At 38.7% G+C, this 72,089-nt stretch overlaps 1 protein-coding gene and 1 long non-coding RNA gene across 40 annotated transcripts in view; one reads left to right on the top strand and one right to left on the bottom strand.

Annotated features, from left to right (window-relative positions):
- Nrxn3 (neurexin 3) overlaps window positions 1-26,263 on the top strand; it is a 1,618,001-nt gene extending 1,591,738 nt beyond the window's left edge. For 11 of the 38 annotated variants that reach the window (XM_087552049.1, XM_087552052.1, XM_087552058.1 and 8 more), the window contains one exon: window positions 23,104-26,263. In XM_087552049.1, coding sequence (XP_087408175.1) covers window positions 23,104-23,726 — 623 coding nt within the window. In that variant the 3' untranslated portion in view covers window positions 23,727-26,263. 38 annotated transcript variants of the gene reach the window in all.
- Window positions 26,264-33,680: 7,417 nt separating this feature from the next.
- On the bottom strand, window positions 33,681-47,669 carry LOC108351283 (uncharacterized). Of its 2 annotated transcripts, XR_015623495.1 has the most exons (4): window positions 47,556-47,669; window positions 45,233-45,746; window positions 37,942-38,151; window positions 33,681-34,858 (listed from the first exon to the last, which is right to left on the bottom strand). It is a non-coding gene; the product is annotated as an uncharacterized LOC108351283 (long non-coding RNA). The 2 variants fall into 2 exon arrangements; XR_015623496.1 differs by lacking the exon at window positions 37,942-38,151 and having other exon boundaries at window positions 33,996-34,858; window positions 47,556-47,640.
- Between the last annotated feature and the right edge of the window lie 24,420 nt (window positions 47,670-72,089).

A 72,089-nucleotide genomic window follows, 5' to 3' on the forward strand; every position in this document is an offset into this window, starting at 1 on the left:
TTGGCCTGTCATACTAGGAGAAACATTGCTATTGATTACCATGAAACAGGAAGGAAGCTAGTGAGCAGGCTTCCTACAGGGAAATAAGACACGTGACCACACATAGCTCATGCTTAAGAGATAGAGATTCTAAATGGTTTTCAGAATTTTACCATGAGGACTTTCTTAACTGAACATGGCACAGTTGCCAAAGAGCAAATCCTTAATGTTTCCAGAACTTTTTTTTTCCTATACTACCTCATTAAGTTTGCAGAAACTCAAAGATCTGTTCATGTTTACCTGAAAATAATGTCCTTGGATACCTAATGAAAAGAGGTGGCTATTGTTTGAAAGAAGAGACATTGAAAGTGACCAGACATCCCCAGCACTTTTGTTTTCTGGGATGCTTGTGTTGGGCTAATAAGGAGGTGGCTTCAGCAGTCAAAGTGCTCCCCATATTTGGATGCATATCTGAGTTTGATCCTGAGCATCTATGTAAAAATGGTTGGTGCTGGGAAACATGCTTGTAATATGAGCACTGGAGAGGTCCAAACATGTGAATCCTTGGGGCTCTCTACCCAGGCAAGCAAGTCAAATTGTCAGGCTAAGTCACTTAGAGACACATTTCAGAAAATTAAGAAAAAAAAAAACCATACATACTCCACACATTCAAAAGACGCTTTTCTCAATGTTCTACAATGATTCGTGCGACTCATACATTCAATTCTGCCAACAGACACAATCGCAACAAAATTCAATGCAAGATTTATTGGCCATATCCATCACTGTAACATCAAGTCTCCCGTCATGCTATAAAACGTAATGAGCTGCTTCAGAGGGCAAACATGATGAAGAGACCAGAAACAGGGAGCAAGAAGCAAAGTTGTGATTGGGGAGTTGCTTATCTTACAGGGTTTTAAAGGAAGGAACTTCCTTTCTATGCTGGCTCAAAAAAAATATTGACTCTTCCCCGCCCCGCCTCTCTCTCTCTCTCTCTCTCTCTCTCTCTCTCTCTCTCTCTCTCTCTCTCTCTCTCTCTCTCTCTCGTCTATTTCTGAGTTTAGTTTGATTACATAGCTCTTAGCAAAAGAGACTCCCTCATGGTTTGTACTTTCCTCCTAGAACCTAATACAGGATCAGTCCAAACAACAAAACAATGTCTTTCCATAACCTGGTTTAAAAGAGTTAACATGCAGAATAAAATACTAAGAAATAAACAGAAATGATCCTATCTTCGAGCATCTGGTTTAGGGTGCTTTTAAGAACTTTGTGTATAGTCAGTGACTAATGAGGGTGTAGTATGAATTTATACATGAAATGTCATCAGATAGGACAGAAACAGCCAGAGAACACAGGTGATTTCATCAGAATTCATTGAAGAAGTGGCCAACCAATCAAACTGCACATTACCTCATTACTTATTTGACAACCAAAGCTTTCCCAACAATAATCCCAGAATAGACAGAATATGAAAGAATACTTATTGTTTAGTTCCAAATTCTATTCCTTAAAAACCATTAGATAACTTTTGTTCTGCCAGGAAGATAGTTATTAGCCTCGTTGTGTTTTTGAAAGTGTGGTCTATATCTTATCTTCTAGTTGAGTCAATTCTCAGTGCAATGTGCATGCATAGTACAAACAGGAATGCTTATGGTTTATGGCAGACATTTAAAGTAAGGTCACAGCTGAGGTAGCTACCATGAAAGGATCATTCTCTCTCTTTTTTTTAATTCCCTCCTGTATCAACCAAGGCCTACTCTGCATCCTTTCCAGATTAAAAGAGTAAATATAACGGAATTTAGAATGCTGATTCCAAACGGATTTTGTAGAAAAGCTGTAACCACTGGCCTTTTTAGGCTCGCCCCAGTTCCTGAATAATGACAGGGAAGCCTATTTTCATTATACTAAACTTTGGACTTACGCTAGGCTTGTTCCCAACCAACCCATAACTCAATTATTTCATTTATATTAATCAAAGTTCTGCCACATGGCTGGTTACCTCTCCTCAGTTTCCAACTACCTCCACATTTTGGTAGTAAATCTCCCAACCTGACTCTTTTCCAGAGTCCCCATCTTTGCCAGGTGTCTCAACACTTATTCTGTTTTTTGCTACAGGACATAGGGTTTTTATTTTAACCAATCTGCTGCATGTCCCAACTTTATCGTGCCTTTTGCTATAGGACACAGGGTTTTTATTTTAACCTATCACAACGTGTCTCAGGTAGGCAAGAAAGGAAAGAGACACATCTTCCTATAGTGAGTATAAACATTATCCCTACCAAAACAAAGCAAAACAAAACAAAGCAAAACAAAACAAAACACCATAGGAGAATTTTTAAAATTCTAGCTTCAGGGTCTCTCCCTGCCATTCTGCCCCTATTGTCTTTATCTGAAAGATTGACTTAGCATGGGCCAGATCCCCCTCAGAATATGGAACAAAGTCTTCAGTCCCATCTGGGTATCAATTCTCATTATGTTGTTATGACTCCAATATATCTCCAATCTGTGTGAAATGTATCTCTAATGATCCTAGGACCACCACATCGCTCTGTGGGACTTTTTGTGTCTAAGACTAACTTACGTATACTTTTCAATTTTTGTGGAGAATGGAATGTTTATTTTTTTAAGAACATTAGACAAAAAGTTGAGTATTTGTTTAAAAGTGGCATTGCAGTTGCACTAAGAACTGATAGGGTCATGTTCAGGTATAGCTATCTGTCTTCCCAGTTGTGTGATTCTGAATAAATAATTTAGCTTATTGAAGCCCCGATTCACTGATATTTAGGATACAACTTTAATGCTTAGATAAATCATTTACATTTATTCTTACACTATAAGAATAACTGGCAGACTCAGTTATCAATACTCTTAAAAACACTTTCCCCTAGAAGTCTCATTATTAATTAATGCTTAAACTAAATGACGACAACTTAGCCACAATTATAATTTATATGTTCTTTCTCATATGTTAAAGGAAGTCACTATGCCAACCATTTTCTTCATCACATCTATTTGACCAAAAAACACTTGTCTTAGCTGATCTAGACACCTAAGTTCATTGATATTTTTGAATAACTAAGAACTCTTTTACACCTTCCTTCTTGATTTGCAGTATCTTAAAAAAGAATAAAGCTAAGCTATGACTGTGTGAGCACCTTTAAAGACTCCTCCCATAAGACACCACATGAAGCTTAGTTTGGATGGAGTCAAATCCGTAAAGTCATAATACATCTCTACTATGTCAAGTGCATGGGTCCTGGGCATGGGTCCTGGGCAAGATTTTCATTTTGTTTCCATAGGGCTAATTTCCATTCACTAAAAAAGCATGGTAGTCTAATTGATTTTATAATCCCCACATTCTTTGCAATAAAGATAGATTCAGAGTAAATGATAAAAGGAGTTTTATTGTACTATGTTGTCCAGCTTAATTATCTCCAGTGGATAACTTAGAGAATTCATGTTTCTACCTGAGTGATGGCAGTGCTCACACTTACTTCTAATGCTCAGGAGGCAGAGGCAGGAGGATTTCTTTCTTTGAGGCCAGCCTGGTCTACATAAAGAGTTCCAGGATTGCTGAGCCTACCCAGAAAATCCCTATCTCAAAACAAAGCAAAATAAAAGGAAACTAAACTAAAATTTAGTCTCTTGCAAAGGAAAGGCAACACATAAGCAATGTCTTATTGCTATGACCCACGGAACACCAATAAAACCATGGTCAAAATTCTCGACTTAAGGCCAGAATAGATCAGTTCTCTAGAAAGCAGAATCAAAGTAAGCCTTCTTGAATAATTCATTACTATGTAGACATGACTCTGAGCTATCATAGTACCAGTCCAGATTAAATGTCCCACTGCTGCCCAGTTCTGCTTTTCAGAGCTTCAAGACCCCAGCAGGAAAGGATAACAAAAGGAAGCCTGTGCTCATCCTGGTCACCCGTTCTCTGGTAAAAATTTGTGTGGCCCATTATTCCATTGCCTGAAGACAGTCATCAATATTAAATAGCTCCATTTCTATGTACATGTTATCCTATCTTTATATGGCAAATTACTCACAGAGATAAAGAACAAAACATTGCAGGATCTTGCTGCAAAGGAGACCTTGCACTTTTAATATCTATCCCCGTCCCAGTAAATAAAGGTGGCAAGAAGTTAATAGAAGGCATTGTATATTTCAGAAGGAATTTTAAGCTACCTGTGGATGGGAAGGTCTGGTTAGGAAGTTCTTTCTGGCTTAGAAAAAAAGCAAATGAAAGAAAAACAATACACAGATAGCAATAGCTCAATGCTTTGCTTATGAAACATCAACTCCCTGCCTTGTGGGAGCAGAGCACCATGCTAGGAGCTATGAAAGGCTCTGTAATAAAAGTGAATGGTCTCCCTTGGAAGGGGACTTTCAGGCTTCTGGGAGCATGGTTGCCTATCTCAGTGTAATTTCCCGAGTTACACTATATGTCTGTGACTAAACTAAGGATAGTACACAAGGATACAACGTCTCTGCTCTTATGAAACCTGTGTTCCCATAAGGAACAAAGATACATGGGAAAGAGTTAGCTTGTAAATCCTATATAGAAGGACGAGTACATAGTGGGAAGCCATTTTACTAGCGAAGAAAGACCCCAAAGGCTTAGAGGAGAATGACGAAGTGCAGGAGAGAACTCAGTCACTGAAAGGGCCATCCAGAGAAGGATCAAAGAGATGTGTTTTCCTGAGACAGAATCAAAAAGTGTGACCCAAGGGTCAGGAGAAGCCCTGGAAAATAAGGCTGGAGCCGGCGAGCACAATTCATAGAACTTGCCTGGTAAATAAAAACATACAGTTTCTGTTTGGAGAAACTTGTGGGACTCTGAGGGAGCAAAGTGACTTAATCTGCATGTTATGATATCTTAATGTATGTAACAGACTTTTACAATATACATAGAAATAGTTACAGTACATAATTACTGAAAGACTTACTCAAGACAAACACATTTATCGTGGCTAGTTACCTAGCTTCCCCCTGTGACAAGGGAACTTATAATGTACTCATTTAGCTAAGATACTATCATTAACTTTTGTCCCCCTGTTGAACTGAGACTTCTAGATTGTTGATTCTGCATATCTGTTACTTTCTATTTTTGGTCTATACTATCTTATTTCTTTGTCTGTCTTCACTCCTTTGATAACCGCTTCACCTTCTATCTGAATATTGGGTTGTTGATTTTATTCTTATTTTACGTACAAGTGGCATCATGTAGTATTTTTCTCCCTCCCCCTCTCTCCCTTTCTCACTCTCTCGCTCTCTCTTGCTCTCTCTCTCACTCTCTCGCTCTCTCTTGCTCTCTCTCACTCCCTCACTCTTGCTCTCTGAATCTATGTCTCTCTGTTTCTTTGTTTCTTTCTGTCTCTCTTTCTTTCTTCCTCTTTTTTTTAATTTCATTTACCCTAATGCTCTCTATTAACCATTTCTCTTTTGCTGGTTGGACATTTTTATGGTTTTGAAGAAGTGCTTATCTGCACCCCTTACCCATTTTTGTATTTTGTAATTGTTGTATTTGTCTTCACATTACTAATCATGGAATTTCTCTACAAATCTTAGCATATTAACTCTTTGGAAATAGGATTGTCATTTTTTATTAGTCTGTTGCTTGCCTTTTCATTTTGTTATTTTCTTTGCTATACAAAATTGTTCTTATATGATTTTGAGAGTCACTCTGGCCTCCATATAGAAAATGCAGTTTGGGGAACCAAAGTAGGGGTTGGGGGGGGCTCAATGGTTAAGAGCATTTGCTGCTCTTTCAGAGGACCTAGATTAATTCACAGCACTTATACTGCTGCTCATAACTGAATGCAGAGGATTTAGACTTCTCCTGGCTTCTGTGAACGTCAGGTACACTTTGATACACAGACATACATGGAAGCAAAACACCCATACACATAAAACTAAATATTAATTACCTAATCAACTTTAATTTTAAAAGCGGAAATAGTAGACGATCATAGACACCAAACAATGGATTGGGGTCACTTACACTACCTGGGGTCAGGTATTGAGACTAAAGAAAAACAGACACTTTTGTACACAAAGGAAGAGTTTATTTGAGGCTTTCCCCTTGGAATATGCATTTGGAATTTATGAAAGAAATTTGGAAGGAATACTTTCTTAAGGCAATGTTAGCCAGAGACTCAAGTAAAATGTCTTCCTGGAGTGCTGCTCAGTGAGTCAAGTCCAAAGACGAGAGGGTCTTGGATGGGTGAAGGATAAAGGTGTAACATCCAATGTCAGCTGGAGCTGAATTCAGGGTGCCTCTTAGATTATCAAAGTTGAAATATTGTGTAGATAAGCAGATATGGGAAGTTAAAATTGTTACCAGAGTTTTGAACTAGAAATTCCTGTCCTATCTATGATGTTTTAAAGCTAAGGGCCAGACTGGGTCACTAAAATTTAAGAAACCATAAGTATGTTGGTGACTTTCTTACCTCTATGACAAAATCCTTTAGAAAATCAGCCTAAAGGGAAAATACTTATTTTGGTTGATGATCTCAGAGCTCTTGATTCTTAGTTCTATTGATTCTGTTCATTCTGGGCCTATTACAAGGTGTCAGGAGAACATCAAAGAAAACAGTGTTTGCTCATTGGGAATAGGACCCCAAAGCTAAGTCTAGGACTAGCTAAGAGTTGGCTGGATGAGTGCAATAAGGGTAGGGAAAAGACAGATTATCCAATCTTATACTATTCAGCTGGAGAGAAAAATCATCTCAGATAGAACATCCATCACTGACTAGCATGAAGTGATTTTTAAATATTGATAAAAATGGGTGTTTTATCTCACCTATATTATAATATGCAGCATGCACCTGTAAACCCTAAATCTACATAGAAGCAAGACAAAGAAGATGGGGTAACTGATTACCACCAAAGCAAAACAATAATAAAAACAAACACCCTTCACATACCCACAAAACTTTTGGCCATTTTTAAATGGGTTTTTCTCATTTGTGCACCTTAACTGGCATTGAACACTTTGGGGAAAAAAAAAAGAAACTGAAATACTTCCTCAAACTTCATTCTCTCGTGTTTTCATTTTACCTCATTGTACTAGTGTTGACCAGGATTGTTTTCAAAGGGTTTGAGGAGTTTTCTCTTTTTGTTTTCATCTCTCTTTGTGTCTTAAATAATACCAGGACTCGGTCTACACAGATTGTTAGACAGAGGACCACAGTCTCCTTTGAGGTCTGTTGTTTTACTATACAATAATAGTTCCTGGTGAAAATTCATTTAAATATGACCTCGTTGGAGCTTGTTTCTAACCTACACAGGTGTAATAAACTAGCTATAATATTTCATGTGTAAATAACACACACTCACCATTTAAAGGTGAGTGAGTTAAGCATTAAGAAGGCAATGTTTCCTCTTGACAGGAGGAATTCTCAATTAATATTTTTGAGGTGGTTGGGTGGCTGCATTCCTCAACTGGGGGCCGTGCCTATCCACTGGATATGGTCTCTACAGGTTCTATCTCCCGTTTGCTGGGTATTTTGGCTAAACTTCCTGTTTAGGAAGGGTCCTAGGAACCTCTTGGGTCCCTGGTATCTGGGACTTTCTAGATGCTACCATCAGTTCCCCCTCCCTCACTACTACACACCCATTTTCAGATTCCTGACCCTTTGTACTTCTTTCTCATCTCCTCCCATATCTGAACTGCCCCACTTTTCACTCTCCCTCCTCTCTCCCTCCCAGATCCCTCTCTCACTCTACTTCTCAGAGAATATTCTCTTCTCCCTACTGAGTAGTACTGTAGCATCCAAGGCAAGGCCATCCAGAGACTGGCCCAGTCAGGGATCCATCCCATCTGCTGACACCAATCCCAGACACTATTGCTGATGCCAAGAAGTGTTTACTGACAGGAGCCCAGTATAATGGTCTCCTGAGAGGCTCTACCAGAGCCGGACCAATACAGATGCGGATGTTAAAAGCCAAACATTGGACTGAGTGCGGGGGTGGGGTGGGATCCCAGTGGGGAAGTTAGAGTCAGAACTGTAGGAACTGAAAGAGTTTCCAACCTCCTAAGAAGAACAACAATATTAACCAAGCAGAACCCTCAAACTCCCAGGGACTAAACTACTAACCAAAGAGTACACAGTGGGTACCCATGGCTCCAGCTGGATATGTAGCCGAGGATTGCCTTATCTGGCATCACTAGGAGGGAGCCCCTTGGTTCTGTGAAGGCTTGATGTCCCAGGATAGAAGAATGCTAGGTTGTTGAGGCAGGAGCAGGTGGGCAGGTGGGGGAGCATCCTCATAAATGTGGAGGGGAGGGAGGAGGTGATAGGGGACTTGTGGAGGGGAAATTGGAAAGGAGGATAACGTTTGAAATGTAAATAAATAAAATAACTAATAAGAAAGGAAGGAAGGAAGACAGACAGACAGACAGAAAGGAAAGAAAGAAAGCAGGCAATATTAGTGGAAGAAGTGTAAACAAAGTTGGAAAGACATTATTATGGCTGTAACAGTCAGGCTTTCAGATTGAGGTGAGACTTTGTTACTGAAGTAAACACTTTAAGGATCATGTTTGAAATAACATTGACCTTGATTGCCCGGGACCCAGCTTCTGCTGTTGAATATGCTGCTGCTAACGGTCCTTGAAGATAGTAGTAGCAACCATGTGTAAAGCCCTTTAGAATTTAAAAACACTTTCACATTTAAAATCTTCATAGCTGTGCAAATTCACTCTGTGAGGTAGACTAATTGAGCATACATCATAATCTTTGCATGGTACTATTGAGGAAATAGACTCAATAGTATGAATGAATTTGTTGAATATCTAATAAGGTTTTCTGTAGTACAGATAAGAGTAATATGTAGGGTTTCTGACTCAATGTCTCCATTCTCTGTATGAGAGTTCAATCAGAAATCAACTCACTTCAGTGATGTCAATGTGACTGCCTTCATGAAATATAGAGGCTAGGGTGAGGACAGAGAGGTAAGCAATTCAAATTATTCAAATAAGCAATTGAGTAAGTGTTTTCTACTTTGTGTGAAAATAAATGTGAACAGGAAGACACTATCCTGCCCCTCAAATTGTTTAGAATTAATCTGAGATATATAAGAAAACAAATTAAGCTTGCTAGAACACAGAATTAATAGTTAATAGTCAATTCAGGATAGAGTGTATTCACAAGAAGAATAGAGATTGCAGAATAGATCTAAAGAAAAAGGTTAAAACTCAGATGAATATAATCCTTACTTTAAGGTCCTCCCCCTCCCATGTCTAAACATTTCGTGCTATCTGTAGGCTCGGCTATCTTACTAATTTTTAAGATATAATAACACCTTATGCATTCTTATCTACTCTCATAAGTTGGAAAATGGAGGTAGAATAAACCTGAGATAATTAACACAGAAATGCAGTTCTGAGTATTGGATTTGATGATGTCTGCACTCTTCTATGTGGAGAACTTAGCCTCTCTCTCTTCCTACCTACAATACTTAGGTGTGGAAAATGAGTCTGGAACAAACAATGCATGAACCTTTTGTTTAGCATTTACAAAATATTAAATATTTTTACACAGGAACAAGTACCATATGTAAAGCTAGTTTTGTCACAGTGTGCCTGGGAAAGATGCTATGACATGTCAAGGTATAAGAAGGCTCACACTGACGAAAAGATCTTAGCCAGACTCATTTTCTTCTGATTCCACATCTGTGCAAAGCCAACATTTTCATTTTTGGCCAATGTGTGATGTAGAATTGATTCATTCTTTCTCCCATGAGAATCCTCCCTATTGGGTAGATATGAAAAAATTATTATCATTCAACAATATCTCTGGATATCTATGGGAGGGGCAGGCATGAAGTCTTTCTTTAGAAATCTACTGCAAACAATTTGAAAATCTTACTTCAAGTCTGGGATCTCTCAAGTTCTTGGTGCTGCTCTAAGTTTCAAAGAGGGAAAGTCAAGGACTTATTGAAATTAGTGGTATTCATTTCAGCTTCGCCATTGGCTCTTTATCTTCTCATGTTTGAGACATGTCTTTTAGAAAGAGGAACCTGCATCCAAGATAGGTAAGACTTGAACTCAAGCTTCCTGACTATATCCATCAGCTTGTCCAGCTCCACCTTGACCCAGTAGTTTACAAACGTATGCCTTCAGTTGAAGAGAGTTTTCCACGATGAATTCTGATCTGTGAAATTGCAACTTATAGTACTTTCTTTGTATGCATTATATTTTCCATTTTGATGGGGGCTATTAGGACATGCTGAGATAAAAACGATTGCATCCAAATATGTTGTTTTAAATTGTTCTCAAAGGCAAATATAACTGAAACACATTATTAACATTGAGGAGAGCTATAAATATATAACATATACTTTTGAAAATTCAAAGTGAGTGTAGATAGACAATGAACAATAAGCATGAATCTATGCAATGACAAAGAATGATTAATAATTTTATTTTGCATATTGTATTAGAGAGCAAAGCAGTTTCAAATTTGGCTACTAATGATTGGATACTAACTTGTATTATAAAAATTGATATGCTCTCTACATCCAGGGTGTGTTGGCTTCATTTGAAATTATGGCTTCCATGGATTTAAAAAGATACTTATCCATTTTTTTATTAATTTGCAAAGTGCCAACTCTAAATTTTAGCATGTTGAATTGTCCAAACCAGTGATTTCTGGAGAATAAGTGGTGTCCTACTTTGTATGTGTTGTAAAACAAGCATTTTTGAAATAAGTAAATTACTCCACACAAACCTTAGGGGACCCCAACTGATGATAGATTCCTGCAAACACCACCCATTATTTTTGGAATTTGAATACCCTGAGAACCGCATTCTTCAGTCTTTGCACAAGCTTTGTTTTCTGCTTTCAATAGTGACATGTGAAACAAAAAGCTTTTCTATGTAACAATTACCAAATGAAGTCTTATGTGAGAGTCATTGGATTGGTGCACTAAAATCAGTTACCTTAGCACTTCCCAGATTTTTCTCATGAAATAAAACTCACTATTAAAACTGATAGTCCAAAACTCAACCAAATGACAACAAGGGTTTTCCTTTTTATTTTAATATTGGAATTGTCTTCCTTCCATGTAGAAACATTCCAACTGCACTTTGTGAAGTTCCAAAAATAATGATTAACATTATTAAACCAGAGACTAAAAATCTTGGTACGGACTGACCCATGGGGACATATTACTACAATTCTGTTTAAAATAAAATAATAAAAGGGGCGTCTCCTGAGGGGCAGAAGTTGGCCTCATTTTCAAAATTTATTCAATTTGTCAAAGCTACCCAAAGGGGTTATTTGAAATGGTTGGAATTGGCTGTCAGACCCAAGTGCTCTCAAGCGTCTTCTTACCTTTGGGGTTCGCCTACCCGGGTTTCCCAGTCCTTGGTTGAAAATTATAGTTCTTACAGGGATATAGTGATGATTATAAATTCAGTGATCTCTTCCAGTAGGGGATGAGGCCATTTGTAAAACTTCCCTTTCATCCTTTTTCAAATATCTATCCCTCAATGCTCACACACATACCATACACATACATGGACACACAGGTTTGAGATACTCACAGGCTCTTGTCTACTTTTCTTAATGTAGATTGAATGTAATGTTTTCTCTCTCAAATTAGTCTCTAGAAAACTGACACCATTTACTTCAGGCACAATGCATTTTGCTCAGCATTGGAGATACTGATGCTGATAATGTCGTCTGTGGAGCATAGAGAAGTTTTGACACTATTACTAAAAGTAACATTAGTTTTTTCTTCTGTTCAGTAGGCAAGTACATTGGTAGGTACTCTTTCAGTTTGGAGGAAAAAGAATACTCACGAAGTCATGCTACCTACTGTAGTCCTGGAACACCTTACAAACTCTGCCTTCTAGGCAAGTCTCCCGAAGAAGTTCCGAACAACTCGAGAGCTGCTATATTTTCATTTCACTACAGTCCCCCTACTGCACACACACACACACACACACACACACACACACACACACACACACACACACACACACATATACACAGAGAGAGAGAGAGAGAGAGAGAGAGACAGAGACAGAGACAGAGACAGAGACAGAGACAGAGACACACACTGCACCTGAAATCTGAAAGGAAGTCTTCTGATGTCTTTCACCCCTACTGGAAAAGCATGAATCAAAACTCAGTTGCTCTCTTTCCCACCCCAAATTGGTTTCGTCTTGCTGACCTCTCTACCTAACCCAGCTGGTTGTTCTGTTTTTCTATTTCCCCTAAATGCAACTTACTTTAAGCATGCGTTAACTTGATTGGCATCCCAACTGTTCAAGGGTGATAGACAGTACCTGCCTTCTCTTTGAACTGTCTTCTTAGGACGTACATCCAGACGGCACGCCCTTTTTATTTTTTTTAAGAGAAACAAAATCAAAATGCAACTTCCAAAGAAATATCAGAATTTATTTTCAATTTTGGCTGTCACAAAAGGGGGATCAGTGATCCAAATCTAAAATAATCAAATAATAACCAGCAAAATCAACATGAATATAAAGCCATGTCCCCTGACTGCTCTGTCTGTGCCTTCTCAGCGTGTGCATCTGGTTGTTCATCTCTTTAAAAAAAAAAGCAAAAAAAAAAAAAAAAACCAAAAACCCATTTTTTGTTATTTTCTCCCTTCTTGTTTGGAAATTAAATGTTTTTGTATTATATATATAAATATCAATGTATTTCTTTTTAACTGCTAGATCTTTGTCTTTAGAGTTGATTTTCCAAAATGATTAGAGAAAGTTATGAATTGTTTTCTGCAGATTTTTTTCACGCTCTTTCTTTATATATGGGACAACTTCAGCTGCAGAACCTCACATCCTCATCTTTCAGATGACCCGGTCTCATTGGCAGTAGTACAAATCATGGGTGGCTTGTGCAAGGTGGACAATAGCATTAGACCCTACCATTTCTATACAGAGGACTCAGGAGCAGCCCAGTCTATGGGCTCTCCGCTTGACACTACCCTTCATCTGCTCTGTGGAGCTCTCTACTCCCAGCTTTAGATGAGGCTGCGTGGCTGCCGATGAAGTTGTTCTACTTGAATGCATAACTCTAGTCTCCTTGATTTTGCTTTTAACCTTCTGATCTTGAGTATTAGCGATATTATTTTATGTACTGTGTCTATTTTGAGGAGGAGGAGGAGAAAAAACAGTTTAAGTGCTTTTATGATTTGAAAAATCTCATGATGCAACTGTAATGATTTCGTAGTAATTGCATGTTGAAGAAGTTGCAGCTTAGGGTGTGTGAGATTGTCAGTGTTAGAGTTCTGTTCTTGATTTCCGTAGATGGGCATGTGTAGGCTCATTTGTTTTTGTATATTGCCCATCCCTTCCTTACAGCCAGAAGCTCTAATGCAGCTAGATCACTCCGTGCCGCCCTTACATGGACATGGCGACTCACTTACACATTTACCCTTCTCATCTTCATCTCCTGTGTAGTACACTCATAGACACACCCCTCCCCTTTCCGCACCCCTTCTTTCCCATGCTCCCCCCTTCTTTAGCGTTGTTAAAATTTATGTGCTGTCATCCACCCCCCTAAATTAAGAAAAATCTCAAAATTTGTCAAAAAGACAATACAAATCTAAATATTTATCTGAAACTAACAATGAAGAAATTCATTCCAAATCCTATAGATGCATAGATATTTTTTTAAGGCAAATTATAATTTTTTTCACTTTCAGTCCTAGAAAGAAGAATTATTTTAAATTTAAAAACCAATGCCCATCCTAAGTCCCTCCAAAGTAAAACTTGTTAAAGTGCAGATTTTTTTCTTTTCATGTTATGTGGTGTGAATGTTTGTGTTGTTGCCTCCCTGTATCATCCTCTGTTGTAAATTACTATATCTGAAAAACTAGACATTTTGCTCAAAAGTTTTTAAGAAATAACAACAATAACAACAACAACAGCAACTACAACAACAAAAAAAAGCAACTTTCAAGAATGTGGCAATTCTATTTGTCCAAGAGCATTCTTACACAACTTTCTTTTGTAAATTTTTTCTTCCATGCCAAAAAACATGCGGGCAATTTGTTGATGTAAGTTGACTATAAATTAATATGGTATGCTTTTCTGTTATAATTTCAATTGTGTTACCTATGTTGAAATTCTGAGCGCTCTCTCTCTCTCTCTCTCTCTCTCTCTCTCTCTCTCTCTCGCTTCTATGTTGTTATTTTGCTTTGTGTTTTAATACTACGAATGCCTTTTTGACATTATTTGCTCTTCTGCTGAATTTGTTTTCGCTATGATGTTGGTTTTATTTTCTTCTATATGTATGATTTTGAAAAGTATATTAAGTATGTTATTTTATTTTGGCCTTTTTGCATTATTTTCACTCTTCTGATTTGTGCTGAATTGCATTCAATAGTCAATAGGAGTTCTACTTTTAATTAAAGAGCCAGTTCTCATCAACTGAAAGAAGTCCAGTCTTGCTCTAAGCTTATTAAGCTTATTTTTAGCCACAGACTTTAAAGCCTTTACAGTATTGGTTGCTTTAAAGTGGGATATTAAAATTGGTTACAGCAAATGGAAGGCATGGCTCCTCCCCCCCCAACCCCCAAATTGACTTGAGTTAGTTCCAAGTATCATCAGTGGTAATTTCATCCTTAATTTAATTCCTTAGAAGATATTCAGGGAAATCAGCCCTTTATCTTATTTTTCTTTCAGCAAAGGGGAAATAAGGTACTCTCAAGTGACTATGGTAGAGTGGTTCTCCAGGATTACACTATCATCTTCACCACAGGCTACAAAATCAATTTTACTCAGAATAAAGACATCAAGAATCCCAGGTGTTTACAGAGTTGTGCTATGATATTGATGCCTTCCCATGAATACACCGACTTCTGGCAAAAGCACATGGCATCATGTACACACAGGGAGAAAGCTCAAGCATCCTCCCTCCCTTCTTCCCCTCTCCTCTCCTTTGTCTCACTCTCCTTTGCCCTTTCTATTCATCCAGAAGGATTTAATCAGGTAAGCCTCATAGGCATCTTATGCTTGTTCCAAGAAGATGCAGATAATTCATCTTTGATGTAGAAAGTACCTGGGTAGGTATCACGGTTACGTAACTCTGGGTGGAGACAATGCCTCGACCTTAAGGTTGTTCGGCTCAGTGTAGCAGCTGCACATCACAAGCTCAAGGCTGGTGAGAGGCACCATGCAATCTCTTAAATGAAGAAGTCACGTGTTATAACTCTAATTCTAGATAGCACTGTTATCTGAAACCGTTATTAGAAATATCAAAGTGAGTGGTGAATAGAAGAAGTGTTTTCAGCCTGGTAACTTTAATGAATGGGCTCTCTTCACCTCAGTTCAGGAAATTTTATGCAGCTTGACATATTGAATAGAATTTCAGTTTTAAAAGATAGAATTCTCTAAAAAGGGGATGTTAATATACCTAATCATATTAAAGGCTTTTATGTTTGTTGGAAAAAAAACTATCAATGTTGTTAGAAGTTAATCATTTTTTCCAAATACAAGATCTTTGAACGATTATGAATCTTTCCACAAAGTCTATTATTAAAATTACCTCTTGAACCCTGAGTATTTGTATCTTTGCCTATAAGCCCATTGCATTATAAAGGACAGAGAAACTGATCAATGACTGGGATGTCTATAGGTCAAAACGTTAATAAAAATAGCAAAGCATTTCTGGGTGGCATACAGTGTTTAGTGACATGGAGCAGACTCTGTTATTATTCCCATTTTCCTTGGAGTTGAAGGAAGATAACCAATTCTTGTGGCTTATAAGTGTAATTCCAATGCTAACATGAGTCCAGGCTAAATGAGTTCAGAATAAAAGCTTGTAAGTCATAAGAAAATGAAAACTTCACTTGGCATCCCCTGGTTTACTACACATAATTACATCAAGCTGTTTGGACTCATTATTCTTAGACATATGGAAAAAACAGATTTGGTAGCTTTTCTGAATTAAACTCTTTCCAGATAAACCATTTACTATTTTTAGGAGTGTGTATGTGTGTATGTGTGTGTTTGTATGTACGAGTGTGTGTGTGTGTGTGTGTGTGTGTGTGTGTGTGTGTGTGTATGTATGTGTTAAACTTAGAGGGTTTAACTAAAGAATTTCATCGTGTTAAAGATAAATTTCTCTCCTTTGATACAAGTTTTACCGGTGTTTTCTCTACCAAGTGCTGACTGTGTTTGTCCAGATCAAAGTTTTTTTTTTCTATGAAGGTCACCAATGTAGAACCATTTAATGGTTAAAGGCTTCAGCATATCTGTGCATTGAAGTACTCCCTCCTATGACGCCAAATATGTAAATGAGTGTCTTTATGTATTGAGTGGATTAGAATAATGCAAATCAGAGATAAGGTAAAGAACTGAAATAGACATAAGAGGTCCCAGCAATTGGAGCATGGAGTTGTCTCTGGAGGCTCTCCGCCTAGCATCATTCTATTTGTATGTTTATGACCTTTCAGAGTCAGCTGTCTCCAGAGAGGCAGAAAGGCCGGAGCCACATTGAAACTTCATGCTGCTCTTGATTTTTCTTTCTCTCTCTCACTCTCTCTCTCTCTCTCTCTCTCTCTCTTTTTTAAAGATGACCCACTGCATTCGCCACCACTGACAACATCCTCACAGTTCAGAAGAGTTCTATTGAATTTTTAATACACTGGCTTTTGCAATGGCAGACAGACCCTTTTGCTGGATATCAGCCCTAGAGGCATGAATTATATATCTATAAATACACTCGTAGAGCAAAAAAGCAGGGCAGCCTTCGGGGCTAAAATAGACCTTTTATATCCCTAGTGAGCTCTCTAGTTTAAGGGAAAGCACAGCCTTGTCAAAAGAAAAATGTATATTCTTGATTTTAAGATGCTAACATTGAAGAATACAGATAGTTCTTATTCTAAACCAAAGGAAAATTTTAGAGATGGCATAAAACATTAGGATTTTGATATATTCCAGGTTTCATATCTCTCTGACTGTTAATATTAGACGTGACTGTGTGAATACTTTCTAAGCTTAGACACAGGTGATTACATAGTCTTCACGAAGGAGGGGCATATCATTAGCTATTACATCATTCCTAAGAAATATATCCTCTGCCCCCTCACCTCATATGAGGTGGATACACGAATACATGAATATCTTTATGCCCTCTTGGATCAGTTGACCTGAAGGATCAGTTCTAGATGCCTTTCTAATACCAACATTTGTGTATAGTTAAGTTCCTGGGAAACGGGCTTCTGAGCACACTCGTAAGGGATTATTGTGACCGGGTTAACTGAGATAGGAAGACTCATCCACTGTGAGTGGCAGCATTCCCTGGGTCAGGATCTTGGACTATCTAAAACTAAGAGAGGTAAACTGATCACAAGCATTCCGTGTTAATGATTCCAATGCGATGTGACCAGCTCCCTGAAGCTCCTACCTGCTGTAATATGCCTCCATGACAGACTGGAACCTTGAACCGTGAGCCAAAACAAACGTTTCCTCTTTCAAATGGCTTTTGTTAGAAGACTTTCTCACAGCAACAGGGAAGGAAACTCAGACAATCTCTTAAGCAAAATATCATAGTCAGCCAGGTATATTAGTTTATAACTATTATCCTGGCTACTTGTAAAGCCAAGGTTCTTGCTTGAGCCCAGAATTTTGAGAGCAGCTTGGACAACACACCTATATCTGATGTCCAAAAGAAAACAAGAGGCATAATTTGCATAGAACCTATGAATAGCTTCCTTGGTCTTTAAGTATTCTCTGTATTAGTTAAAATAGCAAATACAATGCCCAGGCTGTGCAAAGTTGTTAGACTAGATGTATTTTAGGGGTAGGATAGGAAAAATAATCTGCACATATTCAGTGCAGACACTAGGGGGAGGGGCATTTCTATCTGCGGTCCCTTGAATCCTTGACTGCTGAGCCCATAAATACAGAGGGTTGAATACATACTGAATTCATTTCAATTCTTAAAAGACAAAAATTCATGCTAAAACTGATAACAGAGCTAGGGGGATAGGCAATACCTACATGGGTTTGTTTGCTCTATGACCATGAGGATCCAAATTCAGATCTCAACACCTAAACAAGTTGGATCAGGTGCCGTATGTATACCTGAAAACCCAGCACCATGGAGAGCAGAGGTTGCCAGCCTAGAAGAGGAACATAAGCTCCAATTTCTGGGACTTTACCTCAGAGAAATACGGCAGTTCTAGAGGACATCTGCACTTGTGTACAGATGCTCATACCCCTTCAGACACATGAATATTACCACATACAACAATCACACAGACATATTCAGATGCATGTACACATTCACATTAAATATTTAAACATAATTATACACCCTAACCCATGTGCCTATTCCAGGCAGTTCTCATGTCTACAGCTACCTGAAAGTTTTTTTTTTTACCTACTCTGTAATAATTCCCGTTTGTAATAATCATCCTCCCAAAACTGGCAGCTTCATTTCAAACTCCGGACAACCTTAATTCCTGGCAGTGCCAAGAGAGAAAAATATCAAAGCTTCTACAATTTCAGAAAGTAGAGACCAGCAAATTTTGGCCTCAGACTTTCTTGGCAGAGGGCATTGTTTATAATGTCTTATCACTACAAGTCCAGGATAAAAAAAATGTTGAAGGAAAGGGAAGATAGTTCTGAAAGATTTCCAGATCTTTCTTAGGACGTGATACCCATCGTGTTCTTTTTAAAATAAACTGATCTCACGTCACTTTGAAACTCGGTAGACCTTTAGAAACTGCCAGTTAGGAAGCGTTAAAGCCCTCTATCTATACGATTTGGAAAGTTTGGATTTTTACTTTGGTTTGAAATCACAGATACTTGCTGGGCTGTTGAATGAGAAAAGCAAAGCAAAAGGGAATGGTCCGATTCAACTGTAAGCTAAACAAGTTTTCTAGATTTTTTTCAAAACAATCCCATGAAGCTCTAGCAAGAATTGAAAAGAGAAAACAAAGGGAAAAAATGGTTGAATTTAAGTCTTTAGTTGAGTGTTTCAGGCGGTACAGTCAAAAGCAAACAAATGCCCTCTAGTGATCATGAAGACAGTGATCTTTTCTTACTTGAAGGTCAAAGAGTTTGGATTTATATTTAAATGAATGTCTTCTCAGACTCACAAATTATTCTTCTTCAATATGGTCTCCTCCCTTGCTTAAGAGGTCTGTTTCTGTTGTAGCCATAAGGAACATACAACTCAGGTTTTTATGTTGGTAATAAAGTCATATGCTGAAGATTTATTCCTGTTAGCCAGGATTAAAGGGAACCCAAGGTTAACGAGACAGCTGCAGGTAAAAGCATCTGGATCCCAAGCCTGACAACCTGAGTTCTGTGCCCCCAGAACCCACCAAACTGCGGGGTTGATATCTTATATTGTAATTTCTGCATACCTATGAGTGTAGCTTGGACAGGAGAGTCAGTAGCCTGGAGGCTTGAGGATGTGCTACCCTAGAGCACACATGGCAGCCACAAAGAAGAGACTCTGCCACAACAATGCAAAAATACAGCACCAGTTCTGAAAATTGTCCTCTGACTACAACACACAGCCTATGCCACATGTGTGCCATTCTCTCTCTCTCTCTCTCTCTCTCTCTCTCTCTCTCTCTCTCTCTCTCTCTCTTCCTCTGTGTCTCTCTGTCTCTTATTATTGCTGTCTCTCTGCGTCTGTTTCTGTGTCTGTCTCTGTGTCTCTCTGTCTCTCACTTTCTGCCTTTGTCTCTCTCTCTGTGTCTCTCTGTCTCTTATTATTGCTGTCTCTCTGCGTCTGTTTCTGTGTCTGTCTCTGTGTCTGTCTCTGTCTGTCTCTGTCTCTCTCTCTCTCTCTTTCTCTCTGTCTCTCTGTCTCTCTCTGTCTCTCACTTTCTGTCTCTGTCTCTCTCTGTCTCTCATTATTGCTGTCTCTCTGTGTCTGTCCCTGTGTCTGTCTGTCTGTCTGTCTGTCTGTCTCTCTCTCTCTCTCTCTCTCTCTCACACACACACACACACACACACACATACACACACATACACACACACACACCTACACACACACACACACACACACACACACACATTCACACACACCACAGAGGCAGAGAAAGGAGACAACTCACTTTTTTATTGAAAAGAACACCCAGTCTTGTTCTGTCCTGGAAAGTAAAGTTGCACTTCTTCCTCATGGCTGCAAACTTCCATCCAAACACTGCCCTCTACCTAGATCACCTTGAACACAGCACATGCATGCCTTTCCATACCCCTACAAATGTAAGAAAAATAGTTTGTGCAAGATTAGTTTTTAGGGCTAGCTTACCTTTAGGGAATTGCGCTCCAAATCCCATTTATAAAAACTAGCAAAAGTGTGTAAATTATGTATTAACTAAGTCGCAAGGTATATGAATTATATATGTTCACAATGAAAAAAAAAAAGGCATACTGGCCTAGCAAAGCAAACCCGAAGTTCTGCAAACCATGCAAAGATCATTTTGCTCAATCGGTTCAAACTCTGAGAGCAGAATCGAAACTCAAGCTGACACACCAGACTACAGACTATCTTGAGATTCTTGCGAAGATACTTGCTTTTCTTCCCTTCATAAAACAAAAGTATCTGTTAAGTGGGAAATAATCATACAATTTTCTATTGTCCCTGCCATTCTGAATGATTCTGAAATTATATCCATTTCCCCCTGACCAACCAGTTCTTGCTGGGGACCACAATTATTGGCTAGATAAGGAAGCAGCCAAAGATTTTTGTGTGGTTGCTACCAGACCCTCCTCTTTTTTTTTTTTTCAGAGCTGGGGACCGAACCCAGGGCCTTGCGCTTCCTAGGCAAGCGCTCTACCACTGAGCTAAATCCCCAACCCCCCAGACCCTCCTCTTAACATACCTGGACATGTCCAGAGAGCATAGATGCAGTATTCCTGGACCACAGGTGGTGTTTAAAGATAGAAGCCGTGGGATGCCAAGTAGAACTGTTCTAAGAATGAAGCATTATAGGAAGAATCATGGCAGACAGTGTAAACTTAAAGGCTTGACGCTCCAGAATGTCCCTGGAAGCCTGCAGTATTGAACCTGCTGCAAATCCCAGTCAGGCTTTGTTGCTAATAGAGGACGAGGGTATCTGAACAATGGGCATATTTATTAGCAGAGGCACAAACATACCCTAGCCATCTCATCTCAGTAAAATAGCTACCGATAGCAGCACATAAAAGGGCCTTAAGTTCAGCTCAGAAAGAGCCTTCTGAGAGTATGGTATCATCATCTCAACTTTCTAACTGGAGAGTGAAATTATGCTATTCCTGGGAGTGAGTTTGGTTAGATCCCAGACACTGCTCCTGTACAGGAAAAGGGCCAAACCATATAACCTGCTCCTACCTTCTCTAATCTTCTTAGGTCCAGAGATCCCTCTCCCTTAAGTCCAGAGACTCCTCCTCATCTCAGAGCCTGCTTTTGCTCTAAACAGAGGAAAGTAGATCTCCTCTGATGAGTTGCTCACTGTTGGATATCCTGTCTCAGCTCCCCCCACCCCCACCCCCCGGCAGGAAGCCAGAGTTACTAAAAGTTATTCCACCTGAAAACTGTCTCAGTGCATCTCTCTGTGGAATTTGAAAAGAATCTATGATTTAAAACAATTTTAGGTTATGGCTAGACTTTATCTTTCTAGAACAAATGCAGCGACAAGGCACAAGTGGTGACTTCTTGAAATTGCTCTGCTTCAGTCAAACAGAGATGCCAAAGAGACTTTGTCTTGAAGACATGGGAGGAAAATGTCAGCCTCATACTCTGCCTTGGCAGAGTATTCCTTGCATCTGTGATGTGCAAGAAACCATGTTTTTATGAAGTATTCTTAAATTGCTTTTCCCCTGCTGTCCACATGCTTAGTAATCATATAATAATGAAGCTTTCTGGGTAAACTAGTATATATATACAAATACACACACACACACACACACATGGATATATATATATATATATATATATATATATATATCCACTCTAATAAAGAACCACTGATTTCAAAACTGACTTTGCTAAGTCAATTTTTTTCAACCTAAACATGAGTTTCCAGCCAGTCATGGATATCTAGACTCTGCATTTTTAAAATGGAGCTTCTAGCTCAGCCTATGTTTCCTATAACCTAAAAGCCTTGAATACACAAGATACATCTCATGCTAATGTAAGGCAAGTTGTCATTTTCCCAGTCAAGGGAGTTCCAAGAGATACATAATCAAAGTGCATCAGGACGAACATTTAAGCCTCTTGTTTGGACTTGTCTCTTAGCTAATGGGAAATTAGTACAGCCCCAAGGCAATACAGGAAAACTTTTCGAGTTCTTTGGTCTTGATCTTGGTCTCAGTAAAATGGAAAATAGATCATTTCCATGCTCCTGAGAGCTAAAAGATAGAAACCAAGAAAGCCGTAAAGAAATGTTACATGCATATTGATGCAGCCATAAATAAAGCTCGCTGTATATGTAACACACACACACACACACACACACACACACACACACACACACACACACACACGTGAAGTCTTCTTAGTGTTCCTAAGAATATTAATGCCTGAAAGTCATCATCTTGCCAGAAGAGCCTGAAACCAGCCTGTTTGAATTCTGCCACTCGAAATCACTTGAGAGTATCTTTAAGATCTAAGACTCTGATTTCAAGCTTCCAAATGTTGGGTAGGTAGAAGCATATAATGAGCTCGATCTCGGCCCAGAATAATAAGGCAATAGCCAGAAATTACCCCTATGCAGATGCAGCTTATTTTATAGTAATTTCAGCAGCATAACCTCTGCCCCGCATTCGTTAGAGTAACGATGAACTGTGTTTATGCCTGTACTAATTATGTCTTTTTTTCTTTTCAATCCCAGGAGGTGAATTAGTTATTCCTCTTCTTGTAGAAGACCCTTTAGCTACCCCTCCTATTGCTACTCGTGTACCCTCCATTACACTCCCCCCTACCTTCCGCCCCCTCCTCACCATTATTGAGACCACCAAAGATTCCCTGTCCATGACCTCTGAGGCGGGGTTACCTTGCTTGTCGGACCAAGGCAGCGATGGTTGTGATGATGATGGCTTGGTGATATCTGGGTATGGCTCAGGGGAAACCTTTGACTCTAACCTGCCCCCTACTGATGATGAAGATTTTTACACCACCTTCTCCTTGGTAACAGATAAGAGTCTTTCCACTTCAATCTTCGAAGGTGGCTACAAAGCGCATGCGCCCAAGTGGGAATCCAAGGACTTTAGACCTAACAAAGTCTCGGAAACTAGTAGAACTACAACCACCTCTTTGTCCCCTGAGCTGATCCGCTTCACAGCGTCCTCCTCGTCTGGGATGGTGCCCAAATTGCCAGCTGGCAAAATGAATAACCGTGATCTCAAACCCCAGCCTGATATAGTCTTGCTTCCGTTGCCCACTGCCTATGAGCTAGACAGCACCAAACTGAAGAGCCCACTAATTACTTCCCCCATGTTCCGTAATGTGCCCACAGCAAACCCCACGGAGCCAGGAATCAGACGGGTTCCGGGGGCCTCAGAGGTGATCCGGGAGTCCAGCAGTACAACAGGGATGGTCGTCGGCATTGTGGCTGCTGCCGCCCTCTGCATCTTGATCCTCCTGTACGCCATGTACAAGTACAGGAACAGGGACGAGGGGTCCTATCAAGTGGACGAGACGAGGAACTACATCAGCAACTCGGCCCAGAGCAACGGCACGCTCATGAAGGAGAAACAAGCCAGCTCCAAGAGCGGCCATAAGAAACAGAAAAACAAGGACAAGGAGTATTATGTGTAAACATCACACCACCAGTCGTATGCGAATTGAAAACAGAATTATTTCTATACACACACCTGAATACTTTGACAATGAGATTTAACTTGTTGGATATGTTCTGTGAGATGGGGTATACCACGACTATGGTGGGAAAAACCATTTTTAAAAGGACACATACGATGGTGTATCTCTCTGTAATGGTGAGCCATGGTGCAAGGTCATAGCCTTTGCCTGAAGACAGAAAATTCTCTCTGCCCTGCTGTATCATAAAGCACACACTTAGTGCCCTGGAGCAAGTCCATGACTCCACTTGACTTTGGAAGCTTCCTTCTCTCCGGGACCTTTTGAAAGGGGTAGAAGACTATGTGACTTACTTGTTCCTTCGATCCAAGTGAGTCTGTAATGATGTTTGTGACTCTCGACTGTAACAATGTTGGCTTATTTTTGTTTGTTTGTTTAATTATGTAAAAAAACAAAAACAAAAAAATGAGAAAAGAAAAATGCTTTAAAAAAATACAAACAAAACAATACAAAAAAAAAAAAAAAACCCAGAAATACCCTTATCTGGTTCTGACCAGTGTGCGTGTAACTTTCCAAGACCTGAGGGGAAAATAACTTTTGGGTTTTCATTTATTTTTTGACAATGACTGCACGTAAGAAGAGAAGGAAAAAGAATTACTCAGAAAAAAAAGTATGAGACTCTTGCCATATGAACTCAAACTCAACCATGGCATTCACTCCACGTAGCAGGTTGTGGTGTCTCTAGAATCAATCGTTAGTTTCCTAATGCTTTGGTGAACCCATGTGGTGAATGATAATCCGTTTGCAAAGCAGGTCCCCAAGATCTAATTCCAATATTTGCCATTCAAACCTACGACAGATGGGTTTTGGGGCTGGTGTCTTGGTTTCACTTAACAAATACTGTCCCTGTCCATCAACCCAAACTGTGTGAACAGGGCAAACATAAGCCTCACAAATTAAAGCAGAGCCTTTCCAAGGGAAGGAAAGAAGGGAAAGGGGGTGGACTGGGTCTGTGAAATGCATGTAAACAAAGAAAAAAAAAACACAAAACAAAAACGAAAAGACAATGCTAGCATCTGTTTCTACAGACTGACTGCAGGGGAGTTCCCAACTCGTAATGCAACCACAAATGGTCACACAAGCCGCGTCATGGCCGAGTGTGAAAGTCATAGTTATTCCCCACCCCTCGACATGATAATGGTTTCCATGTGGTTTAACTTTGTAGCCTGATGTGAGTAAATCCTTTCCATCTCCTCATGTCTCCCTTCGCCCAATCTTTTTTTAAAAGACAAATAAATAAATGAATAAAGCTGCTGTGACACACACACAAAAAGGAATTTAATAGTATAATATATATAAATAAATATATATACAGATATATTTATCATGGTATGTTTGGTGGGATGACTGACACAGAAACCTGTTAAAGTCTTGAAGTGGAATGAGAATGTTATTTTAAAAGAAAAAATAACAAAACAACAAAAAAGTAAACCTTAAAATGTGAAGAAAGTGTGAGTTTCTTTTTCATTTTGTCACAGTTAACTGTGTCAAAGAGAATTTAAACAACAGACAACAGAAACTTCTCAGATTTTGTTTACATATTTTACTACATTTTTGCTGGTATAACCCCTCAGTCGTGTATGTACATACCGCTTTAAGAACTGTTATTTCCTTTCTGTCTGTTTATTCGGTTTGTGTTCCATTCTCTTTCTGTCTTCTTTTTGTAAAGAGGAAGCAATGTACAGAGTAAAAAAAAATAATAATAAACAAACTGGTTTCGTTGCCATAGCCATTCAAAAAGCAAGAAGATAAAACAGGACACATGCTCGCACAGAGGCGAGGTGTGTCATCTGGAGGGGCAGGCGTATGCGATTTCTCTTGTACAGATGAAAACCAATCAGCTGTTTAGATTTAGAAATCTACTCTTGCTGGTCTTTGTAAGTTGCATGAATATTTGACTTTGAAAAACAATTATCCTAAAGACATGGGGCAGAAGGCGCAGTTTAAACAATGGCAAGCCTTCACTGATGTGTATGGAAAGTGGTGTTCCTCCTTATCCGAGATCTCAATGTGTTAAGAGTTTCCCTTTTTTTTTTTTTTTGGTTGTTGTCATTAAAAAGACAGGACTGTAAAAGAGTATCAAAGCACGATTTTAGATAAATGGCCCAGCCCATATGAAGTTGATTATATCTCGATGTCTGTGACGGATTGCTGTTCTTGGAGTCGTGAGATCTTGTGAACTGACCTTCTCCTTTCTTTCCATTTTTTTTTAAAATCGGAGTAAAATCTCATTTGTTATATTCCTTTTAGTGTAAGTTAATATCTGGACAGTTTTACGGGAACCTGTGCATTCTGTATGCGAGCTTTCATCGGATTCCTGTTGTGTTCTTTGCAGACCCTGAAAGAGATTTTTTTCATAACGTTGTGATGTTCCTGCTTTTTTTGTTTTGTTTTGTTTTGTTTTTCCTTTTCTCTTTTATTTCCCATTTGCTTTTTCGTTCAAGGATATGCTTAGCAATAAAATGTTCTTCCCAAAACCCTGTGTGACGGTTCATGTTTATTTTCTTAACACTGGTAAAAGATCGGGCACACAGCTAAGTATGTCATATTTTAATTAAGAATTGAGGAAACTGGGGTTGGGAATTTAGCTCAGTGGTAGAGCGCTTGCCTAGGAAGCACAAGGCCCTGGGTTCGGTCCCCAGCTCCGAAAAAAAGAACAAAAAAAAAAAAAAAAGAAAAGAAAAAAAAAAGAATTGAGGAAACTGGAACCACTTTCATGTGCTCTAGGCTGTTCTGACCATGTACTGATTACCGAGTGATCTGAAGGGCCTATTCATGGGATAAGTTAATCCTCACTCTCTGTGAGGTTTTTGATTGCTGTGATGGACAAAGAGGGGAAGGAGAAGCTGCATCCCAGAAAGGTAAGATGTCGGAAACATTGTATTCTGAAAAATATTGCTGGAGGCTTTGCTATCAGAACTGTTGGGTATCTTTAAGTGTTTTCTATAAGTTAAAACACTTGGAACATTATTCAGGAATTATATTCAGATATAACCTTAAACAGGAAGCTTTGGGAAATCTAAGCTTCCCATCACAGTACAGAACAAACTACAAAACCTCACTGAATTATAAAATGAAAATTGAAGCTTCTAAGTGTTACTAGTTCCTTTCTAGAGTTTCCACCCATCAGATTCTTCGTCTGCTCAGTTTAGCTTGTATTTTTCTCATAGCAATGGAACTTTCAACACACCCTTCCTTTGCCAACTAGGTAGTCAATGTTATCCCCCTTTTTGCACCCTGATCCCCAATTTTCTATTTAACTTTGTAACTGTCCTCTAACCAGTGTTAAAAGATACTATTATGTGCTTTCTGGTTTTGGTAGAGGCATAGTTACAGTGTTGACTATCTTGTGACTGGGTTGCAATCAGGTTCAATGATGCCAAATTATAGGAAGTTCTTTTTTATAGTTATTATCTTAATAACTATAATTACTTAAAAAAATCAACAATGCCCATGATGTAACAAAGGCTCTGTTGCTTTGATCTATGTAAACTGTTTAATCTGCTTTAAAGATGAAGGAACAGATCACAAGTAGCTTAAGGAAAACTAGTCTGATACCTTCCAAATCATGTTAATAGTCACATTATGCTTGCCCAGAAGTCAATGCACCGTACATGGACTCTAAGGTTAAGTAGAGTTGGTTGATGTCCAAGAGGGCCTCATGAGTACACGTGGCTCAAATTCACAGATTCTCTGAGATTTCTCTTCTGCAAAAATAAATATAAATAAGTAAATAAAAGTATTAAACCTCAGTGGCTTAATTATGCAAGGTAGGATTTTTAGGCTTGAAAGATCACTTAAAATAATGTAAAGAACTTTATCTTGTTTTCAATACAGAGAAGATTCTTCATATTAGCCTCGTTTGTGTGGTTAATTGTGTCCTATTCCCTAGGTACTAAGTTCCTTCTCTCTTTAGCTATTCCATATCACAAATGAGACACAGTAAAATAATTTGCTTAGTAATATCAAACCATATAACCAAGTCGTTTCATAGTTTATTAGGTATAATTGAGAAGCATAGCCCCAGCTACCAAACATATATCATTGACATTTAACAACACAAGTATGTCTAGCATAATTTAAACAAAAGTCTAGAAGTCTGGTTCAATAAAATAAGGATTTAAAAAAGTTAAAGTCAAGAATTTTGCAGCTAAATCTTGCACTGAAGTTTTCAGACAGTAGACTGCACCGCATTCCCATAGTTACTCAAGCAGTATTTGTTAAAAAAACAATGCTCCAAGCCCATTCATAGAAACAATTTTCCATTGTCTTTCAGTGATGAAGTTGACATGGCACTGTCCCTTATACTAAGTTTAAATTTGGCCCTGGGTTTGGGAATAGGGAGGCTTAGTTGGGATTCTAGCCCTCAATACAGGCTGTCTCTTTGTCAATGGTGAAACTTTGACTATACTCACCTCTTCTTGGAAAGCATAAAGGTATCACATATACATACCTTGTAGTGTCATTTTCAAATTACATGATCTAATGGGGATGTAATTTCTGAGCACAAATACTAACCCATAGCCCTGAAGGAATAATGGCAAATTATTAAAAGAAACAATCAGTTATTATTAGAGCAAAAAAGAATCCAAAATTTCTTCTGAAAGTCTCGAAAACATACTTATTGGAAGTTGGCAAAGCAACCCTTTTATTCCATCACCTGAACCGACTACTTTTCTTATTTCACTACAATTGAATATATATATATATATATATATATATATATATATATATATATATCCTGACTTTTTGATCCCCCTTGAGTCTTGTACCAGTTTCTCACACAGCTCTCTAAAAACCCAACTTTTAGCCAACTTCTGGGTGCATATGCTGTAAGCAAGATTTATGAGGTAATGCATTCTGTGCTTCAAAGGGCTGTCTTCTGTGATTTTAAACCCAGAGGCTCTCCATTGCCTTAGAGCAGTGGGTCTCAGTCTTCCTTTAATACAGTCCCCATGTTGTGATAACCCTTAGCCATAGAATTATTTTGTTGCCACATCATAATTGTAACTTTGATAATTAGATGAATTATAATGTAAATATCTGATATGCAGACGGCCTTAGGCAACCCCTGTTAAAGGGTTGTTCAGTCCTCAAAGAAGTTGTGACCCAGTGGTTGAAAACTGCTGCTTCAGAGACTCCTTGAAATTCTATACCTAAGGTTTCTTCTTGTGAACTTTCTAAGTCTCGCTACACACTATATACATCGTAGACCATTGTGACATCCAGTTTTTGACATTTATGCAATCCATCAAATATTTTTAAACACTTTATGCCTTGACAAACAATCTATTCTGACCTGTTATTACTTTGTTTCATTGAAGAGAGAAAATGGCAATTAGGATTTTAATCCCTTTGGTTCTCATACAAATCTAGATACAGTTTTAATCATGGAATTTGAATTTTCTCCAAAAATATCCAAATCCTGTATTTGATCCAGCAAAATTAAACAATTACACTGTGATCAGGTTGATAATTCATGTATTTATTGAATGTTTTATAAATAATAGTGTAATTGAAGATGCTTAAACAGATTAATATAGTAAGAATGTCCAAAATGGACACGGTACTGAATACAAGTCAGCAGTCAAAAAGTACAGAGACAGTCCTTTGAGGATTCAGAATACTTTACTTAAGGGAATAATGATATACAGAAAGTCCTTGAAGACTTAAAAATGGCTAGAAGCTTCTTATAGGCCTTTATAATTTCAATAGCACATCATGAAAATAATTACTATTAGAGATTTAGAATCTTGTCAGTGGAAGGCGAAAGGGGAGTAACAGAGAGGCATGGGGAGCTCTGATCACAGGCCAGTATGTCAATGGGTATAGAGGACAAGGACATGCTTGAACAAGGTCATAATTAATCTATCCTCAGTAAGCTTGAAAGATGAGAGGAGGAATCAAAATTCCAGATCAGATGCTAATTGAAGAACACTGGCAAGAAGAGGGCCTTATGCCACAGGAAATAAAAAAGAGACATCAAGCAGAAGCTTCCGTATTTTTGACATAACAGAAGATGAGGAAGGTATAAGAAGAGATTCAATGTTCTAAACAAACAGAGATGGAAAGGCCACCTAGAAGCAGTGCTACAAGCACCTTGAGGAGTCTGCTGAGTTAATGAGGTAATGAAATGACTTTCATTTCTTTTATTCACATGTATAAGAAGACACACACTTAAAATTAAAAATAATAAAGAAAGTAATGAATGAATAATCAAATATAAAAAAAAAACTTAAATGACTTCTCTGAGGTCACATAGTTAAAAAGGAGATAGTGATGAGAAATCCAATCTTGTAATTCTTAATTTAGAACCCCTCCCTCCAATTATGTAGTGATTTCTCTAGAGAATTCGTTTTCTATTTTCTCAGGAACATTTGAAAGGAAACCTCAGGGAAAGGATGATAGGATGCTGTACGAATCCATGCATCCATTTATTCTTCTGCTCTTTTATGACAAAATATTATCATCTGAATTAATGAATAGAAATTTCTCACAGTTCTAGAAACTGCGAACCTCACAGAAAGGTCTAAAAGATTCAATTTTCTGACTCAAAGACAGCCATCCCTTTGCTGTGTGTCCACGTGGTCTTTATTGTCCTCATAAGCAATGAGAGAGAAAGCCATCTAACTTCTCTTTACAAAGCTATTACTAGGATTGGCTAGTGTCCTTTCCTGACGACTCTGGTTAAAGGTACAGTTACATTTGGAGTTAGGATTTGGATATATGAACTTGGTGTGGGGCAATTTTCAGTCTGTAGCAGATGTATATTAGGTACGACATCTTAAGTGAAACTTCCACAGGACTGCATAGAGAAGCAGCAGCTCTAACATTGAAATAATAGCATGGGCCATATCAAAGAGTAAGCAAAACCACAGAGACTGAACCACAGCATAGGATAGAATCCTATGAGTAGGGACCAGGACAGGAGAATATTGGGATTGTTAAGAGTCAGGCCATACAAAACAAAAAGCCATCAAAGAAAGCCAGTTCACTGAGGTATAGAAAATAAATAATGTGAGTCTCAAGAGGGCCTGAAATTTCTGTGTTGAGAAAAGTATGTTCTAGAATCAGTATACGATGGCTTACATTGTGATGCCATAGCTTTAGATAATTAGCCCACTAAAGGCTCTGGTTTTAAGCTCGTAATTACATTATGCCTATCTTGCAGGTGTATTGGGAAAGATTAAATGAAATAATCCATGTAAATGCTTAGCATATGCCTGGAATATAATGAATCTTAATAAATATTGTGCACTAAAACAATATACTATTGTTACACACATACACACACACACACACACACACACACACACACACAGAGAGAGAGAGAGAGAGAGAGAGAGAGAGAGAGAGAGAGAGAGCAAACAAAAGCAGCAACTACAGCTACAATTGTGCCTTGCCAGCACCAAAGACCTTAGTAAAACATATAGAAGTAGTGTTGAAATTGGGTCTTGTTCTTCCTAGCTCCTAGAAATAAGCCTCAGACTCAAAATCTATTTAGGAACACCTTGGCCATACAGCTAGGCTCTTCTCTGGCTAGAATCATAAATAAAGATAACCCTTTGATTTTAATCTACATTCTGCCTTGTAGCCGGTTACCTGTGCTCAGATATCATGACTCCATCTCCTTACATCTTCCGGGTCAACTCTCCTGCCCAGCACTCTCCTACAATTCTCCTCCTCCCAGAAGTACCACCTCCCATTTCCTGCCTAAGCCATAGGCCATAGGCTTTTTGATTGACAGGTGATGCATCCATACAATACACAAGACATTCTACAAAGTAGGACTGGAGAGATTGCTCAATAGTTAAGAACGCTGGCTCAGTGGTTGAGAGGACACTGGCTCTTTTTCCAGAGGAAATGTATTCAATTGCCAGCACTTACTGCGTGGCAGCTTATTACCATCTCTTAACTCCAGTTCCAGAAAAAAATCTGATGCCCTCTACTGGCCGCAATGAGGATTGTATGCCCAGGATGCACAGTACGTTCAGGCAAAACACGCATATATAGACAATAAAAATGAAGGAAAAATACTTTTGAAAATATATGTTATACAATCATTTTGTACATTTCTTTGATTCCTTTGCTCCTTTTGCCAAGAAAATATGAATTTCAATTACCTCTCACTAGCAAAATTTTCAGTATTATTGACAATGTATTTCTGAGCTTGCGATTGGCTAAGTCCAACAGCCCTGCTTGTCTTGATCCTTCAACTCTCTATATGAGGTTCCAGCCCTAGACTCTCAGCTATCCTGAGGTAGCGAGTCAGTTAAACACTGAAAAGGCAAGATACCTTCAGGCAGTTCTGCCCCTAACATATTATCTGTATTTTGCTTTTAATTTGACATGGCTGTGAACGTTTTGAGATAATTCACCAAATAAAGAGAAGAGTACAACAGAGCCTGTTTTACCCACCATTTAGCTTCAGGATTTTCATTATCTCATTTGCTTTGAAGTCACCATCCAATAGACTATAGTTCAATATTACTCATTGTTTAAAAAAAATAGCAACAACAAAAGGGATCATTCATTGAATTATCTCTGAGTCTCTGGGTCTTAGACTTGATCTCCGTGCTTCTGGTTTTGTGAACTTTCATTCTTTCTGATGAACAATAAAAAACACGATTCCATTTCTTTATCCAAGACCACACAAAAGAGGAGATTAACCACAAAATGGACCCTTCATCGTTTAATGAGATTGCCTGAAAACTGAAAGGGATATTCAGCAGGTCGCTATTTGAATTTAAGTGTGTTCAATTGCCTTTTGAAATGAATGAAAAGCCCATAGGTCATAGGTAGATGCTACATCTTGTGTGAGATGTGGCATTGTATGTTAGAATCTTCTTCAAGGAAGTGGGTATGGAGGAATACTAATTCATACATGTAGAAATTAACAACTATTCACTTTACCTGTAGAAATATAGGCACCAATCTACTTCTGTTTTTCAGTAGTCAAATCTAATATATTTGTATTCATATTAGGTCACTGACTTTACGCCTTATGACCATGAAGAAAAATTATACTTAGTACTCTCTCTCTCTCTCTCTCTCTCTCTCTCTCTCTCTCTCTCTCTCTCTCTCCTCTCTCTCTCTTTCCCCATATATGTGTGTGTGTGTGTGTGTGTATACATATATTCTACTCTCTCAGCAATGTAAATATTCTATTCTCTATTCTCATTCTCCTCCATTTTTTGACCTAGAAATTTTCTCAGTGTTGTAAATAGATAATCAAAGACAGAAAAAACATGTATATGGGCTATCTGATAGCCCTTTCTGCTTTATGACAGAGAAAGTGTTAAGAGAAGGTGCAGACTGTCACTTGGCTTCATGGGATGGAATGAAATGGAAAATAATTGGTTTTAAAGCACTTAATTTTTCCTTTTCTACTCTGTTCTGTGCCCCCTGGCTCATTTTATTTTATTTTAGTTTCAGATTTTGGAGAGCCAGCAAAACACATCTAAACACTCTGAAAGAAGATTGCTTAGGTTTTCAAGAACACACAGTAGTGTAGACCGAAGGTAGATGAAATATTGGGGTCACTAAAGCTGAAAATGCTGACGGTCCCTGATATGCTAGTGTACTTTGGGGAAATGAGTCTCTGTGTGTTACGTGGGTATGCTCAGCAACCGGATGTGTGCTGGTTTCCAACATGAAAGGAGAAGACAAGGATGGCTCTTTATCAGGACCCAGACAAGAGCAAGTATGGAGGAGACACAGTGGGGCTGCTCCTGACTTCCTACATTGGATGTGCTTACTCAGAAGGTAGGTCTAAATGTATAACAATTTTTCCCTTGCTCTCCCTTCCCCTCCCTATCTCTATCTAACTAACCTCCCCCATCTCTCTCTCTTCAGATGTAATAAACTCTGACACACTCACATACAACTCCTTTTGTGCACAAGAAATTTTAAATTTTAATTCTAAAATTCTTTAAGCAGTGGTATAAAAATCATATTTTTAAAATCTGCTTGGTGAGCCTAAGCCTTGTGTCTACGACAGTGGACAGGCCTCCCCCAACTTCTTCTTCTGGCAAATTGACCATTAGTGTAATATGGTGACCCTGATGTGACTGGAGTGGTTGATTATTTTTCACAGACAGACAGGTACTAATCATAGGTTTGCAACTGTGTAATATTAATAATTTCAGATACAGATAAATTAATGTAATTTGAATAGAAAAAAAGAAAATTTGATTGGGTCCATCAGAGTTAATGTCGAATCTTTTTAAATTTTTTATGTCAAGGATTATAGAAATTGACAATACAGTAACACGTGATTTTAATATTTTCTACTCATATTCACAAAAGAAAACCATTTGTGTGTACTCAAGCTAGAGAAATCTTCTAACACTAGAACCTATTACAAGATGTTCAGACAAAACACAGATCCCAAAAGCCTCTGTGAAGGAAGTCCACTGTCCTCTGGCTAGGGGAACATAAGCACTATTGACTTTGGTAAGCAGGATCTGTATAACACAGAGGGCCTAGTTCCCATCACATCACTACAAAGAAGTTTGGACTTTTTGTTTTTGTTTTCATCACATCTTCTTCCAGTCTTCTCCTCCCCTCTTCCCACATCCTGCCTCCACCACAGGCCTCCTCTCATTCTCCTCAGAAAAGGAGAGGCCTCTCATGGATATCAACCAGCCTTCTCATATTAAGTTGCAGTAAGACTGGGAGCATCATCTATTGAAGCTATACAAGGCAGCCATGTTAACGAAGAGGGATCCAGAGGTAAGCAATGTAGTCAGAGATAGCCCCTGCTCCTGCTGTTGGGAGTTTCACATGAAGATCCAACTCCACAACTGTTACATATGTGCATAGAACCTAGGTTCATCCCATGCATGCTCTCTGGTTGGCAGTTCAGTTTCTATGAGCCCCTATAGACCCAGGTTAGTTGATTCTGTAGGTTTTCTTGTAGTGTCCTTGACCTCTCTTGGCTCATTCAATCCTTCTTCTTCCTCTTTCACAAGATTCCCCAAGCTCCATTCAATTTGGCTGAGGGTTTCTGCATCCGTTTCCATCATTTGCTTGGTGACGCCTCCCTGATGACAGTTATGCTAGGCTCCTGTCTGCAAGTATAATAGAGTATCATTAGTAGTGTCAGTGGCATGGGTCTAATGGCATGGGTCTCAAGTTGGACTAGTCGTTGGTTGGCCCTTCCCTCAAATTCTGCTTCATTGCTTACCATGCACACCTTGCAGGCAGAACAAATTGTGAGTCTAAAGTTTTGTGGTTGGAGTAGTGTCCTAATCCCTCCCTTGGAAGTCCTGCTGGTTACAGGAGATAGTTGGTTCAGGCTCCATATCCCCCATTGCTAGCAGTCTTAGCTAGGGTTACCCTCACAGGTTCCTGGAGTTTCCATTGACCTATGTTTCTAGCCAGTCCCAGAAGTGCCCCACTAAATCCAGTTCTATCTCCCAATACTATCACCCTCCATCCTCCCTGCATATCATCCCTCCTGTTCCCATACCCATCCTCCACTCATTTCTCTACCTCCATCCAGCCCTGCTGTCTAATCTATTTCTCCTCAATGAGATTAAAGTGTCCCTGTTTGGGCCCTCTTTATTAGTTAACTTCTTTGGGTCTGTGGGTTGTAGCGTAGTTACCCTGAACTAATATTCACTTATCCATGAGTGCATATTTGTCTTTCTGGGTCTGGTTTCCTTCACTCAGTCCTGTCCATTTGCCTTCAAATTTTATGATGTCATTGTTTTTAATGGCTGAGTGACTGAGTAATACCCGGTTATGTAAATGTACCATGTCTTTTTTAGCCATTCTTCTGTTGAGGGACATTTGGGGTGTTTCCAGTTCCTGGCTATTTTAAATAAAGCTGAGAAAGTGTCCTACAAACTCACAATGAACATAGTTGAACAAGTATCCTTGCGGCATGGTGGAACTTCTTTTGAGTTTATGCCCTGGAGAGGTATAGCTGGGTCTTGAGGTAGATCTATACCCAGTTTTCTGAGAAACTACCAAATTGATTTATCAAGAAGAATTAAACCAGAAGTAAATCCACATACCTGTGGACATTTGATTTTTGAGAAAGAAACCAATGGAAAACTATTTTCAGCAAATACTGAATGTTTAACAAGATGTCTGTATATAATAAGAATACATATTTTATTCATAGCTATCGCCCTGCACAAACTCAAGTCCAAGTGGATCAAAGACCTCATAAAATAGAATATATTAAATCAGATAGAGGAGAAAGTAAGGAATAGCCTCAGACACATTGGCAAGGATATAGCTTCCTGAATAGAACACCAACAACTCAGGCATTAGGATCAACAATTAATAAATGGACCTTCATGAAACTAAAAGTCTTCTGTAAGGCAAAGAACATCATCAAATGGACAAAATGGCAGCCTACAGAATGGAAAAAGGTTTTTTTGTTTGTTTGTTTGTTTGTTTGTTTTGCCATTTCTGTTTATTTTTTTAAAGCAGATAGACAGCAAACACCAAAATGTGAGTTTTATGCTAAATACATTTGATGTGAGAGCAGTTATCTCATGCTGCCAGAATAGCCCTAAGGATTAAGATAGTTTATTGGGATCAAACGCCTGAGAGATTTGCTACAGCATAGGCTGTTTACTCCTGCCCATTAAAATGCCAACTATGCTTATTTCTCTGCCTCTCTCCCATCTCTTTTCTTCTTTCCTTCATAACCTATATTCTATTATGGTATTTTCGCCTGCTTTCAGATGAATCTCCTTAGATTTTTAAACCTCAAAATTGAGTCCTTGGAAACCCTTCTGATGTTATGGTTACTGGAGAATAAACATATATACTACTCATCTACATTTTAGGAATGTTAAGTTCCTGATTAACAACCAAAATCTATAAAAATAATATTATAAGAGAGTGTCTCAGGACTAGGGGAACAGAAGCACATTTAGAATAACTGAACTTGAATAAACACAAACACCCTGGCAATCAGCATATATAGTGTGGGAGCAGGCAAAGCAAAGCTAATTTTCTGCCAGGCATATGCATTACTTGGATAAGAGGGGAAACTATATGCTTTATAGGCAAATTCTAGGTTAAATGTACAGCAAGGCAGATGAGCTTACACACAATATATCAGTTCTCAGGAAAATAGACGTGAGACAGACAATATTATCACTTAAGCAAGATAGCCCAGGGGATGCTGCCCAGGGGATATTGACCACGCAGCACATTTATAAGAAAGCCAGGCATGGAGTCTGTTAGACCGGGTGGCACGATGCTATGGAAACTGAGGTGGGTCAGGAATGTTTGCCGTGCCCAGATAAATTCATCCCTGATATTTAATGATGATCATAGTGTGTGGCACTGAGGAGAGGTCCCATGTGAACACATCTCTATTATCCTCAACTCGTCATGACCTTGTTGGTACTACTTTTGAGGAAACTGGGTCAATCTTTGTTAAATAGTGCATCCATCAAACAGAACAAACACCTTTTCATAACAAAGGAGCCATCCAACTTTTATTTTCCTTTGTTTCTTTCTCTCTTCCTTCCTTTCTTTCTTTTATTCATTTTCTTTCTCTCAATACAACATCTTCCCCATACAAAAACACACATGAAAAGACTTGTAAAATATAACTGAGCTGTCTGTATTTTCCTGATGCCTGATAACTCTGTGAATCTCTGGTGAACTATTGGATATTTATTTATTTATTTATTTACATTTCAAATGTTATCCCCTTTTCCCAGTTTCCCCTCCTTAGTACAGTAGGCAGCACATCAATCTTATAATCTGGGAATTATTTGAGTGCTAGATACAAAAGGAAGCTGGCTTACTAGAGGCAAGTAATAAACTAGGATGTGGAGAGCACAGTAAATTGAAAGCTAAGTGTTTGCCAAACTCGTTGTTTTAAAGGCCTCTCCTGCACTCCTCATAAAAATCCTTTGAGCTCAGCACTTTCTCTTATCTTGTCACAGCTGAGAAAACTCAGGTCTAGGAAGTATCAGTGAATAGTTCAAAGTCACCTTTTGGTAAATTATAGGTTTAGAATTTGATCCTTTCTTAATGCCCCAGAACTTTGAAACAAAGTAAATTCAGTGTTAATCTTCATAACCCTATTGACTTAGTTAGGGTTTTACTGAAGTGAAGAGACACAATGACCAAGGAAATTCCTGGAAAGGAAAAGTTTTAATTGGGATTGGCTTACATTTCAGAGGAGTCCGTTATCATCATGGTGGGAAGCATGGCAGTGTGCAGGTAGGCATGGTGCTGCAGAAGGAGCTGAGACTAGATTTGGATTGGCAAGCAGCGAAAAATGAGCCACTAGGCCTGGCTTGAGGTCTGTGGATGATTTGCCCGTGCACCACATTCTTGCACTGTCCATGGAGGTCAGAAGAGGGATTCAGGTCTCCTAGGACTGGAGTTACACATAGTATGAGCTAACATGTTGGTCCTGGGTCTTGATCTTAGGTCTAGTAGAAGGACAGCCAAGGCTCTTAAATAATGACCCATCTCTCCTGCCACAGCACTCTCAACTTCATTACAATGCTTAGGAGTATTAATCTTAAAAAATCTTGTGAGATCAGCTTGTTTGATTGTTGTTTGTTGTTGTTTTGTGGGGTTTTGTTTTTTGGTAACAGGATATCTCTGTGTAATAGAGTTCTGGCTGTCCTAGACTTGCTTTGTAGATCAGGCTGGTCTTGAACCAACAGAAATCCACTGCCTCTTCCTCCTGAGTGCTAGTATTAAAGGTGTGCAACACCGCACCCACTCTAGACCTTACTATTTTTATTTTGTATTGGAAAAATTCAGAAGTAGGTGATAAACCTAACAGTAGATAGCAGCAGCAGACAAGATTAAGCTAAGGACTGTAGATTCTAAAGTCCACATTGTTTACCCCATAGCACCCAGACCTAAGATCAGAACATTCTCCTCCTCAATCTTTTGTTTGGGGCGGGTACAGGGGGGACAGGCAGAGAGGCATGTTTAAGAAAATCATCACACTATTGATACTGTCAGACTCCACAAAAGGACACATTGTTTTCCCACCAGAATTAGAAGAATATCATGATAATTATATTCAAACACTTATTTGTGTTTTAAGTCCATCAGTAATATGTTGGCTGCATCCAAAACATGTTCACTTTTTCCTCCCTTATTTTAATTTCTATCAAAGTAATACACACATGTGGTTCATGATAGATGAAAACTTACTATCAAGACTATCTTCCCAACTGCAATTCCTCAGTTCCATCGTCGTCCTGCTATCTAAAGATGGCCATGTTTTCTCTTAGCTGTTTCTTCTTTTAATTACCTACCTCTTTCTAAGTAAAGCAAGCATCCAACCTATGAATTATTGATCTCAAGTACAAATAACAAATTTCATAATGTGGAACGTGATATTTTCTCTTCCTAGGCCCTTGCCTTCTAATTTTTTATTATTGTTTTTTAACATGTTATAATCAAATACATAGTTCTGGGACTTTGCTGGTTGGGATAATACAAAGATCAGTCATTTCTCAAATGATGATCATTGTTGCATTGTACTAACCTTTGCTGTATGAACAGTAGTTCCCGTAATGAGTAATAACTTTTTCCTCCATGTTCTTGAATTTATTTGGACTCCTGTTCTGAGAGTTTTGGTTACTTAAAAAAAAAAAACCTTATGCTTTTTGTTTTCATCCCAAGTGTGGGATGAGGGGCTGCTTCACAGAAGGTGATTATGATTTGCCTCATGCTCTGGCAGGGGCATAGCTTTCCAGCTGCAGATAGTTTCTTTAAATGGGTGAAGTTTTGAATTCTTCAAAATTTTAAGAGAGTATAAATGCCAGAGCCCTGAAAAGGGCCAGGTGACACTACAAGGAGGCTGCTGTTTTCTCAAGTAGTCAAGAGCAAAAGAAATTGACTATCCTGAGGACAATGATTAGACTTGTCCCAATGAACTTGATGCCCCTAATTGGCAGAAAGTAGGTAGTCTAAAGAGGTCTATGTCCACTTTCCCTTCTAATCTTCTTTCTCTCCTACCTTGTGTTGTGAAGTTGCAAGGGGTTAGAATGGAATGAGGTTTGTAAGGGTAGTAGATACAAGAAACTATTAAAAAAAAAGAAACATGCCTCATGCCTACAGACTTGCAATAATTCATTGAAAATTACTGTCCACATTGGGAGCTTATGCTAAACATGTTTGATGATTTAGCTTGATTAATCCTCAATATGTCTCTAGCAGACTCCTCTACTTCCTCCAACTTGTATCAGTTCTTCTTTCTTCCACCTTTACCTCTAGCATCCTTTATTCCTAACTTGGCCTTTCTCTCTTCTTTCCCTGTGATACATTTCTTGTTTCCTAGAGTTCATGCTTTTATTTCATTTTTAAACATTTAATTTCTTCATAGCTGAATGAATGCTTGCAAATATAAGCAGATATATAGAATGTGTTCCTCTTGGTTTTTACATATCCAAAAGCATCTCTATTGAAATGAATGACATTTTTGTTCAAGTACAGAATTATAGATTTAAAAAATTGTCTCCATTTTATTAATAATATTTTGTTTTGTTCTTCTGATCTCTACTGTTACCCTTAACAGGATTGATGTCATGTTGGACTTCTCTCATCTGGATATAACCTTGTTTGATTAGAATATTCCCTTTCCTGGAGTTTGAAATGCTGTCATGGTACCCTTTGGGTAGCTATTGCTGGGGAAACTAGAGTCTTGTCAGGGACAATAAAAGACATTGTATTCTCCAGAGTTTACCAGATAATTTCTTTTTCCTTTTGCTTTCTGTTTATTCATGATAGAGAAAAGGAGAAAAGAATGTGGGCTTGTCTGAATGCTTTAACTAAATTTATCTACACATTAATGTTCAAAGTCTACAAGAATAGGTACCTGCTTCATGTTTGTCCTTGAGAAGACTCTGTGCATACCACAGTTTCCCCTTCAAGGCTACTTGGAATGTAGCAGAAAAGATATGATTTAATTTTTCAAAAGCTGAACCACAATAGACAGAATTCATATTGATGCATAGAAACAGTACAGCAATGCTTCAAGGCAATATGGATGAAGTACAGATTAAGAGATGGTAGAATGCCAAGAGGAAGGTGTGTCTAATGGGTCAGAATGTCTGAGGTGCAGAAAACGTAGGGAATGACATTACCACGAGCGTCTCTGAAGCCAGGGAGATTAGTGCCAGTGGAAGATGTATCCAGTCACAGGCACCAGTGTGTGAAAGGCACAAAGACGGGGGAATCAGAAACTTCTTTTCAAATAAAAATTTGACTGGCCACAAGAATGAAGGCATGATTAATAAGAGGAAATAGGGGGCCATTGCTTGGCTGATTTTAGCTGAAAAAAATGATGGCTTTTACTCATGTCTTTTCATTGCTAACCCCATCACCTGTGCTATTTTTGCATCTGAGAAAGCTTAGTGGGCCACTGATGTATTTGATTAGTCTATGTGTGTTTATGAGCATCTGTCCTCCGATAGTTTGCAGTGTTGGGTGTGAATTTTACACAGCTGACTCTAAGTCATCATAAAAGATAAAATGCATAAATATATATGGGAGAAGAAAGCAGAACACTTTGTTTTTATACCTCACATTCCAAAGGAGATGGATTTCTCTAGAATACTTCCTTGGCAATTGATTATTATCAGTATTTATGATATTAATTTCTTAGAGAGAAGGCTAGGAAAGGGTTTCATCTTTGGGTTCACCACACCAGAGGAATGATCAATAGCTGTGATACTTGCTAAGTGAGAGCAACAATAAACATTTCAGATCCTCTACACTGATGGATAGCAGTGTGTCGCCATACTAACTTTGTACATTGTATGCTGAGGGTTAGCTTGGTTTTGATGTGTGAGAGTGCATGATTCCAAGCTTATGTTTGCCCTTCTATAGCATGGGGGTTGTCACTCATCTTGAGTTCTCCTTTAGAACCTACTTACGGTTATCTTATACTTCTACTTTCCTTTGTGGAAGAAAATTTACTGACTTAAGTACAAAGAACTAGAGATCCTCTTGCCTTTTAGAACAATAAAAAGGCAAAAGAGTATGGGTATATGGATTGCAGACAAGGGGTAGCAATTATAACACTATCAATTAATCTTTATATCATATGTAATTAACACTTTAGTCTGGGACCAGGACACAGTAGCACCTGACCATATAAATAGCCTACCTCATTTGAAAAATACAAAAGTGTATTATTTCTCCATGAACTATATTAATATGCATATGCTTTGCTTTTCCTCCAAAATGTCATTAAAGTATTAGCTAATGCATTACCAGGGTCAAGAAATATGTTTTTAATTAAAGTTAATTGTTACTAACTGTAAGTAGTTCAGGGTGCTCTGTCTACACTCGGTGGCAAACTGTATCAAAACTCATGCGGATCACAACCCTCACCACTCTGTGCCACTGTAGAGGAAAATGTGTGAAGAGAGGTATAAGTTAACTTACTTAAGTCTGCAATGGGCTAACATGAGCAGAAAGGTCAGATCTCTACCATTGTCAGCTTAATTGTTTTGGCCTCACTGAAACACTGTGTGTATACCAATAAAGAAAGAAGTGACTACTTTAAGAACATGATTAGTCATTCCATGTTTGACAAGGACAGAATGACGAATTATCACAGAGTATTTTCATACTGAGATAGATGACATGAATTGCAGGTTATGACACTGAGTCACTTCCTTCATTTTACATGGGAATGAAAGTACATGGCGAGTGGAAGACGAGGATAGTGATGAGTGTGTGAATGGACACTTTCAAAACACATGGAGAACAGATAGCATAACTACCCACATGCACAGTAATTTGTAGTTAACACCGCTGAACTTAGTTATTTCCTAGATTGAGAATTGGACTTGAAGTCCTACCACCGAGACGCTTGACCATACATGCTATTGCAGCATTATTCACAATAGCTAAGAGATAGAAAATGAGGCAGCCATCTACAGAAGAATGGATAAAGAAAATGTGGTACACATGTACATGGAATTTTATTCAGCTGAAAGGAAGAAATTGTGACATTTACCAAGAAATATAAGTTGTAGAACTAGAAAGGAAATCATCAGCAGTGGAAAAGAGATTTTTGAGAGTGTGGGGGATAAAGGGGAAAAAGGAAATGAATGCATGTAATATGAAAACAGAACTATTAAGGGAGAAGGGGGACTAGAAAACATATGGTAGGAGAGTTGAAAGCAACAGGTAAGAGAATTGTACAAGTAATGTATGTGTGAAATGCTAAAATGGAAACATTATTTTGTATGCTAGTTTAAAAACTATAAAAATACTAAAATCTCAAAAATAAAGACATAATTAATAAAAAACCAAAAATATACAAAATAAAACCTACTTTAAAATCATATCACAGAACATATTTTGTCTTGGATTTTTATGAAAAGTCATCTACTCTGTGTTTTTTGCATTAGTCAAAATGTAAAATGGATCTTACTTTGCACAGATTTTTTAAAAGCTTATCTGATACTTCAAGAAGTACAGATATTCTCTATCACATGGTGATAGGTCTAACATTTGCATCTATGCTGAATACATTGAGGGAGATAAATAATAGAAGAAATGTAGACAGGGAGTTTTAACTTTGTTCAAGTGGAAAATCATGAGGGCTGCCTGTGTTACATGGTGTATTATACAACTGAAGTATACTTGTGTTGAGACTGTATGGCAAACATGGAGCCATAAATCTTATCCTAATTTAGTTTCTAACCCCATTCCAAACCTGGGGTTAGAGGCCTACATCACTGTAGCCTGCTTTTTTGCATGGTTTCTGAGGATCAAACGTAGCTCCTCATGCTTGTAAGACAAATGCATTAACTACTGAAATGTCTTCCCAACCCAAAATTCCTTAATTTTAATGTGGCCTTTGTAGAATGCCTCCAATAAGAATTCTAGCATTATTCATTATTGTAGTTCAAGTGTCTTACTTTGGGAAATGAGAGTTTTAGACCGCTACAGTTTCCTGGGAGCTAATGGCCCCTTGGTGATGTTTTGCCTTGATATTTTCAGGTTTAGTCCTCTGATTCATTCCAATAAGTTCATGTTTTGCCTTGAAGAACTTTTCCTTCCCCTTCCAATCTGCCTCCTTCAATCAGTTGGCTTCCTTAAGACAGAACTATGGGGCAGGACACTAAAGCACTGTACACGATGGGCTCACTGCCTTTGAGGAACGATGACTTCTTACCAGTCTGTCACTTGCTCACTACACTGCCATCATAATTTAAAGGCATTTATTCTGTGTATTTACGACAGGATAATAGTATTTCATGAATAATAATTAAAGAAAGACTGCGTAGTTGATGTCTATATGCAGGTGAAGGCAGGCCCAAGATAAGCAAGGCCTTGATAGGGCAGTGAAAAGGTAAGGAGGGCACAGTTTAGGAGAGAGGGGGGTGAGAGGAGAAAGGAAGAGAAGAACCAAGATGGAGGAGGAGAAGGCGACCCAGATCCGTGTGGTCTTAAATGGTCACAAGTAGTTATGAATATTTCATAAGGGATGGATTTTTATAGGACAATTTGTCTTATCTAGGTGGGCAGTTTACATCATTATCAATTGGTTCTGAGTTTACTGTGTGGATGTTTGGTGGAATGAGAATTTAAGATATAAATCTGATCGATAAATTACAGGCTTATTGGGTTTTGATTTTAATGGTTTACTGGGTCTATAACCACAGGGGGCAGATGCTGAGAATGTGAGCATAGTCTTCAGCAAGAAAGCCCTGAGATATGTCGTCTCTTTATGGACCTGGTGTGGCAGCCTTGGGAAGTAGATGGGTGGCAAGATCACTGCAGGGCCCAGAGAGTAGCCTGAGGCAGAGTGGGATGGAGATTGGTTTTTTAATGGTTGACTGGTTTGTTGACTGAGATGAAAATACCCTGCAGATGCCACGTGGCCCTCTGGAGCTAGCACTAGCATGGATTGGTGTTTCTTTTTTATTATTTACTGCCTTCTTACAAAGTATTGACATCTTAACTGCAAAGATTATTGCCATTCAAAGGCTGTTAACTTTTTTTTTTAACACTTACTCTATTGAAAGTAAAACTAGTCAAACATACATTCTACTTCCTTGTATTCAAAAGGGCTGGTTTTACAGTGGTTAATGTAAATAGTCCTTGACCCATGGATCTCTCACTTAAGGAATGCCATTGGTGTTTAGAGCAAAGTAAAACAATACAATTTTGGCTAAAAATTGGCACTATGTGTTAGATGCAAGAAGATGCCTAATAAAAGATTAGTGCATATAAACTTAGAGGTTCAATGGCATTTTTAATTGCTTAGCCTATTAGGAGCCTATCCAAACCGCATAGGCAAGTCTTGAATCTATGGCAAAAAATGATCTAGATAGTAGGAATAATTTAAAAACACAGACAATCCCAAATTCTTAAGGCAACACCTCATTGAACTTTTTTCCTTGGAGAGAGAATTTTATAAGTTTTATAAGAGCTACAAATCCTTACACAGCTGTGGAACTCACACTCACTGGATTGCACTGCTGCAGTCTTTGGGGAAGGCCATGCAAAGTCATGAAACAGGTCAATCAGGAAAGGACAGAGACATGCATGATGCTTGGTGGTGAGTCTAGGCTGGAGAAGAGTCCTGGCTTTGGATGGCAGATCCAGTGAAGCTTTGAGAAGAGAGATGTGCTGATCCACTTCCAACAGCCTTTGCTTTGGCATAACTTCTTTTTTGTTTTCTTCAATACAGGACTATGTTTTTCATTCCATTTTTTTATTTGCCTTATTGATTCCAGTATACTGTGTTAGTCTCTTGAGGCTGAGGCAGTACATCAGTGACAGTGAAAGAATGTCAGCCTTGTATGTACAAGGCGCTGGGTTTGATCACTGCAGTCCAATAATAAAGGATAAAATAAATATATATCATTCTGTCTTATGGAAGTTTGAGGACACTGCTGTACTTCGGTCTTTGGTATTTTTCACTGGCTTATCTTGTCAGTCATAGCTTGATGTATTAGTCAATGTTCTAGAGGTGTATACCTGATAGAATGAATGTAAATATATAAACAAAGGAGATTTATTATAATATTTTATAGGCTGTGGTCTAGCTAGTCCAACAATGACTGTCTAACAATGAAAGCTCTAAGAATCTAGCAGATGTCTAAGCAGCACATAATTAAGCCTAGCATGATTTAACTATCCCTTATACAACCACAAACAAATTATAAATTCAGAATAGGTAGCAATGTCCCTTGGGAGGGGCAGGCCTTTATCATCTCAGGCTTAAATATGATAACCATGGATTCTCTTAATTGATGTTATATTACATGAAAAAAAAAATCTAAGAATGAAAACACAAATATCTGTACAAAGAACATTCTTAATAAAATATAAAAGAAACACTTATGCCGATTATAATCTGCATTTCTGCAGTTGGTCACATGGTCATAGCTGGTATTTACAACTATGTTCCTCTACCACCTACTTTGTATTTTCTCCATTGTCAGCAATCTTAGATCTTTTCCTAGAGGAGTGAAAAATATCTTCATTCAGGCAGGGTCTGTGCCTTTTCATCCTGCCTGGATTAGATTGTTGTAGTTTCCCATTGACTTTAATCACAGGACATAGTAGCACTAAGAGATTCTCTAAGGCATCTTCTGCACTCCAGACATAATCACTCTTACTTCTATTGTGGAGAAGAAATCCAATTTCCCCATGGTAATTTGGATCAACAACCTCTCCTAAGAAAATTATTTCTTTCTTATCCTGTAGGTTTAAAGGCATCAGAAGCCAAACTTTGCCAGAGAGACAGCTGAGCTTCTAGTTCAATGGAATGTTTGTTGTATCTGAAACTAAAACTTCTAGGTCAGCAGAAGTTAAGGAACAGGAAGCAAAAATGTTCCTAATGAGTCCCTAGGGGCAATAGTGAGTAGAACGTTTCTCTTTCTATTCCTTGTTCTAGAACTTTGTATCCTGGCTATGGTAAAAAACCACCTTCCAGAGAACACTCCCCCCACCCCCCACCATCCAGGCTGATGACACTTAATTGGTAGTGTGGGTCTTCAAAAAGTTGTTCCATGTTTTTACTAGTACAGCTGCTTTATGGTGGTGGAGAGAATATGGTAAGACTAGTGGATTCCATGATTGTGGGTCCACTGTCACATCTTTCTGGCTGTGAATTAAGTTCCTTGGTCAGAAGCAATACTGTGTGGAATACTATGGCAGTGGATAAGGCATTCTGTAAGTCCATGGATGGTGGTTTTGGCAGAAACATTATATGCAGGAAAGGTAAATCTATAACCAGAATAAGAATCTACTCCAGTAAAGACAAAGTATTGCCCTTTTTATGAAGAAAGTGGTCCAATATAGTCATCCTATCACCAGGTTGCTAGTTGGTCACTGTTGTGGATAGCCCTGGTGCTGTTAGTATTTTGATGCTAATTCTGCTTCCCCAAGAGGGGATGCCTGGGAGGAGGAGTGAATCACTCAGCTGACTTCCTGTGAACCTTCCCCTTAGGAATACAGATTTCTAGGAACCAATCGCTGCTAGAGGAGTAGGTGGGACTTCCAGAACAAAGAGGGGAAGAAAAGAGGCAAGAAAAGGTTACTTGCCTTTTGGAAGGGGAGAGCTTGAAGGACAGAATGTAGCTAACAAGAATTACCTGTTGATTCTAAACTAAACTTGTGTGGTGTTTTCCTTTATGCATCTACTCAAAGGAGTTCCAGAAAATGATACAATGGTGGGGCACCCCAGCCAGCCACAAGAATTTTGGAAGCGTGAGATTGGTGTGGCAGCAACCTGCTATGGATGCTTGGAAGACCACTGGGCCAGAGAGTAGCTAACCTTACCATGAGATGGTCTATATTATTTCATGCTACAGGCCAACCCAGGGAATGGTGCTCAAAGATCCCCGAAGGGAGACCCTCACTCAAGTCTCCGGAAGTCTCGGATCCCAGACACACGAGAGACCAATCTTGACGTAATAAACAGAGGCGAGGTTTATTACGGAGCTCCAGGCCAACACATATCCCATTCAGGAGACAGAGGTGTTGACCCTGAGTGACTGGGAGAAGGGCTATCTAAAGGAAGAAGTCACAAGCCCCAGGAGATGTGGGAATATCAAAAGGAAATACCAAAAATATCACAAGGGGAAACTCTCAAAGACACAGGATTATTCTTAAGACTCTAGGGTTTAAATCAGGGGAAAGGTCAAGCCCTCATTCTCCTGAGAACAGATCTTGATTCCTGTCCTTTAGGGTAAATGTTTGTCAGAGTTGACGAAGCATCTGCATCTGATACACATCTGGTTAGGCTTCGGCCCCAGAAGCATCTGCATCTGATACACATCTGGTTAGGCTTCGGCCCCAGTTTCCTGGAATACTATCCGCAGGACACAATGGCTGGAACATTATCTGTAGGGCAACATGGGGGCTTGAACAAACATCACAGGGGCAAAACAGAACCCGTTACTCATTTACCCATGTCAGGTGACATCCGCAGGGTCAGTGAGTCTGCAACAGTCCTCTTGCATTTTTAACCATCTGTCTTCCTGAGTCAGATCCTGTTGCTGAGTTTTGAGTTAATTTAAAACTCTATCTCTCAGTGCTATATCTAGGGCTCAGTGTTGGTCTCTGCGAGTGGCAGATCTGAAACAGCATCAGCTGAAGCCAGGTCAGCCTTTGTGAGTGGCGCTCCAAATTGTTAAGCATATATATATATATATATATATATATATATATATATATATATATATCCCCATCTCTGCTACCATGTGCATTTTGTTCATGGGGCAACTAGAAAATGACCAGGATGACTGGAGAAAGAGGTTAGTTATCCACATAATTGGTCATCCTGTCTACTTGATTATTAAATTCTTCCTTTGCTAATATCACCTTTTGATGAACATTTACATAGGACACAACTGTCTTTACCTCCTTAGCCCATTTGGGAAGATATATTCACATCTGGGAATCCCAGAAGTCTTTCTCACCAATTGTCCAATTTCCAACTCTGTGACCACATAGCCAACCCTTGGCTATAGTCCATTTTTCAGTGAAAAAAAAGCATATCTGGCCATTTCTCCTTCCAAAAAAAATGTATGACCATGTATATTACCAAAGGTTTTACACACTGTCAAGATTCCCCTTTAAGGTACCTTTCAGGGATGTTCCAGAAAGGGGTTGTAATGCTACAGCTACTTGCTTACGGGTGGTACCTCCAAAACAGAAAAAGCCAGTTAAACCAGGCCTCAGTCAACTGATCATAGGGCACATCCCACAAGGTTGTAAGTGTATGCTTGGCAGCAGACAATATAGTAATTGGAGGAGAAATCATAGACATTCAAGCAACTTCTCCATGCAACTTCCTTGTGCCTTCAAGACTTGCTCAGACCTGATCTCATATATACCACTTCCATTTGATAATGGATTGCTGCTGTGTATGTCCAACTTTATGTCTCGATGGGTCAGACAATACACAGCTCAAGATGGATGGCTCAGATTACATGTAACTGGATGACTCATAGAAGAATATTCAATTTTCAAAAAGTCCAATAGCAGGCCAAGAGTTATCTGACAAAGTGGGAATACTTGTATTTAGATGATAGTAGGGTCTTGGTCTAAAATCTCAAATGTCTCTTTTGTTTTTTACCTATAAGAGCCTGCCGAAGGCTCCAAACAGCATCCTTATCTTCCACTTGCATAGAACCATGATATCTGCTAGATAATATGATATGAGAAATAAAGTAGCCTATACAGAAGCCTGGACCTATTGGAGAGCCTTCTCTGGTTCCAGGCACCACTCAAAACTAGTAGCTTTCCTAGTCAACTTGGTATATGGGCTGGAGTAACACACCCAAATGAGGTAAATGCTGTCTCCAGAATACAAATAGGCCCATTAAACATCATTCTTCTTTCTTGCTGTTGGGAGGGTGCAACAACTTATCCCTTGCCTTAGAAAGAATATCTCCTCATGCTCCACACCACTGTATTCCTAAGAATTTCACTGAGGTGAAAGGTCCTTGAATTTTGGTTGGCTTTATTTCCCATTCTCTGATGCACAGATGTGTTACCAACAAGTCTAAAGTGATTGATATCTCCTGCTCACTTAGTCCATTCAGCATAATGCCATCAATATAGTGAGCCAATGTGATAGTTTATGAAAAAAGGATGATCAAGATCCTTCTAACTAAATTATGACACAGGGCAGGAGAATTAATATATCTTTGAGGTAAAACTGCAACATTATACTGCTTCCCTTACCTCTGAAAGCAAATTTTTCTGGTAGAACTTGTGGACAGGTAGCAAAATGAAACCCAACCAAAACTAAGCCAAAAGGCATTTGCTAAATCAATAGCTGAATGCCATGTACCAGGAGATGTTTTAATTTGCTTTAGTAAAGACACTACATCTGGTATACCATTGCAATTTACCTAAATATTAAAATTCCATCATCATCACTAAGCAAAGGGATATCAGGCATTTCAAACTCTTTTTCAGGAGGCCATCTTTTGACAGTGCTTCAGCCAACCATTCAAACTAACGTTTGACACCTTTTTAAACTATATGGCCTTCCTAATTAAACCTGGAATCTCCAGTTAGTGGACCCACATCAATAAATTCAGCCTGATTCCCTTTTATGTTTCTTCCATCATTGTCCCACACCCTTAAAATCCACTCCTACAGACATTCTTCAGTCTTCTACTTGAATCGCTTACCAAATTCATTAATTCTTTAATACTATTGGTGGGCCCTGAGAGACATCGGGATTGAAGGTATCTCCTTCAGAGAAAGAAAGAGTCACTGATGGCTTAGCAGACAATAGATACTTAATTTCCCTAGTCAAAGGCAAAAAAGGCAATAGTTTCAGGGGTGAGTACATCTACAGAGATGAAGAGACTACTTCCTCAGGTGAGATAAACCTTTGATAATCTGAGGGTTCAAAATACTCAGCTTCGACACCCCCCCCCACACACACACTAACACCAGATACTCCTATCTCAAGGTACAGGATGCCATTCTCCACCAATTAATGCCCTTATTTTGACTCCTGATACACTCTAAGGTTAGGAATTTAATTTTTATGTAATTCATTCACCTATATAATGATGGCTTCTGTTTTCCCACAACTTGAGCTCTGTGGCTGCAGAGATTCCCTTCTCTCCAGCATCTAGAAACTTTTATACTGATAAGCACATTTGGAGCCAGTTGGGTTTATCTCTGAGTTCATTGTCCTTCACCATATTCAGAGATACCAGAACTTGGTTTCTTTTTATTGAATCTTTTATCATTCTTTCCTTTATCAATTTATCCAGAAATGCTAGAAACAATTACATTTTCCTTACTTTTCCGCAAATTTTCAAAAGTTTTGTATACAGACGCACCAAATCCAATGCCTCTTACAGTTGCTGAATCATGATAATCAAATGTTTTTGTCTCTTTAAGCTTGTAAAATAGTTCACATCATGGGTTCTCAGTATTTTCTAAGCTCCCAAGAGAGGCTTCAATAACTGGAGTGGCTTCAGTAACTATGGGTGCCAACAAATTGGAAAATGTATTCCAGCTACTTACAAAATATTAGTCTTATATGTATAAGTTCTTAGAAAAATGAAAATGTATAGAAAAATATGGGGTTTATTAGAATGACTTACAGGCCATAGTCCAGTTAATCCCACAATGACTGTCTACCAATGGAAGTTCTAGGAATCTACTAGATATTCAGTCCACAAGGTTGGGTGTCCCACTTTCTCTTCAGTCTATACCAAATTAGAGCTTATTAGAAGTAAGCTCTAATGACAGCGAAGGAGTGGGCTTGCTAGTGGGCATAAGAACAAACAAGAAAAATGAGAGTAAGCTTCTTTCTTCCATGGCCGTTATATAGACTAATAATAAAAGGTGTAGCCCAGATTAAAGATAAATCTTTCCACAACAAAAGATCTAGATTAAGGGTGTATCTTTCCTCCCCAGGGATCTGGAGTAGAAGTGTGTCTTTCCACTTCATATGATTTAATTAAAATATTTCTCACAAGTATGCCCAGTCACTTGGGTTTTAATTAATTCTAGGTGTAATAAACTTGAGAGCAAAGAGTAGCCCTCACACTTAGGCTAAACTCTTATCTGCAGCAGAGCACCTGCTGGAACTCTGCCATAATCACCACTGCTACTGCTTTGCTCACCAGAGTCAATCTGCAGGGTCAGAGTTGAGCAGCAGGAAGGAGATGTGTGCATTGTAGAAGTGAGGGAGAGGCAGGACCAAGGCAAGGTCAACAAATGTGCAGATAAACAGATGATAGATGGATGGATGGATGGATGGATGGATGGATGGATGGATGGACAGATGGCAGGTCCAGATGGATTAGTGGCTACACAGCAGTCTGAGTAGGCCAGGTCAACAGAACAGCCAAAATGAGTTGCCAATTCCAGAATGGTTGGGAATTCACGTCATGAACACACAGAGTGTTCAGATGGCAGATCAGTGAGGCAGGGGTCATTGTAGTAATACATGTCTTATTTTCATGGGGTCTAGGTGAGGTTATAGAAAACTTACTTTATCTGGCATGTAGGATAGGTTCTTGGACTTGATTCTTTTGATTTTTTTAAATACATGTATTCTCCTACAACCCTAGTTTTTCATTTGTAAATTTAGAAGGTAACACCCTTTGTACTTGTAGGGATGATTTGTGAGCCTCTGCCACATAGGTGGTACTAGAGACCTGGTGTCATTTTGTGTGTCTGTCCAGGTATAAAATTATCATCTACCCTCAAAATGAAGTTGAAAGTTCGGATACAATCTGAGAAGACAGTTTTACATAATATGCAGTAACTCAGGGCAGGATACAGCCTGGATTTAACAGTAACAAATGGCAGATAGGGGACAGATGAAGAAATAGGCAAGAGGAGATTTCCAGAAACTGAACAAGAAGAAGAAGCCTCAGAGAACAAGACTCCTGAAAAGAAGAGGGTGAAGCTGGTTAGGTGGGAGCATAACATACACATGAAGGAACTGGAGTAGTGAGATTATCAATGAAGCCAAGCAACAGGACACAAATGATCTGTGAGCTTTTTCTTTGCAATGCAAAGATCACAGTTGCTGAATTGAAAAACAATGCTATTTGACTTCAACGTACTTTATCACATACCTTTAAGAAAAATGAGTGCCTTCATAATGTCTTTATAGCCAGTTATTAGATATAATCTGCCATTATCCTAGTTAGGTGACTTAGTGCTTTCTCATCTCCTTTGCTTCTGAGTTCTGAAAGGAGTGCAGGAAGAAAACATCATCTTCCAACCTTAGTCCATTCACAACTCTGCAATCCTCCACATGTTCTTTGATTTGGTCTGATAGCTACAGACTGATGCTGACAGTGAGATTAGAAGTCACTTGCAAAACACTATCATCTCCCAAGCCTTTACCTCCCTACGTATACTATTATGCCAAGTTAGACTTATAAGAAATGTGTTTGTATTGCACTCTCCCTTTGAGATTTTGTTGGATATCCCAGAGACTCTATATTGTTTCCTCATGATAATTAATACCTTTTGTCTTCTTTTCTATTCCTTAGTCTGAAAAGAAGAGTAAGATTGAGTCTTAGGGATAACTATACAGTATGAATGCACGGATACTGTCAAGCTGTTTAGGTAAATCTCCCTCCCATAGCCTGCTATGGAATGTCTTGAATGTAATTTTAGTATATTTTGGTCAATATATTCTTGAGAGCTTGTCTGAGAGTTCTAGCATAGTTACCTTAATCCACTTGATCAAAGAATGGTCCTTCTCTGTTGGGGAAGGCTATCTGTAATGACCAAATATGCAGCTTTTGAGGAACACTATATCCACTCGTAAGGGATGAAGGGAACACTTGTTCTTGTTAATGTTACTATTGTTCTAATGAAACACCATGACGAAAAGTGACATGGGGAGGAAAGGGTATATTTCTTTTTATAGTTCCACATAACAGTTTGTCATCAAAAGCACTGAGTGCAGACATTAAAGCAGGGCTGGGACCTGGAAGCAGGAGATGATGTAGAAGCAATGATGTAGTGTGATTACTGATTTCTCCTCTTGACTTGCTCTACCTGCTTTTATATAGAACCCAGGATCACCAGCTCTAAAGTGGCATCACCCATATGTATCCCTCTGCCATTAATCACTAAGTGCCCTACAAGCTTACCTATAGCCTGATCTTATGGAGACATTTTCTCAATTGAGGCTTCCTCTTCTCAGATGACTTCAGCTTGTGTTAAGTTGACATAAATCTGGCCAAGATATCTTTCTATCTAGCCAGATCAACCAAATCAACCCTGGCAATCAGTGGGCTGACATATCACAGCCAGATCAACATGACCTCCCATTCTTTATGCTATAAAAGTTACATCTTGGTTTCAGTGAAGTCAAAAGATTGTCTAGTAAAAATAATGAGGACATAAAACTAGGTGACAATGGAATTGGGAGATGGAGAATAAACGTGCTCAAAATACAATGCATAGAATTCTTGAAGAATTAATAAAAATAAATAAAAAGAATATATGACAAACAACACATTAGAGAAACATATTTGTTACATATATAACTACAAAGAATTATGGTAATATGTAGATGAGCAAACACACAAGTGTTTGTATATGTATCTAATTGTATGAGAAAGAAGTAACTCAAAGAAAAAACAAGCATGCCAGTTACAAGAAGAATTATAAACAAAATTTCGAGTAAGATAGTGAACTCTAGAATAGAGGTAGGAAGACTAGGGAAGAATATAAGTAAATCTAAGTCATGGATAAGGGTCTTGAATTAAAAATAATTCTGAAATGGAAAAAATGAATAAAGGCATTACATGAAGTAATGGATGTATATAGTGAACAGGTTTATAACTAACTCAGTTCTCAACCTATACATTTCATAAGAACAAATGAAAACTATTGTTTAGATTTTGTAAATCAAAACCTATATTTTTAAATATAACATTTATCCTAAAATTATATTTAGTATCATTAGTGAGTACAGTTTCTTTGGTTCTCTTTGACGGTTATACTCCCTGAGGCACTGGATGGATTATTAGTGAAATAAATAAATAAATAAATAAATAAATAAATAAATAAATAAAATTATATTTATTATCATTAGTGAGAGCAAACTAAGCATTTGGCCGGCACATGAAACTATTATCTCATGATTAACGATAAGATATTTAGATTTACACACTCTCAAGAGCCTTTCATTTAAGGAGAATTACAGGATTTTCATGAGTTATCTTGACTATTAATAAATTAAAACAGCTCATTTTTTAGCTAGGTCAGTTCACATGATTAGCTATTTACACTCATTTATCTTGAGATGAAATGATTGTTCTGATTTATTATTCAGAAACCATGCCATAAGTACAATCTGGTTAACTTTTCCGTGAACATACAAGCGGAAGGGAGTTTCCATTTCTTCAAAGCAACCCAATGCATGGTGAAGGTAATGGTACAAAAATATTGCACATCAGCAATTCATCTAAGAATGATATTTTTAATGACGTAATCTGTTTGTTGGTTTTACCCAGTGAACCTATTCGTTGGTCTTGGCCAATAAGATAATGACATATTCTTAAGGCATAAATTAGTGCCCTCGATTGGGAATAACTCAATAGTTTTTAAACAATACAATTAATATGGGGATAGAAATATGGGTAAACTCAACACATCATAAGCCCAGGCTGTCAGTCATATGGTGAGTATCATTTTGAAGTTATAAAATTGAAATTATTAAAGTTATTTTAATATCACTCTCATTATAAAGGCTGGTCTTATTAATTCAAGTAATTCAATATGAGCTCAGGCAAGCTATTTTAAGGAAACTTGCCAGCAAAATGAAACAACATAAGTCCCTAAAAATATTTTGTTTCAAAAAGAGTATTTATTGACATAAATAGATTTAAGTTGCTGTGCTTTATATAAAGTTGTTGCTTTGAGCTTTGTAAGATTTTATTTTAAAATATGTGTATTTACAGTTCTAGAAATCAGTTCTTTACATGAATGCAAATTACTTATAGCTATGAAAAGAAATGAAACGTATGTTTAAATGAAATATATAATTGCTTATATCATTCCTTATACTAATCAAAATAAAGTGTATATTGATAAAAAATTATTTAACCTATGCTACTTAAGTCATTTAAAATGTAACTAAAACAACTATTAATCATTGGAGTACTTATTTATATCACTCTTCAGACATTAACACTCATATTCAAAACAATTTTAGCTATATGAGCAACAGCTTATGACATATTAGATTTTAAAAGATGCAAACAACTGATAAAAACTAGGTAGAGACAGAACTAATTTAAAATATAAAATATTAAAACATAGGTGTACCCATATTTCATTGCTGCCATTTCTCCATTTGGATCATTAAGAAATAAATGTCAGTTCTGAAATATTTTATTTTATATAAATTTGTCCTTCCTCTATATTGTGACTTGAGTGAAGTTTTGCTGGAAAGATTGCATCACTGGGGGTGGGCCTTTAAGATTTGACAGCAGGGCACAACTTCCTGTTCATTCTCCACTTTCTGGTTACAGATGCAATTTTACCACTGCTTGCCACCATGCAATGCTGGACTGTACCTTCTGAAACTGAGACTCCAAAGTTCCAAAAAAACACTTACCCCCCAACGCACACACAGACACACCACACACACACACACACACACACACACAGACACACACACACACACACACTCACAAACTCCCCACACACATACACACACACAGACACACACACAGAGACACACACACACTCCCCCCACATACACACACAGACCCACACACACAGACACACACACACACACTCCCCCCACACACACACATACATACACACAGACACACACACAGAGACACACACACACTCCCCCCACATACACACACAGACCCACACACACAGACACACACACACACACTCCCCCCACACACACATACATACACACAGACACACACACAGAGACACACACACACTCCCCCACACACATATACACACACAGACACACACACAGACACACACACACACTCCCCCCCACACATACACACAGACACACACACACAGAGACACACACACACACACTCCCCCCCACACACATACACACAGACACACACACACAGAGACACACACACACTCCCACACACACATACACACACACCCAGACATACACACACACACACAAACACACACACATTTGAAATTGCTTCTTGACAGGTATTTAAGTACATCAATGAAAAGGTAACTGACATACCCATAAGATAAGCATCCTTTGGGAACAAAAATTTTCAAACCATTATGCATCATTGCCTTACAATGAATTTCTATAAACAAGTTTGTTAACTCAGAGAACACTTTTAAAACTTCTTTCATTTATGCCAACTGACATCCAGAAGAGTTTGACTAAAGGAACCATACAATGGACAAGGCTGTAAGAGATGATGAGGAAACAAACCATCCAAAATGGAGGGAATTTTTTTTCCTAATGTAATTGTAAGGAGCTATTGAGTTCCATGACCACAGTAGAAAAATCTATGAAAAGTGTTGAGAGAAAAGCATTGAGCCACTGCTGTTTCTAAGCACTGCAGTAAGTGTGTGTGTGGAAATTTCCAGACATTTTCTCTGATTAGGAACCTTTGTAAAATGTCCCCAGGAAATATAATCCCTACTAGCTTAAGTAGCCAAAAGAAGTCATAGCCGCCCTGAGGCAGCTGTACAATCAAACCCACCCTCCTGAACTCTGTTAGGGAAAGTGATTTATGTGCAGATTTTTCTCTTTCAAGAAGTAGTTCTTATTTTTGCCCAAGTTTTATTATTTTTGTCTTTCACTGCAACTCTCCCCACTCCTACCCATGTGGATAGGCGCAGCAGTCAGAAGGCAGCTTGGGAGTTCGTTCTTTTTAAGGAGTTCTCGAACACTGAACTCAGGTATTCAGGCTTGGTAAGAAGCGCTCTAACTGCTGAACCCCCTTGCAAGCCCATGTAAGTGTTTAAGTGCAATAAAATGTTAGTCGGGTCCTTATTTAAATGTTTTAATAAACTACGAAAATTTTTTTTTAAAAATTAATAACCGCGACCCGCGGATCCCGGCCCGCAGCAGCTCTCTGCTCCCAAACCCCGTGGGAGAGAGACCTCACCGCCTGATCAGGTGGGCACTCCTGAGGCTGCAGAGCGGAGGAGACCACCAACACTGCCCACCCCTGCCCACATCCCTGGCCCAAGAGGCAACTGTATAAGGCCTCTGGGTTCCCATAGGGGAGGGCCCAGGAGCGGCAGGACCCCTGCGCCTGAGACACTGCCAGAACCTGAAGGAAACAGACTGGATAAACAGTTCTCTGCACCCAAATGCCGTGGGAGGGAGAGCTAAACCTTCAGAGAGGTGGACACGCCTGGGAAACCAGAAGAGACTGCACTCTGTGCACATCCAGACACCAGAGGAAAACACCAAACGCCATCTGGAACCCTGGTGCACGGAGGCTCCCGGAAAGAGCGGCGCAGATCTTCCCGGTTGCTGCCGCCGCGGAGAGGACTTAGGCAGTACCCCACGAGCAAACTTGAGCCTTGGAATCGCAGGTAGGACCAACTTTTCCCCTGCAAGAAACCTGCCTGGTGAACTCAAGACACAGGCCCACAGGAACAGCTGAAGACCTGTAGAGAGGAAAAACGACACGCCCGAAAGCAGAACACTCTGTCCCCATAACTGGCTGAAAGAAAACAGGAAAACAGGTCTATAGCACTCCTGACACACAGGCTTATAGGACAGTCTAGCCACGGTCAGAAATAGCAGAACAAAGTAACACTAGAGATAATCTGATGGCGAGAGGCAAGCGCAGGAACCCAAGCAACAGAAACCAAGACTACATGGCATCATCGGAGCCCAATTCTCCCACCAAAACAAACACGGAATATCCAAACACACCAGAAAAGCAAGATCTAGTTTCAAAATCATATTTGATCATGATGCTGGAGGACTTCAAGAAAGACATAAAGAACTCCCTTAGAGAACAAGTAGAAGCCTACAGAGTGGAATCGCAAAAATCCCTGAAAGAATCCCAGGAAAACACAATCAAACAGTTGAAGGAATTAAAAATGGAAATAGAAGCAATCAAGAAAGAACACATGGAAACAACCCTGGACATAGAAAATCAAAAGAAAAGACAAGGAGCTGTAGATACAAGCTTCACCAACAGAATACAACAGATGGAAGAGAGAATCTCGGGAGCAGAAGACTCCATAGAAATCATTGACTCAACTGTCAAAGATAATGTAAAGCAGAAAAAGCTACTGGTCCAAAACATACAGGAAATTCAGGACTCAATGAGAAGATCAAACCTAAGGATAATAGGTATAGAAGAGAGTGAAGACTCCCAGCTCAAAGGACCAGTAAATATCTTCAACAAAATCATAGAAGAAAACTTCCCTAACCTAAAAAAAAGAGATACCCATAGGCATACAGGAAGCCTACAGAACTCCAAATAGATTGGACCAGAAAAGAAATACCTCCCGTCACATAATAGTCAAAACACCAAACGCACAAAATAAAGAAAGAATATTAAAAGCAGTAAGGGAAAAAGGTCAAGTAACATATAAAGGCAGACCTATCAGAATCACACCAGACTTTTCGCCAGAAACTATGAAGGCCAGAAGATCCTGGACAGATGTCATACAGACCCTAAGAGAACACAAATGCCAGCCCAGGTTACTGTATCCTGCAAAACTCTCAATTAACATAGACGGAGAAACCAAGATATTCCATGACAAAACCAAATTTACACAATATCTTTCTACAAATCCCGCACTACAAAGGATAATAAAGGGTAAAGCCCAACATAAGGAGGCAAGCTATACCCTAGAAGAAGCAAGAAACTAATCATCTTGGCAACAAAACAAAGAGAAGAAAAGCACACAAACATAACCTCACATCCAAATATGAATATAACAGGAAGCAATAATCACTATTCCTTAATATCCCTCAACATCAATGGCCTCAACTTCCCAATAAAAAGACATAGATTAACAAACTGGATACGCAATGAGGACCCTGCATTCTGCTGCCTACAGGAAACACACCTCAGAGACAAAGACAGACACTACCTCAGAGTGAAAGGCTGGAAAACAACTTTCCACGCAAATGGTCAGAAGAAGCAAGCTGGAGTAGCCATTCTAATATCAAATAAAATCAATTTTCAATTAAAAGTCATCAAAAAAGATAAGGAAGGACACTTCATATTCATCAAAGGAAAAATCCACCAAGATGAACTCTCAATCCTCATCTTCGGTTGGTTTATATACAAGTGTGCAATTTCTAGGCTTGAAAGTAAAATGATGCTATCTGGTGCTGGATAGAGGAGCCTTATTATTTATTATGGCAGCTTGCTATTTTTGTAACATGGTGATTTGGTTGAACACAATAAAGTACAGTAGTAACTGAAAAAAAAAAAAAACAACACTGTAACATGACCCCAGCCAGTTCTGAGACAGAAGCTGGTTTATTATTTTCCAACCTGCTTTTATATCACTTTAAATACATGCAAAATAATAAGATCAGGTCTGGGTCAAGGAACAAGTAAGGCAATAAACAAAATCCCATAAACACCTTTCTAGGAGCTAATCAGGATGACCAAGACAAAAGGACTGCCACATATGCCTAGGCTGACTGAACCTGTTCTGAGCATTGAATTAACTCAAATGTAAATGTTCTTCATCTGGGCCTATTTCCTGAGTCCTGATCCAAAGTCAGATTCCTGTCTTGAGCTTACTCCTTTTGTCCTGGACAAATTCCTACCAAGTGTCTACAAGCAAGCCGTCCCCAAAAGACTCTCCACAGTAAAGGCTTCTCCAGAGCCTTGCATAATCTTTGTAAACAAGGTTGACTTTTTACCTGGGCTCCTCAAATTTGTCCCAACCCCTTTAAGCCACTAAGTGACAATGTTCTATACTAATGTTATCAGGTTGAATCTGTTCTTGTATATTAGAGTATCACCCTTTACAACTAGCCTTTTACAATATTTTTCTTCTCACTCTATTTCGCTGTTCAATATTGGTGACTTCTTCCCTCCACCATATAACCACTGCGACTGTGAACTGGCCTCTAGTATACCTATCTGTTGAAGGACCCTAGGGACTTCTCCAGCCTTATACCCACCCACCTCAGGTCAAGACTAGGCCAGGTTCCAGCTTCCCACCTCAGGTGGAGGCTAGGCCAAGTTCCATTCTCCACCCACAGGAACATTCTTTTTTTTTCCTGGAGCTGGGGACCGAACCCAGGGTCTTGTGCTTGCTAGGCAAGTGCTCTACCACTGAGCTAAATCCCCAACCCCCCACAGGAACATTCTTGAGTAGAAAATTCTCAGAATGTACCAAGTGATGCTTGCTAGCCAATAGATTCAAAGGTCAATATGCTTAGCCAATAAGTTTAAACTGTAACTTTGCTGATGTAACCTGTAACCCTAAAAAGTATAAAAATTGCTTGTTATAGCCATTCGGGGTCTCCTTCTAGTCACTTGCTGTGAGGGGATAATTGAGGGTCCACGCTGATGTGCTAGAAAATAATCCTCTTGCATTTGCATCAAAAAAAATTAATAACCGCAAAATCACTTTTAATTTAGTCATTTGGTAAATCCTAGGAGGAGAACATGTTCTTCTTCAAATGTGCTTCATTTTATTTCTTGTTGGACTTTAATTGCAACACTGACCTTTGCCTTGGGTGTACCTGGCTAAAGTTTTCTATAATTAAAACACAGCCGTCTAATGTGAGGTTAATAAGCATTATAAGCTCTGGAGCCAGGATAACTGGTTTCAACTTTTTCTTGAGGAAACTATGGTTCCTTTTTTAATGTGGCAATAATTACAGACACAAGGTTGTGGGGGTATTTATGAGTTTAATCGGAGTAGTCTAGTCGAACACTTAATAATGTAAATCCCTCACTGTGAGATGGACCCTGCTTTCCTTGTTTTCATCACCATGGTGATCATCATCATCATAGTCATCATCATTCCAAACAATGGTGAATAACTTTCTCCGTGGATGATCCTCAAACATATGACAGTGACTGGGAGTGAAACATCTTGAACCCCACTCTCCAGCCTTTGCGCTGATGCTGCCCAGACTTGGCACCTATTCAGGATTAGTCACCTAACTTCCCCAGGCTTAATCTCTCACCTGTAAGATAAGGAGTTAATAATACCTACCAGATCACTATGAAAACTAATCGATAAGAATTTGGAATAGTGGGGTTGGGGATTTAGCTCAGTGGTAGAGCGCTTGCCTAGGAAGCGCAAGGCCCTGGGTTCGGTCCCCAGCTCCGAAAAAAAGAACCAAAAAAAAAAAAAAAAAGAATTTGGAATAGTATGACGACAAGAAAACTGTATCATAATGAGTCACATTTGTCCAATTTTCTCCCTCCCCAAAAATTGTTAGTCATCGATCACATGGGCACCATATTTCCCTCTCCCCAGGCAAAGATGGGAATGATAGAGAATCCAAATATAAAAGGAAATGTGGGTTACTGGTCCAGGAAAATGCATTATGTTATATGCAATTTCCCCTTCTGTGCTTCAGATATTAAAACCTAATTCTTTCAGTTATTCATGGCTGGCAGAGATGATTAATTTAATCTTTATAGATAAGTAAAATGTTTGGACAAAAGCATAGCTACTCTGCTGAAACTAATTGTAAGATACATTTGGGTGAATAATTCATTGTATGCAGGACCATGATATCATAGATGGTTAACCTAGAACAAACATCAATTCTAGAAAAGGAATTAAAATTAAAGTTAAGTTGACCCTGCTGTGGAAAAAAAATGGTTGGAGCCCTTTCTGTTAAAGTGGATCTTGCTTTGTTGAAACTTGCCAGTGCCTAGAATCCATTTTGATCAGTTTCTGATAGCCTATCCTCTGTTCTGTTATTTCTTATTAATCACAGGTTCTACATGGTAAGAAAACTCACGCACACTAGCTGTGATGGTTAGCCGCAGTTGTCAACAGAATGAGATCTTGAATGAACTACATGGGAGGCAGGCCTCTGGTCACGCCTTGATTAGAGTACTTGGGCTGGAAAAACATGGCCAGGACTCACTATGGGTGGCATCATTCCCTGGGCTACAATCCTGGTCTATATAAAAAGGGGGAAAGTGGATAGATCAGAAGCATTCATTTTTCTCTCCTTCCTTATGTTAGATACAGTGGGGCCAGCTGCCTCAAGTTTCTGTGACTCTGACTTCCTGATCCAGATGAACTGTAGGCCAAACTGTGAACCAAATAGACCCTTCTTAAGTCACTTTTGTCAGTTTACCACAGTGATAGGTATGTAAGTAGGAAAGAAACCTGAAGTTAGAGTAAAAGCAATATAGTGGTAAAAACCCACCACAGCCCACCCCTGCTATTGTGCTACTACACTTATTGGTGTTGGGTCACTTAACCTGTGTGTATGTGTATGCGTGTGCATGTGCATGTGCGTGTGCATGTGTAATCACATGAGTTAACTTCTTCAATCACTCTGTATCCAATTTTTTTAAAAGAGACTCACTCACTAAATCTAGAGTTCACTGATACAGTTACAGTGGCTAGTCAGAAACCCCAGGAATCCTCCTGTCTTTGCCTCCCAGCTCTGGGATTACAGGCATGTGCCCCAATGCCCAGCTTTTAAATATGGATACCAGGACTCAAATTCAGGTCTTCATGATTGCACACTAAGTTATCTTCCACTAAGTCCCTCCTTCACCTTCTTGAACTTCCTCCTTAACACCAGAAAAAAATGAGCAAAACAAATCAGCAGGCTGATGTCAGGGTTACACAGATTTATTTAAACAACATTTAATATTCTACTAAGTGTAAATAAAAGGAAGAAATATATGAACACGTGTCTATAAATACACAGAAATATATATACACATATTCTAAACAACACTTCTATCCATTTTCTTCTATCATCTACCTATCCTCATTTCTACCACTCAACTTGCTTTCTTCCTTCTTTTAATGTGGTATTTTCTTCCCACTGCTTGCCTTATAATCTTTTTTAATAAATAAATAAAAGGGGGAAGCAGCTGGAAAGTTCCTGTTTCCCATGTGTAGCTAAAATGTGCAAATCATAACACACCAGTATTTTTCCCTTAAATTAAGAAAACAAAAGATGAGATGGCATGGCTCAGATAAGCTAGTTCTTCCCTAGGTAACAATGCTGCCATGTGTGTGCAAACTTCCTGTTAAATAATTACCAATTCTCTCCTTCCACCTTTTGGTGGGTCCCAAGAATTGAACTCATACTGTAAAACTCGTGCAAGGGCCTTTACCTGATTTGCCATTTTCACATACTAAAGTATTTATACAAAATGGAAGAACCATGAATTTGTCTATTAGCACCCCTTTTTCTAAAAAGATGCCCCAAAGAAATTCTCCACTGATACCAAAATTACAGATGTGATTAATATGTTATACTCATATTAATATATGTAAAACAGCATGAGGATAATCTTTCTTGTATAAAACTGGGCCATTTTGATTCTTTTTACAACACAATAAATATTCTTTTGTTGATTATAGATGTGTAAGGCTGCTGACTTATGTTCAGACACATCATATAAATGGTGCTTTTCCACACTGGATTATGGTTTTCGGTAGTTGTAATGAATGGAAGATTATGTCAGGCCAGTAGCATTGAACTTACATGTCCACAACTTGGGGGATTTTTTGGTAAGCTGTAAGTTTTCCCCAAATGGCCCTTCCTGCTGTATCATAGGCTCGGTGGCTCTACATTCATTCTAATGACTGAAGCATTCATAATCATACCTAATGTTGAATACAGTGAGAGTACGGAATGCTTTTTCATACAGGCAGAAGGTGGCTTTCCATTCTGGATAAACATGCAACCCCAGTGTCGTAGTGAGATTTCATATTTAGGTTGTCTTCTTAGAGTCCCAGCACAATGAAACTTTAGGGCGAGGGAAATTTGCCTATTCTCACCTCTATTCTTTCTTATGTTCACTTGTGCTGGGAAGGGCTTTCTGACAAGGGCTGTCTTTATTGTCACCAGACAGGCAGCTACTGCCTGCATCTCCTTACTTTTTAATATTTATTATTTTATATTTTAATTAAAATATAATTTTATCACTTCCCATTCTTCCCTCCCAGCCTTCCCATGTCCCAAATACCTCTATGTCTCCCTGTCAAACTGATAGCCTCTTTTCTTTTATTCTTTCACTTAACATAATACATAACATGTTATATATAATATATTTATAAATATTTAATATTAATAATATATAATGTTAATGTGTTGTTTTAGTTAACATAATATATAATATATAAATATATAATATATAGTGTTAACATGTTATTTTATTATATATTATGTTAACTGTAGTAAAGAAAAAAGCTATCAATATATACAATGTTGTTGTTGTTTATGTATATAAGACTAACAATGTTGTACTTGGTAACTAGTCAGGGAGATGATTCCTTGTTCTAATTCTCTCTTTCAGTAGTCCTTAGTTTCTAGTAGTTTTTTGTCTAGGGGTGGGATGCATAGATTTTTTCCCTTTCATTATTACCATGCCTATTGATATTATCATTGTTCAGGTCTTGCTTGTTCAGTCCTTTCCAGGATAGGTAGTCTCACAGCAGGCTTCCTGATATAAGCCTTCTGACTCTTACAATTGTACTGCTCCTTCTTTTGCAAAGTTTTCTTGAGTCATACAGCTAGGAGATAGGCTACAGATGTATTCATTGGGGCTGGGCTTTGTACATGTAGTCCATTAATCTCTGTAATGTTTCCAGTGGTTCTGTAGTGGTCTCCTTTTGCTGCAGACAGAAACTTTTTGATAAGTAATGATTGATATTTACTTAGATAAGTGTATCTAACTAGATAAGAATAAGCTTTAGAATGTAGCATATAGCATTATGCTGGGATACCAAAGTGGTAGTGATAGATCCTCTTCTAAGATCCATAATCTCACTAGTCATGGGTAGTTTTAGGTTTCTAAAACCAGTCTTGATTTTCTTCCTGTTCAGTGGATCTTACGTCTACTTAGGCAGCTGTTGGTTACAACCAACAGGTGAGTGCCATTTATTGCACTGTTCCAAATATAATAAGTATCACAATTAGACAGAACTAACAATTGATTCCCTCCCTTGACTGATTGCATTTAACTTTCTGGGTGAAGTCAAGCCTTAATTCATGAAGACACAGGTCTCCTAGGACATAGGACTCAGATTATTTGAGCTAGCTCTTACCTGAAAGCCTCCTTCCTGTGGTTTAGCTTCCACAGTGTCTTCTTAATTTCATTTATATTTCTTCAGCATGCTGGCATATATGCTAGAGTCTTATCTTCACAACAATCTTTTCTTGTTTTCTTTAATCGTGAGCTACTAAGTTCTCTTTCTCTATAGTGTTCTTGGGGTATTCCATGTGATATCCCTACCACATATAATTTGATTCCCCATATTCATTTTTATGGTATGGTGACATCCACAGAGCTACCAGGTACAGTTTTTGAGGTTCAAAGCGTCTTTAAGACATGTGAGCTTACTCTGCTGCACAGTCAAAATCAAAAAGAAAAGGAAGAATGTTATGACTCCCAAATGGAAAGTTATATAGCACACAGTACACCCAAACGATGGATATACCACCATCATGAAAAGCACCAATTATATTTTTAAATTATAAAGTCATAGAATTATTTGTGACAACATAAATCAAACATAGACTATGGTAGTGACTATTTAAACTAAGTATATATAAAAAAGTGAGAAAAATGGTGCTTTTAGCCAGAGAATATCTAGCAATTTTTGCAATCACAATTCTTGGCAACATTTCTATGTTGGCTCTTTCTTTACTGGAAAGGAAAGATTAAAGTCCAACCAATTCTGCAAAGGCAATCACTTTACCCAAATTGTAGGTATATTTTTACCTTTGTAAAAAAAGAATACAATGCCATTAGCTTTAGAGATCATTCTGAACTTTGCGTTGTACTGCTTTTATCACCACTCCCTGCTTCCCCCATGTTAATTTTCCTTCCCAGAAAGACTCTTAGATTTTTCAGGACACAAATGTTTAAAATACATAACAACACCTAGCCCAGAACTGCAACTTTATCATCTTAAGCCTCATGTCAGGATACATAAAGCTTGATGTTACTGCATGCTACTTTTATTCCCATCTGATAAAATTAGGGTTAGCAGTGAATGCAGCTACATTGCCTGGTGGTAAAAATAACCCATGGACTCTCCCTCCACCAGTGAAGCTGTCTAAAAAGGAATGGAAAGAGCTGAAGTATATATTATTTGAACAGTGTTGATGAGCATAAAGAAATGAAAGAGCTGGCTCTGTACTGAGGAACACCCAATGATTTCCTCAAGAATACCTGGAAGAAATATCAGAGCGAGATATGGCAATGTCTTGTAGCTCAGCTGTCTTCACAGTCTTAAGAGGTAAAGTGGTCTTCTGGTTGCTGCTCTCACAGAGAGCTGAAACCTAGTGCCAAGGAGCAACTTCAGGCCCGAGACCAGAGGTAAGACCAACTTTTCTGCTCCAAGTGACCTGCCTGGTGGACACAAGACACACAAAGGCAAAATTTCTCTGGGACTGGACACTTCCGGTTTCTATCGGGCACCCAGACCTCTCTGATCCCGGCCCACAGTTCCCTGCTCCCAAAGCCCGTGGGAGAGAGAGCTCATTGCCCAGAACTGTGGGCAATCCTGAAACTGCAGGGCAGGAGAGACCTCCACTTCTGCCCACCTTTGCCCACAACCCTGGCCCAAGAGGAAACTGTATAGGGCCTCTGTAACAGCAACATAGGGGCACTCAACACTGCGGTCCAGACACTGCCTGGATCTGAACAGACCTGGTCAAACAGCTCCCTGCACCCAAATCTTGAGGGAGGGAGAACTAGACCTTTAGAGGGACAAAAATGCCTGGGAAACCAGAGGAGACTACTGCCCACATTTCTGACTCTAGAGGAAAACACCTAGCACCATCAGGGTCCCCTGCGCACAGGGACCCAGAAGTAAGGGCAGGCCCTTCTGGTTGCTGCCCTCACAGAGAGCTGAAACCCAGTCCCAAGGAGTGACTTCAGGCTCGAGACCAGAAGTAAGACCAACTTTTCTGCTCCAAGTGACCTGCCTGGTGGACTCAAGACACACGACCAGAGGATCAGTTGAAAGTCAGGGGACAGTAACAACTACATGCCTGAAAGCAGAACACTCTGTTCCCATAACAGGCTGAAAGAAAACAGGAAAACAGGTCTACAGCATTCCTGACACACAGGTCTATAGGATGGTCAAGCCACTGTCAGAAATAGCAGAAAAATGTAACACCAGAGACAACCTGATGGCAAGAGGCAAGCACGGAACCCAAGCAACAGAAACCAAGACTACATTGCATCATCAGAGCCCAATTCTCCCACCAAAGCAAACACTGAATATCCAAACACCAGAAAAGCATGATCTAGATTTAAAATCACATTTGATCATGATGATGGAGGACTTTAAGAAAGACATAAAGAACTCCCTTAGAAAAATGCAGGAAAACACAAGTAAACAAGTAGAAGGCCTTATAAAGGAAACACAAAAACCCCTGAAAGAATTATAGGAAAACATAATCAAACAGGTGAAGGAATTGAAAATGGAAATAGAATCAATAAGGAAAGCACAAAGGGAGACAACACTGGATATAGAAAACCAAAGGAAGGGACAAGGAACCGTAGATACAAGCATCACCAACAGAATACAAAAGATAAAAGAGAGATTCTCAGGAGCAGAAGATTCCATAGAAATCATCGACATAACTGTCAAAGATAATATAAATTGGAAAAAGTTACTGGCCCAAAACATGCAGGAAATCGAGAACACAATGAGAAGATCAAACCTAAGGATAATAGGTATAGAAGAGAGTGAAGACTCCCAACTCAAAGGACCAGTAAATATCTTCAACAAAATCATAGAAGAAAACTTCCCTAACCTAAAGAAAGAGATGCCCATAAACATACAAGAAGCCTACAGAACTCCAAATAGATTGGACCAGAAAAGAAACTCCTCCTGTCACATAATAGTCAAAACACCAAATGCACAGAACAAAGAAAGAATATTAAAAGCAGTAAGGGAAAAAGGTCAAGTAACATATAAAGGCAGACCTATCAGAATCATACCAGACTTCTTACCAGAGACTATGAAAGTCAGAAGATCCTGGACAGATGTCATACTGCCCCTAGAAGAACACAAATGCAGCCCAGGTTATTGTATCCAGCAAAACTCTCAATTAACATAGATGGAGAAACCGAGATATTCCATGACAAAACCAAATTTACACAATACCTTTCTACAAATCCAACCCTACAAAGGATAATAAGCAGTAAAGACCAATACAAGGAGGCAAGCTATACCCTAGAAAAAGCAAGAAACTAATTGTTTTGCAACAAAACAAAGAGAAGACAAGCACGCAAACATAATCTCACCTCCAATTACAAAGATAACAGGAAGCAACAATCACTATTCCTTAATATCTCTCAAAATCAATGGACTCAATTCCCCAATACAAAGACACAGATTAACAAACTGGATACATAATGAGGACCCAGCGTTTTGCTGCCTACAGGAAACACACCTCAGAGACAAAGACAGACACTACCTCAGAGTAAAAAGCTGGAAAACAACTTTCCAAGCAATGGTCTGAAGAAGCAAGCTGGAGTAGCCATTCTAATATCGAATAAAATAGATTTTCAACCAAAAGTCATCAAAAAAGACAAGGAAGGACACTACATATTCATGAAAGGAAAAATCCACCAAAATGAACTCTCAATCCTACATATCTATGCTCCAAAAACAAGGGCAACTACATACATAAAGGAAAAATTATTAAGCTCAAAGCACACATTGCACCTCACACAATAATAGTAGGAGATTTTGACACCCCACTCTCATCAATGTTCAGATCATGGAAACAGGAATTAAACAGACATAGACAGACTAACAGAAGTTATGAACCAAATGGACTTAACAGATCAGATCTTTATAGAACATTCCATCCTAAAACAAAAAGGATATACCTTCTTCTAACCACCTCATGGTACTTTCTCCAAAATTGACCATATAATCAGGCACAAAACAGACCTCAACAGATACAGAAAGATAGAAATAATCCCATGCGTCCAATCAGACCACCACGAGCCAAAGCTGGTCTTCAATAACAATAAGGAAAGAATGCCCACATATACATGGAAGTTGAACAATGCTCTACTCAATGATAACCTGGTCAAGGAAGAAATAAAGAAAGAAATTAAAGACTTCTTAGAATTTAATGAAAATGAAGGTACAATATACCCAAACTTATGGGACACAATGAAAGCTGTGCTAAGAGGAAAACTCATAGCTCTGAGTGCCTGCAGAAAGAAACAGGAGAGAGCATATATCAGGAGCTTGACAGCACACCTAAAAGCTCTAGAACAAAAAGAAGCAAATACACCCATGAGGAGTAGAAGGCAGAAAATGATCAAACTCAGAGCTGAAATCAACCAAGTACAAACGAAAAGGACTATACAAAGAATCAACAGAACTAAAAGCTGGTTGTTTAAGAAAATCAACAAGATAGATAAACCCTTTAGCCAGACTAACCAGAGGACACAGAGAGTGTTTCCAAATTACCAAAATCAGAAATGAAAAGGGAGACATAACTACAGAATCAGAGGAAATTCAAAAAATCATCAGATCCTACTACAAAAGACTATATCCAACAAAACTTGAAAATCTGGAGGAAATGTACAATTTCCTAGACAGATACGAGGTACCGAAATTAAATCAAGAACAGATAAACCATTTAAACAACCCCATAACTCCTAAAGAAAAAGAAGCAGTCATTAAAAGTCTCCCAACCAAAAAGAGCCCAGGTCCAGATGGGTTCAGTGCAGAATTCTATCAGACCTTCATAGAAGACCTTATACCAATACTATCCAAACTATTCCACAAAATTGAAACAGATGGTGTGCTACCGAATTCCTTGTATGAAGCCATAATTACTCTTATACCTAAACGACACAAAGATCCAACAAAGAAAGAGATCTTCTGACCAAATTCCTTTTTGAATATCGATGCAAAAATACTCAATAAAATTCTTGCTGTATTCTGGCTGTGTCTCTCAGGAGAGATCTACATCCGGTTCCTGTCAGCCTGCATTTCTTTGCTTCATCCGTCTTATCTAGTTTGGTGGCTGTATATATATGGGCCAGACGTGGGTCAGGCTCTGAATGGGTGTTCCTTCTGACTCTGATCTAAACTTTGCCTCCCTATTCCCTCCCAAAAGTATTCTTGTTCCCCTTTTAAAGAAGGAGTGAGAAGGAATCTTAGAAAGGACTGAAAGAGCTTGAAGGGGCTTGAGACCAATATGAACAACAATGCCAACCGACCAGAGCTTCCAGGGACTAAGCCACTACCCAAAGATTATACATGGACTGACACTGGGCTCCAACCTCATAGGTAGCAATGAATAACCTAGTAAGAGCACCAGTGGAAGGGGAAGCCCTTGGTCCTGCCAAGACTGAACCCCCAGTGAACGTGATTATTAGGGGGAGGGCAGTAATGGGGGGAGGATGGGGAAGGGAACACCCATATAGAAGGGGAGGGGGAGGGGATAGGTGGTTGTTGGCCTGGAAACCGGGAAAGGGAGTAACAATTGAAATGTAAATAAGAAATACCCAAGTTAATGAAGATGGAGGGAAAAAAAGGCTACACAGCCTTTTCAACTCAAAAAAATAAAAATAAAAAAAATAAAAACAAAAACAAAACAAAAAAAAATTCTTGCAAACCAAATCCAAAAACATATCGAAACAATCATCCATCATGATCAAGTAGGCTTCATCCCAGATATGAAGGGATGGTATAATATATAGAAAACCATCAACGTTATCCACTATATAAACAAATTGAAAGATAAAAACCACATGATCATTTCATTAGATGCTGAGAAAGCATTTGGCAAAATTCAACACCTGTCATGATAAAAGTTCTGGAAAGAAAAGGAATTCAAGGACCATACCTAAACATAGTAAAAGCCATATACGGCAAACCAGTAGCTAATATTAAACTAAGTGGAGAGAAACTTGAAGCAATCCCACTAAAATCAGGGACTAGACAAGGCTGCCCACTCTCTCCCTACTTATTCAATATAGTTCTCAAAGTCCTAGCCAGAGGAATTCAACAATGAAAGGAGATCAAACGGATACAGATTGGAGCAGAAGAAGTCAAAATATCACTATTTGCAGATGATATGAAAGTATATTTTAGTGATCCCAAAAGTTCCACCAGAGAACTACTAAACCTGATAAACACCTTGAGTAAAGTGGCTGGGTATAAAATTAACTCAAATAAATCAGTAGCCTT

Source organism: Rattus norvegicus, chromosome 6 (genome assembly GCF_021556685.1).
Source record: "Rattus norvegicus strain SHRSP/BbbUtx chromosome 6, alternate assembly SHRSP_T2T, whole genome shotgun sequence".
Lineage (NCBI taxonomy): Eukaryota > Metazoa > Chordata > Mammalia > Rodentia > Muridae > Rattus > Rattus norvegicus.